We start from the raw sequence: 72,089 nt of genomic DNA on the forward strand, positions 1-72,089 counted from the left end.
TAGGGTCGATTATTTTTTTCCAGAAAAAAAGATATTCCTGGTTGTTCAACACCATTTGCAGAAAAGACTACCCTTTCTCCATTAAATTACCATGTCACTTCATCAAAAGTCAACTGACTGGGAAGCAGACTTGGCCCAATGGATAGGGTGTCTGCCTACCACATGGGAGGTCCGCAGTTCAAATCCTGGACCTCCTTGACCTGTGTGGAGCTGGCCCACACGCAGTGCTGATGCACTTAAGGAGTGCCCTGCCACGCAGGGGTGTCCCCTGCGTAGGAGAGCTCCATGCACAAGGGGTGCACCCTGTAAGGAGAGCTGCCCAGCGTGAAAGAAAGTGCAGCCTGCCTAGGAAAGTCGTTGCACACACGGAGAGCTGACACAACAAGATGATACAACAAAAAAGAAACAAAGATTCCTGGTGCTGCTGATAAGGAATAAGGATAGAAGTGGTCACAGAAGAACACACAGTGATTGGGCACAGAGGGCAGACAACTGGCGGGGGGGGGGGGGGGGGGGAAGGAGAGAAATTTTTTTTAAAAATCTTAAAAAAGAAAAGTCAATTGACCTTATATGTGTGGGTCTGTTTCTGGACTCATTTCTTTTTTTTCTTTTTTAACCAACTGAAGTCCATGTTTTATTCAGATATCCCTAGTTTTTAACTTAATGTCAGTTTTTTCTGTTCCAGGATCCTATTTAGCCTACCACAGTATATTCAGTCATCATGTTTCCATAGGTTCCTCTTGGCTGTGACAGTTTCTCAGATTTCCCTTGTTTTTTGATGACCTTGACAGTTTTGAAGAGTGCTGGTCAGGTATTTTGTAGAATGTTTCACAATTGGGGTTTCTTCATGATTATGGGTTTTGGGAGGAAGACCACAAAGGTAACATGGCATTTTTATACCATCAGAACAGAAGGAAAGACTATCAACATGATTTATCACTGTCACCTGAGGAAGTGTTTATCATGTTTCTCCCGTATAAAGGTACTCTTTTGTTCCCCCTTTCCATTCTGTACTGTTTAGAAGGAAGTACCTAGATATAGCCCATACTTAAGGAGTGAGGAGTTATGCTTCATCTGCTTGAGGGCAGAGCAAATACATAAATTATTTAGAATTCTTCTGCATGGGAGATCTGTATATTTTACATAATTTATTTATTCAATCATGTGTTTTTATCAGTATGGACTCATGGTTATTTAATTTATATTTTGCATTATAATACAATACTTTATTTTGTTACTCAAATCGTTCCATCTTGGCCCTTGGGAGCTCTTAGAATTGGCTCCTATATCCTGTTGACATACTGTCATCAGTGTGTGTGTTTCTGAGCACTTCATTACTTTCTGGCATTACAATATACTCATTTTGGGGAAGGCGGATTTGGCTCAATGGATAGAGCATCTGCCTACCACATGGGAGGTCCATGGTTCAAACCCAGGGCCTCCTGACTCATATGGTGAAGCTGGCCCCTGTGCAGTGCTGATGCGCGCAAGGAGTGCCGTGCCATACAGGGTGTCCCCCGTGTGGTATGCCCCGTAAGGAGAGCCACCCCATGCGAAAAAAGTGCAGCCTGCCCAGGAGTGGTCGCACCCACGGAGAGCTGATGCAGCAAGATGACACAACAAAAAAGAGACACAGATTCCCAGTGCCACTGACAAGAATACAAGTGGACATGGAAGAACACACAGCGAATGGACACAGAGAGCAGACACCTGGAGGTGAGGGGGAAGGGGAGAGAAATAAATAAAAAATAAAGCTTATATATATATATATATACTCATTTTGTATATTTTCTGCCCCAGTTGGTCTTAGAATTAGCCACTTCTCCAAGGATTACTGGTTATTTTTATTGAAGAATGGTAATAGAAACTATAAAGTTTGAGGGAGCACAATCTACAATACTGTCCTCACTTCTGACACCAATTGCAAGTTCAGGGGATTCAGATACAGATTAAAACCATCCAAAGGAAGAAGAGCATAGGGCAGATGACAGCCAAGTACCAAATATGGCACTTCTGTTATCCTCTGTCCCAAGGAATCATGGACAGCAGTACTTTCCTTGCCTGGTATCGGAGTGTGACAATATGTATAGAGTATTGCCAACCAGGGAAGATTACCTAAGCCTTGGTGTCCAGGGTTTCTAGTGGGTGCCCAGCATGTAAGCATGGTTGACTACCCACATGGCAATCTCAGTGCCCAGCCCCTCAGGGGGTGGAGTTGATGCCACATGACCTAAAGTCTAGACCCTAAATCCCATTGTTAGTGTGACTCAAAGCTCCCATCCTAAATCACACTGTTACTATCTGACTGGCAAATTAAAAAAACCCTATCGGGCAGGTCATTCCAAGGTCTTATAGATTATCTTCAAGAAGTGGAGGGCAAAGGCCAAACCTCTCTTTGCATAAGGTTAAATTCTTTACTCCACAGAAACTAAGATCTAGGTGCCTTATTTCTTTTTTAAGGATCAAATCACCAAAATCAGGAATAAAAGAAGGGATTCATTATAGCTACTAAATATTTTTAAAAGGCTATAAGGGAATATTATAAACATTTGCATGTCAATAAATTTGATAAGTTTGTGATTAATTCCTTGAAAAATACAACTTTCCAAAACTGACTCAAGAAGAAATACGTATATTTAAAAAAGAAGAAATATAATCCAATTGGAATAGCTTTCTCTGTGTGTATTAAATTCAACTTATACATTGAAGTTGTTATTAAAAAAACAATAACCCTTCCCACAAAGAAAACTTCAGGTTTATATGGTTTCCCATCTGATTCTATAAAATATTTAAAGGAGAAAATGACATCAATATTACACCAACTCTGAGAAAATAGAGGAGTAAATGCTTTCTAAGTCATTTTATGAGGTCAACATAATGGTATTATCAAAACAAGATAAAGAAATTAAAAGAAAAGAAAATTACAGACTAATATCCATCCTTAACATAGATGCAAAAAACCCTCAAGTATTAGAAAATAAAATCCAACAATATGAGAAAGGATAATACATCATCACCAAGAAGATATGATCACAGGAATGCAAGGTATATTCAGGTTTAAAAATTAATCAAGGGGCAGCAAACTTGGCCCAGTGGTTAGGGCATCCGTCTACCACATGGGAGGTCCGCGGTTCAAACCCCGGGCCTCCTTGACCCATGTGGAGCTGGCCCATGTGCTGTGCTGATGCGTGCAAGGAGTGCCCTGCCATGCAGGGGTGTCCCCCGCGTAGGGGAGCCCCACACGCAAGGAGTACACCCTGTAAGGAGAGCCGCCCAGTGCGAAAGAAAGTGCAGCCTGCCCAGGAATGGTGCCACACACATGGAGAGCTGACACAACAAGATGATGCAACAAAAAGAAACACAGATTCCTGTGCCACTGACAACAACAGAAGTGGACAAAGAAGACACAGCAAATAGACGCAGAGAACAGACAACGGTGGGGGGGTGGTGGAGAAATAAATACATAAATAAATCTTTAAAAAAAATTAATCAGGGGAGCAGATGTAGTTCAGTAGTTGAGTGCCTGCTTCCCATGTATGAGGTCCTGAGTTCAATCCTCAGTACCTCCTTAAAAAAAAAAATCAATATATCAGCAGAATACCACCACACTAATAGAATGAAAAAAATCATGTAATCATCTCAAAAACTGCAGAAAAAATCTTAAAGATTGGCAAGTGAGAAGCAAAATTATCTTTATTCACAAATGACATGATTGTTTTTGTAGAAAATCTCAAAAATCTGCTAAAAACTACCTAATTCTAAAATAAAATGTGGAAGTGCAAAGGACTTACAATAGCCAAAACAACTTTGAAAAGAAGATTAAATTGGGAGGAGTTACACTACCTGATTTCAAGAATTGCTTTATACTATAGTAATCAAATAAATGTGGTATTGGTGAACGGTATTCTTTGTATTAATATGGCTAGCGATTTGCTAAGTTTCTCGGATCTCTAAGTAAGAGTTTTTTCAGGTAATTGGAATCTGCTGATAATACTATCCAGTGAATTTTTCACTTTTGTTACTGTACTTTTTGGTTTTAGGATATCTATTTAGTCTTTTTTTATTGTTTCCTTTTTTCTGCTGAAATTCCTTAATTATTAACTCATTATTACCATATTTCTTAAATTCTTTGAACTTATCTTCTTTAAGATATGTGAACATAAATCCTTTAAACAGAATTATAAAAGTTGTTGTGTGCTAAAACCAACATCTGGGCCATCTCACAGTCAGTTGCTATTGATTGTTTTTTTTTTCACTATGAGTGTTTTAGTTTGCTAAAGCTGCTGGGAGTAAAATACCAGAAATGCATTGGCTTTTTCAATGGAAATCTTACAGTTCCAAGGCTATGAAAATGTCCAAATCAAAGCATCATCAGAGATGCTGTCTTACCGAAGGTTGGTGGCTGGATCCTGGACTCCTGCCACATGGCAAGGCAAAATGGCAGATCTGCCAGTCTCTTTCTGCCTTCTCCTCCAGACTCACCTTTTCTTTCAACTTCAAGCTGCTCCATGGGCCTAGCCTCCTTGGGTCTTGTTGCTTCAACTTCTCTGTTGATTCCAGCCTCTGGCCTCTCTCTCAGTCTCTCTGGGTTTCTCTGTCTTTCTGTAGCTGCCAGCGATCCTGGAGTCTTCTCTCACATGGCAGGGTAAAATGGCAGAGCTCTTTCTCTGTGTTCTCTTCCATTTATATATGACTCCAGTGAAAGCATTAGGACCCACCCTGGGCCCTGCAATCTAATCAAAGATGATGTAATCAAAAGGAACCTTAACTGAATCTAATCAAAAGTTCCCATGTAAAATAGGCTTACATGTACAGGAATTGGTTAGCTGAAGAATTAATTTTCTGGGGTCCACAAAAAACTCAAACCAAGACAATGGGTTATATTAGTTTATTTGGACAGGTCTGTAAAAAGTCCAAGGGGTTTCCCAATTCTATAATTTGGTAGAATTGGTTCTGGATTTTGTGAGGCAAGTCTATACAAGCTGTACTCAAAGGCATGTTTCTTTCCTAAAGGCTATCTGGTATCTTAGCTTGATGCCCCAAGGATTGACAATGTCTCTCCATTCTTGCTAACCCAGTCTTCTGGCACTACTTTTTGTGTTTATGGTTCATTCTCAACCTAGTAGCAGTTGCTTTCTGGTAAGCCTAAGCCTCTGTAGTCTCATCCTGCACATGTGAAATCCAGTTCTTCAACAGGGACTCATGGAACACTTCCACTCAGCTTCCTCTTCTCTGCGGCCCTGCAGATTCAAGCCACATCGGGTGTTCTGAACTTTGAGCTCTGCTTTTTAAGCTCTTTTAAGCTCTTCAAGACCATCATGCCTTTCTTGGGCTCCCCTTCCTGAGCTGCAGCCAGAAAATTATCTCCAAGCGGAACCTGAGATGATCACAGGGCTGGTTCCACAAGGTCTGTACTCTCTGTTATAGTCTTATACTGCCTAATGTTCAATGCTGGAAACAGTATTCTGTCCAGTCATGTGGTATTCTCTATGGGAGGACTAGTCTATTACCAATTACACTATAATAGTCAGATATGAAACTCAAGAATATGTACCTTTGAAATGGAAAATATTATCACATGTTTGTACAATGAAGGAAATGATTCATAGACAGTGAAAAATGAATGATGCATGAAGTGTTGATTTCTTGAACAAATATTGTAGTCTTTCCTTTCTACCCTCTCTGGGAAACATGCCATTTTCAACATTGGGCTCTTGAGGAATAAGGCTTTTTCCTATATAAACTCTAGCTTCTACTGTTGTGTTTTTATAATCCAGATTACCTAATACCTGTGGGACTCTGCTTTTCTCTTCCCTTGCAGATCCTGCCAAACTACACAAGAGAGAATATAACATTAGAGTTGAAAGCAGCTATCTTTTGATTTAGGATGCGATAACAAGCTAAAGATTGTTACCCCTTTCCACTTGTAGTTTACTTTTTGGATTTTGAACTTGACTTAGCAGCCATGGTACTGTATATACATTATCACTTTCCAGATGTAAAACTTGTTTCTTCTAGCTTCATGATTTTGGACTAAAAAAAAAAAAGATTTATTTATTTATCCGCTGCCCCCGCCAGGACATGAATGCTGGACCTCTTATATGGCAGATGGGAGCCCAATCTCTTGATCGCATCTGCTTCCCTGGACATTGCTTTTTTGACCTCTATATATAATATTCTTTGGTCCTCTGCCAGTCACAGCGTGCTAAGAATCTATCATACTTTTTTTACTTAGTTAGATGTCTAGTTGGTTTCTTTACTAGTTAACCAATTAGCTAACATTGCAGGGCAGTATAGGCTATTTCTGGTCACTATACCCTGAAATCAAAAGTATTCTGCTTCCAGAAAATCCTAGCTCCAAATCCCTGATTGTACATTCACTTTTATGTTAATACTAACCTCTACTTGGCCTTGGAGTTTTTGATATGTCATTATTATTTAGAATGTGTGACAATCTCTGTAATTGACATAATTTAATTACCAGTTTAGGGAACAATATATAGTCATCTGTGGTAAGAGAGGTAGGCAGGGTAAGGAATTTGGGTCTTTTCTAGGTGTGTTGAAAAGTCATCAGAGAATTTTTCACCGAGGTTGTGACATGATCTATCTTAAGTTTTAAAATGATTACTTTGCCTGCCATGTGGCAAACAAACTGGAGCTAGTGCTTGAAAGGACAGCGCAGTTGTCCAATTTAAGATGATCATGGTAGCAGTTGATATTGGTGAAAAATAGTTGGGTGAATCTATATTTTAAAGCTAAAGCAACTCCGGACAAATGGAAATGGGATTTGTGCAGAAATGCCGATCTCCCTTTTCTTTAGTGGGACACTTCTGTGGCAGATTCCACACGGTCACCCAGCAGGTGCCCGCAGGATTGGGTCCCTCTCGCCCATAGTGGTAAACTGCTCCTTATCATGCCTTTATACGTTTGTCTTCCATCCCTGCACTACTTCTCCCACTTCCTCACTATGTTTCCTGGGGTCATCTTGAAAATGAACTGGCTACACTCATGTCCTTGTCTCAGGGTCTGCTTTGGGAGAAACCCAAATGAGGAGAGAAACCAAGAGTGCAGTTTTGGGCATGTGAAGAATGAGGTGCCCATTAGATGCCCGGGTGAAATGTTGATTAGGCTTCAGCCCGTAAGTCTGGAGTCTAGGAGGTGGTTCTCCTGGAGATAAACATTTGGCAGTCATTAGCACTTAACGAAGTTGGGAGAAGTCCAACCGAGGCGTCAGCAAGGCAACACTTCCTCCCTGAAGACCGAGGTGCTTGGCTGGCTGCTGGCCATCCTTGGGCCTCGGCTTTTCTGTCACCAAGCGATGCAGGCGCAGTGTCTTCTTCCTCGTCTGGGTTCTGTTTGCTTCCGGCTCGCTATTCTTCCATGCGGCTTTCTCATCACAAAGCCTCCAGTATCAGGAAAAAAGCCAAACCGAATGAGTTGGGCTGCCCCTTAATTAAAAATAACTTTAAAAGGTCCTATTTACAACAGAGTCACACCCACTGTAAATGTTTTAAGATTAACAACTTGTTTTTTTTCCTTCCACTCAACCAACACACACAGGGTGTTGCCAAACTTGGGATTTTTTGATAATCAGATAAGGAAAGTGGTATGCAGAGTGATCTTAATTTGCATTAAGATGAACCTTTCAAAAAGGTGTTGGGAGTTGAACTGCCAGTCAAAATTTAAGATAAGCATCCAACAAAAATGGATTCTTCAATTAAATTAAGACTGAAAAAAGAAAATCTCTAAAGTCGCTCTCAAATCTGAAGCTTTGCTGGTGACTCATATTCAGGAACTTTCATAAGCAATTTACTGACATTGAACAAAAATGTTTCTCCGTAAATCAAAGCTTTATGTCAGCCGAGTTCAAGGCAATTGGACAACTACTCTGTAGTTACTCAATCTTAGTCCAAAGAGATCAAATGCTGCAATTCTGAGACCAACTGGCCTTGAACTTTCCCTCAGCATTGTTTAACAGAATCTTCTTTACGTTGGTCTCTGGCCGGGCCTGCATATTAAGAGCCCCAAACTAATAAATGCATATTAACAAATACCGAAGACGAAATAAACATATCTAATGCCTTTAACAAATATCCTAGAGCAAAACATGGCAGAAACAAGAAAAATAAAAAACAGAATTGGAGGAAATCCCTATTGACATTGAATCAATTAAAATACCCCTCCCCCCACCCCCCACTCCAATAGACACATTTCTTTCAGACTTGGAGAACAGGAAATGTGTAGATTCCAATCTATGACCCTCTCTGTTAAAGGTGGATAAACCAATTTTTTTTGGTAGAATATTATATAAAATAAGTATTTATCTGCTGTGCTTGTATGCTATAAAAATTTAAATATAACCTGTGCCTCAGTTTGTTCATCTGTAAAATGGTAATGATACTGATGCTCATCTCACAGGCTTATAAAAAGATTAAATAAATGGAAATACATAAAGCACACTGAAGAGAGCCTAGCACAGAGGACACACTCATATATGTTAGCTATTGTTAAATTTCTTCTTCGTTAGTGAGAACCTTTCCATGTGACTATAGAATCTTTGGACATGGTACTAATGGTAGGCCCAACACACATTATTCCTGTATGTTGAGGAAAGCCTTGAAACCTTAATGCATGGTGGTCAAAATCAGCACAGAAGTAAAATTGATGATGTAAAGTACCCTCTAAGGGCCATCGTTATTGCTGAACTTGTGATATTTAGGCACAACTGAATAATGCCTCCACTCCAGATGTCCTTACCCTAATCCTTGGAACCTGTAAATACTTTACCTTAGATGGCAAAAGGGATTTTGCAGATATGATGAAGGGTGGAGACCTTGCTGATGGGCCCAAACTAATCACAAGTCTTTAAAGGGAAAGAACATTTCCCAGCTGTGGTTAGAGAGACACGGTAAGAAAAAGAGTGAGAGATATATGGCAGGAGAAGTTCTGGACCGGCTGCTGCTGGCTTTGAAGGTGGAGGAAGCAAGCCACAGAACGCTGGTGGCCTCTAGCAGCCATGAAAGGCAAGGAGCAGTGTCTCCCCTGCAGCCTTCAGAAAATGAATGCAGCCCTGCCAACAGCTTTATTTCTGCCCCCTTCCCCTCCTCCCACCCTGCTGTTGTCGTCTCTTCTCATTTTCTCTCCTCTAGGATTCACCGGGATTCGATCCTGGAGAGAGGTTTCCTGTCAGTTACACCACCTCACTTCGTGGTTTCTGCTGCACTTCACCTTGGCTCTCCCCTTGGCTCTCTTTTGATGTGTCGTCATCTTGCTGTGTGTGACTCACTTGTGCGGGCACTCATGCGGGCCCTGGCTCACCATGTGGGCACTTGCACAGGCACTGGCTTGCTGTGTGGGCATGCTTTCTCTTCTTTTTCATCAGGAGGTCCCAGGGATTGAACCCAGGTCCTCCCATATGGTAGGTGGAAGCTTTCACTTGAGCCACATCCACCTCCCGCCAAAAGCTTGATTTTAGCTCAGTGAGACCCATGCCAGACCTCAGACCTACAGATTGTAAGATAATCAATTTGTTACAGCAGCAATAGAAAACTAATACTCCAAGATAACAGTGTTTTGCAAGGATATTGTTTTAGTTTGCTAGAGGTTGCTAAAGCAGTATTGCAGAAATGAGTTGGCTTCTACCACGGGATTTATGAACTTATAAGCTTACCATCCTGAGGCTGGGAAAATATCTCCAAATCAAGGTATCAGGTGAAGCTCTTTCCCCAAAGGTTGGCTACTGGTGATCCTGGACTCCTGCTACATGACAAGGCACAATGGCAACTCAGTGGGTCTCTGCCTTCTCCTCATTTACTCCCCAGGCTCAGCTGTGGGCCATCAGGCACATGGTGGTAAGTGCTCATCTCCTCCCCTCTGCTTCAGGCCTGTTGCTAGTTCTGCTTCAGGCTGCTCAATCTGTGGCCTTTCTCTCTCCTGGGTTCATTGATTTCAATTTCTGGAGGCTTCTGTCTGTCACTCCAGCTTTTCTCTGTGTCTTTGCAGCTTTTTATTCCTCTGTTTTTAAAGGACTTCAAATAGAAGATTAAGACCCAACCTGGGTTATGCCTTTGATTAAAAGTGATCTAATCAAAAAGAAGGTCCCTTTATACTCTAATCAAAAGTTCCCATCTGTAATAGGTTTACATGCACAGGGGTGGATTAGCTTTAAGAACGGGATTTTCTGGGGCCCACCCAACATCAAACTGTCACAGATATCAAACAAACCCATTTATTACAAAATGAAAATGAATTATGTCATAAATGGAAAAAAAAAAACACAAAAATGCATGGCTTGAACCACAGATAGAGTAGAAGCACTTTTGTCAAGAAATAGTCTGGCCCAAATGCCAAAATAGAAAATAGAGAAATTAAAAATTAAATACATTTCTAAAATTGTAGAGCTGAAGAAATTTCAGACCACTTTCTCTGACTTAAAACTTAAATGAAAATTAACATTCTGCAGTTTACCTTTCTCAATTAATAGTGATAGTGAGAATAAAGAGCTACTAATATATGTTAGGTATGGAACTGCAGTGCAAAATGGTACTGAAAATGAAATGTTAATTTTGAAATATCAGAATTCTATAAATATCACAGGGATGGTTAATCTAAAAATAAATCCATTTGAAAAGTTTCTATCTATCTTCTTACATTTTAGAACACTTCTTTTCTGTAAGACTATAAATTGTTTCCAGTTTAAAAAGTCAAAATTGAATTCTTCACTGCTCATTGAAATGATGTATTAGAAAATGACATTGACATCCCGATGTCCAAGAAAAGGTGTCAGATTTTTTGTTTCCAAACTTCAAAAACATAGCTAGTTTGAAAAGAAAACAATAATATAATATTTTCAATTTAAAAATTATACTCAAATACAAGAGCAGTCTCTCATGACTGTGACAAATGTACAATACTAATAATACATGGTATTAAGAATAAGGTGGTTTATGGAAAAATACACAAAATATAAGCTTTGGACCATCATAGTAATAATATTTTGATGATGGCTTTTCATGATTATAACAAACATTCTACAACAATGCAAGGTGTTGGTGGTGAGATGATGTATGGGAATTCTGCACATTATGCATGATTGTTTTGTAAGCTCACAACTTCTCTAATAAAATTTTTTAAAAATTTGTTTTAAATTGTACTAAAAAAATAGATTTAAAATATATCTTCCTTAGCTTGCATGCTTGTATTGTTATATAATGTACCAGAGTTTAGGAAAAATACACTATTATTCTTGGAGGTATTAAAAAGATTAGTCCATATAACTCATAATGTAGGTAAAAAGTTTTCTTTGATCTAACATACCTATTATTGTTACCCCATGGGGTTCCTTTCATGATCTCACTACTAAATGTCATATTTTGGCTTAGTTTGAGTTAAAAAGAGGCTATTGTAATAGGATGGTTTGTGGGGAGAATACATCAAATGTAAGCTATGTACTTGATAGGAGTAATATTGTAATGATGTTCTTTCATCATTTGCAACAAATGTGAACAACAATGTAATGATGGTAGGGCAATATGTGGCAATCCTGTGTGGTATGCATGATTGTTCTTTAAATTTTTGAAATGCAAAGAGAAAAACGAAGTTATTAGCAGAGAGTGTAACTCAGTGGTTGAGTGCCTGCCTCCCACGTACGAGGTCCTGGGTTCAATCCCCCATACCTCTAAAAAAAAAAAGGTTACTGTGGCTATCCTAGGGATTTAATTTCCATTTACACCATGAGAAATGTATCCTTCAGCCACAAGGAGGATATCATTATCGTTTCTATTATGGTTTCTGAAAAGTTTACATTCCCAGCATAGTCAGCTCAGCTCCCAGATACATGTCAAGAAGGGAATGGTATAAATTGAAGAATTAGTTTCTTCCTCAGATGTTTTGGGTAAGGAGTCATTTACCTTCACTGCAGTGGTCACCACTGTGTGAGTATAGCTAAGTGTTTGCGACTCAGGATGGTAATGTATTCTGCAATTTTCTTACACATGGAGATAATAAATATAAAACCAAAGATTTCCATTTCTGCAAAGATGGTAAATAAAATAATCCAGAGTTCCTCCCACAAAAAAACCTTCAAGGAATATACCAATTATGCATTCCAAAGTGGAGAAGAAACAAAACAAACAAAAATAAATAAAACAACTTCAGTGGGAACCGTGTCCTGTTACTGTGCCTGCCTTGGGAGATTGGGGTGGGGGTGGGGACAAAGGGAGCTTATCAAGTCTCAATAAACAAGGGGCTAGGGTTTTATCAATTATTCAGGGTTAAGAGACCTTACATAAAGCAAGACTGAAGACGTCTAATGGGATGGCTAGGCTCATATGTCAACTTGGCCAGGTAACGGGTCCCCTCTGGTCAAGCAAGCTCTGGCTTGATAGTTACCGTGAAGACATTTTGTGAACTTAAGTCATCAATGAGTTACTGGCATCTATGGCTGATGACATCAACAATGAACTGAGGAGATGGCCTTTAGCCATAAGGAATCTAAGGCCTTCCCTTAGATGAAGGGATTTCAGCAGTGAGAGAGAATTCCGATTTCCACTCAGACAGCCAGTTTCTCCTGGGGAACTCATTGAGGACCTTCACCTAAATTCCTGGCTTGCAGCCTGCCCTGAGGAATCTGAACCTAGGTGTACCCCCCAGTTGCGTGAGACAGTTCTATAAAATATCACAATATTTACAGATATCTCCTGTCAGTTCTGTTTCCCTAGAGAATCCTGACTATACACCCATATAAAGTCAGAAACCTCAAAAGACTACATGCTCAATACAAGCGCCAAACTAGAAAAGGGACATGACAAGGAAGTTTGTCAGTCCTGGCCGGAGACCAAGCTGAAGAAAGAAGGAGAGAACGGGTTGGCTTAAACAACTGGAATTTACTGGCTCACGGTTCTGAGGCTAGAGAAGTCTAAAACTGAGGCATCAGTAAAGTGATGCTTTGTCCTGGAAGACATTCTTGGGGCTCCTTGGCTTTTCTGTCACGTGGTGATATCTTCTCTTTTCTCTTCTGGGTTCTACTGACTTCTGGCTTCTAGATTCTTCCCATGACTTTCTCTATTTCAGAATTTCATTCTGCTTATAGAGGACTGTAGTAATCTGGATTAAAGCCCAACCTGATTCAGTTGAGCCACTCCTTAACCGAAGTAACATCTTCCAGAGATCCTGTCCTGGTTTGAATCTTTTGTGGACCCCAGAAAATTATGTTCTTGAGCTTACCCATTCCTATTGCCTATATGCCTATTGTATGTGTAGCCTTTCAGTTAGATTCAATTAAGGGAACTTTTGATTAGGTCACTTTTTGGTTAGACTGCTGTAGGGCCTTTGATTAGACTACATCAATGATGCATGGCCCAGGTTGGGTCTCAGTCCTCTTGCTGGAAGTTTACATAAACTCAGAGCTGAAAGCAGGGATAGACAAAGACAGCTGCCATTTTGACCCTGCCATGAGAGAGAGTAATGACTGCAGGAAGACAGAGAAACCCTGAGAGGATGAGAAAGAAGCCAGAGGCTGGCATCAGCAGAGCAAGCCTGAAGTGATCAGAAGCCACCATTTTTTCTTGCCATGTGGCAGGAGTCCAGGATCTGACCAGCAGCCAACTTTTGTTGAGAAAGCATCTCTGATAATGCCTTGGTTTGGACATTTTCAAAGCCTCAGTACTGTAAACTTTTATCCTAATAAATCCCCATTATAAAAGCCACCACATTTCCGGTAATTTTGCATCGGCACTTTAGCAAACTAAAACAGATCCTATTTATAATGGGCACATACCTACCAAAATGCAGACCAAAAAAGAACATACCCAAACTGGGGTATACATTTTTTAAAACTTTATTTTGTACATTTAATAATTGAAAATATAAACAATAATTAAAAAAGAAAAAGAAAACAGTTGAATAAAAACACGTTTCTCATTTAAATGTACTAGAAACATACAAATTTTTCTTTCAGTCATACAATATGTTACACGATATATTTGGTCCATAGTAACGCAATCACACAGTATTTGTCCTTTTGTGTCTGACTTGCTTCACTCAACATAATGTCCTACAGGTTCATCCATGTTGTCATATGCTTTACGACTCCATTTCTTCTTACAGCTGCATAATATTCCATCATGTGAATACACCACAGTTTGTTTATCCATTCATCAATTGATGGGTACCTGGGTTGTTTCCAACTTTTGGCGATTATGAACAATGCTGCTACGAACATCAGTGTGCAGATGTCTGCTCATGTCACTGCTCTCAGTTCTTCTGAGTATATACCCAGTAGTGGCAATGCAGGGTCATGTGGCAAGTCTATATTAAGCTTCTTTAGGAACTGCCAAACAGTCCTCCACAGTGGCTGTACCATTCTGCATTCCCACCAACAGTGACTAAGTGCTCCTATCTCTCCACATCTTCTCTAACCCTTGTAGTTCTCTGTCTTTTTAATAATAGCTAATCTGACGGTGTGAAATGATATCTCATTGTAGTTTTTGATTTGTATTTCCCTAATCATTAGTGATGTTGAGCATTTATTCATGTGTTGTTTTTCCATTTGTATTTCTTCTTTGGACAGATGTCTATTCAAGTCTTTTACCCATTTTTCAATTGGGTTATTTGCCCTTTTATTGTTGAGTTGTAACATCTCTTTATATATCCTGGATATCAAACCTTTATCAGACACGTGATTTCCAAATATTTTCTCCCATTGAGTTGACTGCCTTTTCACCCTTTGGAAAAAATCCTGGGAGGTGCAAGTGTTTAACGTTGAGGCATTACCATTTATCTATTTTTTCTTTTTTTGTGCGTGCTTTGAGTGGAAGGTCCAAAAAACCACCATCTACCACAAGGTCTTTAGGATGTTTCCCTACATTTTCTTCTAGTAGTTTTATGGTCCTGGCTTTTATATTTAGGTCCTTGATCCATTTTGAGTTGATTTTTGTATAGGGAGATAGGGGGTCTCTTTCATTCTTTTGGTTATAGATATCCGGTTGTCCCAGCACCATTTGCTGAAGAGAACATTTTGTCCTGTTAACATGGACTTGGCAGGTTTGCCAAAAACCAACTGACTGTATAGGTTAGGGTTTATTTCTGGATTCTCAATTCTATTCTACTGATTGATGTGTCTTTCTTTATGCCAGTACCATGCTGTTTTGACCACAGTAGCTTTGCAGTATGTTTCAAGATCTCCCATGGCATGTGTGTTGTTGTGTTTCATGTGGTCATTCACTCTCTTAGCCCCTGTTCAATTTTTTTCCCATTCTTTTCCCTCTCTGTTCTTTTCTCTCTTTACTTTTAGTTGTTCTGAGTATCACTTATTCTTTTTTCTATCATTTTGAGTACCCTGTTGTATGCCTCTAATGTGTTTTTTATCTCACCTATTGTATCTTTCATTCCCATGAGCACTATTACTTTTCTGTTCAGGATTTCAAATTCTTCTTTGTGCTCCCTCAGAGTCTTCTTGATGTCATTTATCTCTTTAATCATACTGTCTTTCAACTCCTTTATTTGATTTTGGAAATTTGTGTGCATCTTGCTAATTAGTTCTCTCAAATCCTGTGTCTCTTCGGAGCTTCGGTACATTCTTTTTCTTGGGCTGTATCTTCCATTTTCTTAGTACGGTTGATAATTTTTTGTTGATGTCTAGACATCTGATTAGGTTGTAGTTTACTCAGATGCTCAATGTCTATCTCTTTTGTAAGGATTTAGTGGCGGGAGGCTGAGTGTTGCCACTGTTTTTGGTTCTTGGTTCAACATGGATTGTCAGTCTTGTCCTGGTTTATCACTCAAAACAGGGCTCTGGACCCAGTAATTGGTTGCAGACTGGTTTCCTAGGGCCTTGGGGAGGGAAGCTATAAAGGCCGGAATAAGCCTCTCTTGCTTATTTTTAATTTTTTCACATGTGCTTCCTTGGTCTACCAGATGATGGCATGCTTTAACAGCCCTATCAGGTCAATACCAGCTAGGAGTGTGTTTGCTGCAAGGACTAGATCCATGTGACAGAGCTTCCTACCTGGAGGCTAAGAGCCTTGTAAATCAAACTTTCTCAGTGACAGTTCTCCAGTCTTCTCTGGCAGCCCCCTCCCTTTTCCCGGGTCAGAAATTTTTCCACTCCCCTTCTGAGTCCTCAACAATCAGTCCCTATTAGTAGAGGAGGAGATTGGGAGGATTGTATATATCTTTAGCCACTTTCTGGCTCCCATTGCAAACAATGGCATCGCCCCACCCAGCCTGGAAAGGCTCTGGTACACAGCAAATTTGTGGGTCAGAAGCAGAGTCAGCCTTAGGCTGTGTGTGTCTCTCTCTCCCCTTTTTCTGGGGTGGTGGATCCTTGGAGCCCCCTTTGTCTGTAGTGGCAGGCCCAGAGGCTTGAGAGTTCTCAAGTGCCTTTAGTGTGGAGGGTGGTGCCAGCAGCTGCTCTTGCTGGTTTCAACTCACACTTCTGATTCCCCTCCTTTGTCTCTCTCTCCTCTGGGTGGTGTCCAGCTTTTGCCTGGTGTCCTAAACACTCGAAGAGCTTTTTCCAGGCTGTTTCAGCCTATCCTCTAGGTATTTTTCCAGGGTGTACAATTTAATATATTTCAGGGGAGGTCATCTGAAGATTTGTAGCCAGGGGTCTGTCTCCCCTCAGGTAGATTTGCAGTTTGAATTTCCATTACCTGCATGGCCCAGAAATTAAAAACCCAAGGAATTAACATAGCAGAAAGTGGTCCAGAGTGATAATTCCCTTGGGTGGCTGAGCATGCACTCCTCAACTAAGGACTGCGCAGAATTCCCCAGGTAGAATCAATACTCTAAAATAGTCAACAAAATCTATTATCCCAAAATGTAAAATTTACAGTGTCTGGTATCCAATGAAAAATTATCAGGCATACAAAGGATCAGGAAACTATGACCCATAACCAGGAGAAAAAAATTGGTCCATAGAAACAAACTCAGAAATGACAGAAATGGTGGAATTAACAGACAAGGATGTTAAAAGAGCTTTCAGAAATACGTTCCATATGTTCAGGAAAGGAAAGGGAATCGTGAACATGGTGAGGAAAGAAATGGAAGCTATAAAAATACTCAAATAGGGAGTGGATGTGGCTCAAGTGATAGAGCGCATGCTTCCCACATAGCAGGTCCTGGGTTTGGCTCCTGGTGCCTCCTAAAAGCAAAAAACAAAAACAAATAACAAGCAAACAAACAAAATAACCAACTCAGGGGAGCCAATGTGGCTCAATGGTTGAGTGCCAGCTTCCCACATAGGAGGTTCAGGGTTCAATCCCCAGTCCTCGTACCTCACTCACACACAAATACTCAAATAGAACTTCTAGAGAAGACATATATACTATCTGAAATGAAAAATATGCTGGATATGATTAACAGCAGTTTAGATGCTGCAGAAGAAAAGATCAGCAAACTTGAAAACATAGCAGCAGAAGGTTTCCAAAATGATTCATAAAGAGAAAAAAGACCAGAAAAAAAAAGGAGTAGAGTGTCATTGATCTAGAAGATAATATCAAGTGGTCTAACATACTTCTATTGGAGTAACAGAAGGAAAGAACAAGAATGATACTGAGAGAAAAACATTTTTAAACCAACAAAAATTGGTAGAGCTTATTGCATCTGAGACTCACTGAAAAAACTTATAAAGGAGGATATCTTTGGTAGGTAGCTGTGACAGTTTGAATTTGGTGAGTCCCAAAAAAAGAAAGATGGTATTTTTGAACTAATTCATTCTTGTGGGTGGGGGGCCCTTCTGCTTGGACTATTTCAGTGAGGTGTGACTCAGGTTGAGTCTCTGCCCTCTTGCTGGTTCTTATATAAATGGAGACACAGAGAGAGAAACACAAGAAAAGGGAGTTCTGCCACTTTTAGTCCTCCCTTGTGAGAGAGGACTCGAGGATCGATGCAGCCAAAGCTTAAGCACGAAGTCTCCAAGAGGCTGGGCCCTCGGAGCAGCTCAAGGCTGGAGAGATGAGCCACATGCCTGAGAGCCCCCAGCTGAATACTCAGGAAGAAAGCGGAGCAGCTGGGACTGAGAGGGGAGGTCTACAAAAAAACAAGCCCTATGCCTGGTTGCCCACAGCAAAGCTCCAGGAGATGGTAGATTCTGGAGGGGAAGGCAGGGACCTCAGCAGAGACCAGCGGCCATCTTGCTTTGCCACATGGCAGGACCCCAGGGTCACCAATAGTTAATTTTTGTGAGAAAGCATCTTGCTGATGCCTTGATTTGGACTTTCATGGTCTTGGACCTGTCAGCGTTTACCCTAAATAAAATTGCCATTATAAAAGCCAACCCAGGGAGCAGATGTGGTCCAAGCAGTTGAGTGCCCACCTCCCACATGGGAGGTCCCGGGTTTGGTTCCTGGTGTCTCCTGTAAAAACAAAAACAAACAAGGAAAACAAATGAAAAAACCAACTCAATCAGTGATCGAGCCGTACCAGCTTCCCACATATGAGGTCCCAGGTTCATGCCCCCGCCCCAGTACCTAAACATAAAAGCCAACCCATTTCTTGTACTTTGCATGGGCAGTCCTGTGGTTAACTAAGAGAGTCGCTGCTGATATGGTTCCCAATGATCCCACTTCCTGGTAGCCATACCCATAAGCAACCCCTCCTCTTGAATGTGGGTTGTCCCTACCAAGTTATTTCTTTTTTTTAAGATTTATTTATTTATTTATTTCTCTCCCCTATCTCCCCACCCCGGTTGTCTGTTCTCTGTGTTTATTTGCTGTGTCTTCTTTGTCCGCTTCTGTTGTTGTCAGCGGCATGGGAATCTGTGTTTCTTTTTGTTGTGTCATCTTGCTGTGTCAGCTCTCCGTGTGTGCGGCACCATTCCTGGGCAGGCTGAACTTTCTTTTTGCGCTGGGTGGCTCTCCTTACGGGGCGCACTCCTTGCATGTGGGACTCCCCTTCTCGGGGGACACCCCTGCGTAGCATGGCACTCCTTGCATACATCAGCAATGCGCTTGGGCCAGCTCCACACAGGTCAAGGAGGCCCGGGGTTTGAACCACGGACCTCCCATGTGGTAGATGGACGCCCTAACCACTGGGCTAAGTCTGCTTCCCCCAAGTTATTTCTAATGAACAGAAGACAGCTATAGTGATGGGGTGTCACTTCTGTGATTAGTTTATAAAAGACTTAGTGATTTACAGCACTGAATTATATGTTTGAATGTGGTTAAAGGGGGAAATTTGAGGTTGTATATATGTTACTAGAATAAAAATAACTAAAATAAAAAAAACATGGGACTGTACAATACAGTGAACCCTATTGTATACTATGGACAATATAGTTAGTAGTACAGTTATAAAAATGTCCTTTCATGAGTTGTAACAAATGTACCACACAGATGCAAGGTGTTAATATGGGACTCGGAGTTTTATGCAGGATTTTTCAGTAAATCTACATCTCTAATTTCAAAAAAACTTTTTAAAAAAAGACTATCAGTCTGTCTTGCTGGCATTCTTTGTTATCTTCTCATTTCTCATGCTTTCATGAAGCAAGCTGCCAGGTTGTTGCGGCTCATGTGGCAAAGAACGGAGCCTCTCTCTGGTCAGCACCTAGCAAGGAAACTAGCTGAGGCCCTCAGTCCAATGGTCCATGAAGACTCTTGCCAAAGACCATGTGAGTGAACCGGAAAGCTTCCTCAGTCATGCCTTGAGAAGATACCTCAATTCCAGCATGTGAGAGGCCCTGAAGCAAAGACCTAGGTAAGTCATGCCAGATTCTGACCTCCAGAAACTGAGATAATAAATGCAGTTTTGACAATCAACAATATCCACGGACCCTGCAATTCACTTAGTAGTTGTAGCATAAGTTTGCAGTTTCCATTGGATTTTCTACATTAGTGATAATGTCTCTGCTAATACGGAGAGTCTTGCCCTTTCCTTTTCAATCTGGACACATTTTCTTTCTCTGCACTGGCTAGAACTCTACTCTGGTACACTCCTGAATAGATGTGGTGAGAGGGGACATTCTTACCTTGTTCCTAAAAAGTGGAAAGCATTCCGCCTTTCACCCTTAAGTGGATATTAGTTGTAGCTTTTTCATAGATACTCTTTGTCAGAGTGAGGAAGTTCCTTTCTAATCCTAGTTTGAGAGATTTTTCTCAGGAATGGATGTTAGATTTTTTCAAACGAACTTTTTTTAATTAAAAATTTTTTCCATGTAACTTGATAAAGAATCATATAACTACTTGTTAACTATAGCACATTTATCTCATATAAGGTAGCACAAAAGATAAGTATGTTAGAGAATTCCTCTATAGCCAAGGAGGCTATGAGTTAGCCAGGTGTAGGCAAAGAGAAGGGCAGGAGGCTAGGCCAATGGGCAGTGGAAAGAATTTGGGGCTTTAACACAAAGCTTAGCAGTTTGTGTTTATCCTATAGGTGATGGAATGGCACTTAAGGATTTTCATCAAGAAAATAACCTGATAAGATCAGTATTTCAATAGGCTCATTATACTGGCAATATGGAGGATCACTTAGTGCAGGATAAGACTGCTGGCAGTGATAGCAATAAAGACTAAGATGGCAATTTATTTAAATATCAGTTAGGTCTTTCCTTTAGATAACTCACTAATATCGCCAGTCTTACTCATAAATCACCTCAGTGTGGAATGTATAAATTCCCGGGATGAAGCCCACATAGGTTTAATTATATATTTCTTTCATTTAGACAATGATACCTCTTGACCTTAACTCTAAACTACATGGTTCATGTAGCATCTTAAGCATGCACCACTGAATATAGTTGAAAAAAAAAATACATACAAATAATAAAATGATAATTTATTGCGCTTATGCCTTGGATTGGAGACTAAGAAGATCTAGATTGGGAGCTGATATGTCTCAGTGGTTGAGAGCTGGCTTCCCACATATGAGGTCCCAGGTTCAATCCCTGGCCTGGGGAACCTAAAAAAAAAAAAAAGACCTAGATTTAAATTCTGGATCTACAACTTGACAGCAGTGTTATCTGAAGAAAGTCGTATCCCCTCTGTGCCTCAGTGTCCTCATCTATAAAATATGAAGGTAGGCATTATATGTTTTGTTCACCACTCTATCTCAGCATTAGCACAGTGGTTTACACAGTGTGTCAATAAATACTTATTGATTAAAGGCATAAGTAATATTTACTCTACAGAGTTGCTCTGATCATTAAATGAGATTAAAATTGTGAAAGTTTCTAACACAGTTCCTAACACAGATTTTCGAATCGGCTGTTCTGTTGCAGGGAATATGCCAACGTTTGGCCGGAGACCTGAAGATTGGATAAGCCGGCAACCCTGATTGTGAGCTTCATTCTAGAGGAGCTACACAAAGTATATGTGATGGAGCACACAGTACCAAGTATGTGGAATGCAGCACACTGATCTGTGCTCAGAGTAAGTGGATGATAAACACTGAAGCTGAATGCTTATTGCATTTTATACTTTACAAAGCACTGTAATGAAGGTTGTTCCATTTGAAACAAGTGATACAATGAATTTTACAATAAAGAAAGTTGTTAGGAGTTCAGCAGAGGGAGGGATGAACTTCTGTTGAGATGGATAGGAGCTGCTTCATGGGAAAGCTGGAATTTGAGATGGGCTTCAAAATATGGATTGAGGCAATTTAGGAGCCAAAGGGCTGCAGGCTGCCTGCCATCAGGTTCAGTACACACCACACATCTGTCTGGAGAAACTTAGGTCTGTCTTTTTCTTGTTCTGAATATTCTTCAGAGTATCTTTGATTGTGTTTCGCATAATTACAATATTCCCTTGACTTTGGTCTTTAGCCTCTTTAACAGTATCCCTCAGACGGTCCAGGGAAGAGTTGTCCTTCACTGTGACGCACTGGGCTCACCGCCTTGAGCGCACTGGCTGGTCTAACCTTCAGAGAGTCCCTGAGGGATGGAACATTTTATCTACCTTTGAGAGTTATGGAAACTTTGATGTTCTCAGACGATAACGCATCCAAGGTCTCAGAGCTCGAAAGAGATGGAATTTGAACACTATTTCAGACCAGACTCAAAGTCACGCTCTTTCCACCACAATTTATTAACCATTATGAAGTGTATTTTTAAATTTATCCTTCTGGTTTTTGTAAAAGCCCTCAAGAAATCGCAGTTCCTCAAAAAAAGCTCATGGCTGTCATGTACTCAAAAGAGCAAATATTTGCCAGTCGAGACCTACCATTATTACCGACCTTCTCCAGCAGCTCCAGTTTTACTCCTTATTGCCATCACTTATAATCTTATCATGATAATTAGCCCCCTGTGAATCTGGCCTACTGGCATTCTGAAACTTCTAAAATGTCCTTCCCTCCTGATCTGGCTTGGCAATGCCTAGCAATTCCCTTTTGCCCTATTTTGAACTCCAAGATGACAGAATTTCCTAAATGGTTTATTGCGGGGACGCAAGGAACAGAACAAACTAAGTTAGTTAACTGAAGGCTGTTTTTCTATTTCCGCCTGACGATCACATCGTTCCTGGTGGCAGCTCCTGACGTTAAAAAAGCAGCAACGTTATCACCAAAAGTCCTTGGTGGTCAGTAGCTGCAGCGACAGACTTTAGGCCCGCCCCTCAGAAGGAGAAGGAAAAAGACTGTCAGGGAGGCTGGAACCGGCCGGGGCGGAGCTGCACCTCGGGCCCGGGTGGGTTTATAAAGCCCCGGAGGCGCGCGGTGCACAGCCCGCCAGACCCAGAAGCCCGCGGCCCCTCAGGCGCCTGCGCAGCGCGGCCTCCCGCCCCCGGAGCAGTCCCTCGTCGCTGTGACTCCGCGGCTTCCGTCGCTTCCGGTACTTCCCCGATCCGCGGGCGATGGCGGCCGCCGCCGGGGGTGCCCGGCTCCTGCGCGTTGTCTCCGCGCCTCTCGGCGGTGCCGCTCGCCGGTGGCTGCCCCTCGCCGGAGCCCGCGCGGGAGTCGGCGGGCTCCTGGAGCCCCCGAGGCCGGGCGGGAGCGCGCGGGCCAGCTGGCCGCTGAGTGTGTCGGCAGCGGCGCGGAGCAGGTGAGGCGCGGGGTGGGCGGGGGGCCTCGCGGGGGGCGGTGGCTCGCTCTCGGCCGGGTTTCCGCGTTCCCAGGGCCTTTTCCCGGGCCCTCGCGTGCGGGCCACCCCGCTTTTCTCCTGGCAGTCCTCGCGACCCAGTTTCGCCGCCCCGGGGCGTCGCGGTCTCGCTTTTCTCACGTTGCAAAGTTTTTTTCTTGTACCACCGACGCTTGGCAGGTTCCGGGAGCCGCGTCCCCTCTCTCCTGACTGTGCCTGACGGAAAGCCGGGCACTTGCAGCCGCAGGTGCTCCACATTCCGGAGCTCTAACCTTGACTCCTTCAGTGACCTTCATCAGATGCTTCCCGGCATGCCCCGGCCTGACCCCAGACTGCTGCTGTTTAGGACCCCGTCCCCAGTTCTTTGTTAGGAGAAGGTCTATTTAGAATATCCCCACGGTATCCCCTGCGCTTGCCTCTGTGCCCTCTTCTAGTTGATAAAGGGATTTAAAAACCCCTGCGTTGGAGTTGACAGGCCAGGGTTTTAAACTGGACTTTGACACTTACTGCTTGTGTGACTTCCTCAGCTTCGATTAACCTCAGCTTCCTCACTGGTAAATCGAGGGTAACAATTCTTAGACCTCACAGGGTTCTTTGAAGATTAAAGAAAATGATACAAGTAGTCCTGTGTCTGGCAGATAGTGAGGGCTCAGTAGGTTCCACCTCTTTAACAGTAGCAGCTGCTTTTACACACGGTTTTGAGTTGTTTCAATTTAAATGTTGAAAGAGGTGTAAGCCTTCCCAAAATATATGTTGAAGTTTTATATTATGGGGCATATTTCAAAGCACAATCCCATTAGATAATAAAGATAACATATACTCATAATTTCAGATTATGGCAACACGGAGAAGATATACATAATGTAGTTTTGACCCTATTCTGTAATGTAGGAGGACGCAGGAACTGGAGAGAGAGTGGATTTGAATGCCACCTTTCTGGTTTCTACTTTTATGAGTTCCTTGAGCATACCATTTAGGATTTGTTCTTCTCTTCCCCCTAATCCTGATAGGTAGAGGTGCTCAGTAAGTGTTGGTTGCGTGAACTGTGAGGGAAATAATGAAGAACGCTTGCTAGATTTGTCCATATTTCCGCTGCACTTCACTGCCATTTGCTTTTCTTCCCCATGCCTGCTTTGCTTACAATGGAAGTATTTTTGAAAAGTTATCTGTAAACTGGGACATATATTTAACATATTTGTTGAACTATTATTTAAGGGAACATAGTGAATGCTTTTGTAAATGGGAATTATCTTCCCCCAATTTATTAAATTTGGATATATCGTCTTAAAGGGGGACACACCTGACCTAGGTCCCTATAAGCCGGCATTCCAGCCCTTGTTGGCACAGTTTCCATTGATAACTCTGAACTTCCTATCACAATCTTGAGAGCTGCAGTTGGACTTTGCAGTTCTTATTATCAAAGACCTGAGCTGTCTAGTATCATAGTTACTAGCCACATGTGCTTATTTAAGTTTAAAATTAAATAAAACTAAAGATAGTTTTACCATTAGTACTGACCACATTTCAAGGACTCAGTAGCAACTGGTGGCTAGTGGCTACTGTCTCAGAAACTGCAGGTATAACATTTCCAATATTGCAGAAGGTTGGTAGGAGCTGTAGCTGTGACTTTGAAGTTTAACATTTAAATAAACTATTGGTACCTGGATGGAAAATACTTCTTATACCTCACAATACCCTGGCCCAATTTTGTAGTGATTTAGGTTGTAAAGGTTTTTTTTTGTGTATTATTTCACTTCATTCAGGAGAGTCCTATCGGTTAGATAACTGGGAATAAAATTTGTATTTGAACTACTGGCAAAACGAGGAATAGAGGACTAGAACTCAAGTAGTTGTTTGCTTTTTGATTTATGTAATAGTCAGTAATTCTTTAGCCCAGAGTTGTTATGAAGAATTAAGGTGGGTGTGGGAGTAGGGAGCCTTAGACGGGGCCCTTTTATTGGGCTAACTCTCCCAGACTATCCGGAAGTAGAATTATCCTAAATAGAGCTGGAACTTAAAAGCCTGCTAAGAACTTTTATCTCAGCAACCCCTGACAGCTATGTTGAAATGTCTGCTGTGGTTGAGCAGAATAAACATAATGGGTGAAGGATAACAAGTGAAGAAAATAATTGTTTGTGGTGATGGCTGATAAATTGAGGATGATAGAGGGTTTAGAAGGATCATGTTTATTTCCCAGTGCATGAAATCTTATCCTTTTTGGGCAAAGTACTTAGAAATGGGGGGGAAAATCTGTAAAACGCAGCAAAACTCTTAGTAATTGAGTGATAAAGTTACTTGGGTAAAGTAAATGTTTTTAATACTTTCAAGGAACAAGGAATTATTGCAGCCTTTTCCTTTCAGTTCTCTGACAGCTTGGTGTAGTCACTGTTTGTCCTGTTTCACCTGTATGGAAGTGGCTTGCCATGGTTTTCTGAGTGTATGTCAGAATCAGGGCTAGAATCTAGTCTTCTGACTCTTCCAAAACATATTCCTTCAACTGCAAAATTACCTTTCTTCTCTTATTTCCCTTTCTTCTCCTAATCTTTGGTATCTTGCCTGGATAAACCTATTATTACTTTTAACTCTGCAGTCTTTTCTAAGGCTGTACAAATTTAAATACATAGCAGCTTCTCAGGCTTCTTAGCAGCAAAATGACTTGGGCTTTAAATAGTAAGTTTTCAGCAGTTGTTAGGTATTGTGCATACGTTGTTCAGCACTGTAAGATAAATGTTATCCTGATTTTACAGAAGCGGAATCAGATGTAATGGAGATTTCAGGTTACTTTGCTGTGAAGCTTAGCTCTGGAGTGTTCCAGAACAACAGTCCTAAAAGCTTTGGCTTTCAGTACTGTGTATGAAGACGAAATTCTTTCTATTGTACTTCCTTTAAGCTACCAGGCATTTGTTGATGCCAAATCTCTAGCAGAGACTTCTTTACTGGGCTCAGACCCATATTTCCACCTGGATTCTAGACATTCTCATCTGGTTTCTGCATATATTAAATTAAACCAGTCTGAACTTGAACTCATTTCCATCTGCCCTATGCTCCTTCTCCTCTGTTAACCTTAGGTTAAACAGTACCACCTAATTGCCAGAGTTGGACATCTCAGTGTTATTTCTTCCCCCCTCTGAATCCTCTCTGTATGAATGGTCACCCAAACTTTTTAATCCTACCTCTCCTGGGTATCTCTTGTCAGTATCTTCTACGAAGTTGCTTAGTTTATACTCTCTTAATAGCCTCCAAAGTGGTCTCTCTGCCTCCAGGGTATCTTCATTCTCAGCCAGTGACCAATGGTGGAGGTTTTAAAGATCTGGTTGCTAGTATAAATTCTTTTCCCAAATTTTGGAGTGATGTTTATGAAAAGGGGAAGACATTTAAGTGAGCTAGCTGACAGAGAATATAATACCCTGTAATGAAACATATAAGGAGGCATTTTATTTGCCTTTCCTCAGCTTAAAAACAAAAAAACAAAAAAACCCCTTTTCCAGTTCCTTTGATTTTTAGGATACACAGTGATCGAAGTGAGATGCTTGCATATTCAAAAATTATTAAACTGTTCTCTTTCAACAACAGCAGCCTATCAGGCACCTGCGGGTAATTGCCTTATTGATAGCAGAATTATTAGTTTTCTAAAGTCTGTTCCAACCCTGGTCTAATCTCTTAGGGATATATACATAGATACATTTTCTTTCAGAGAAGCTAAAAAGAACAAAACAGACTTAAGGAGAGATGATAATTGCTAAATATCTTCATGTGACTATGTACCTAAGACAAATACTCCAAACCCTCAGGTGGACTTGATAGTCAGTAGTATAGTTGCTATTTCCTTTAAGGTAGGGTTCTTAACCTTTCTTTGTTCCACAGAACCCTTTACCAATCAGGTGAAAACCATAGACCCCTTACTAAGTCCACACTACACTGTGTATTATTTAATAAATATATCACACACCAACACAGCCCACAAGAACAGTGTGTTTTGAATTTCAATTCAAGCTCATGGACCCCTTGTTAAAAATCCCTGCTTTAAGGTGTGGAGCTTCTCACCTGGGAGTTGTGTTAATAGATATGCTTTTGGTTTGTAGTGTTTTTTTCCCCAAATAAACTTCGGAAAGAAAAAGAAAATATTATGAAAGCATATTCAGAAGGGAAAAAAACCACTATTTCTTTGACTGTATAGGTTCTTAAAGCATTTATTTTAAATAATCTTTCGAGATTACTAAAAATACTAAAGGACTTCTTCCTTTTCCAGCTCAGAAGATAAAATAACAGTCCACTTTATAAACCGTGATGGTGAAACATTAACAACCAAAGGAAAAATTGGTGACTCTTTGCTAGATGTTGTGATTGAAAATAATCTAGATATTGATGGTTTTGGTGAGTATGAAACATTCCTTGAAATTTATAAGTGAAACTGTTGGGTTTGAACTTTTTTTTTTTTTAAGAGTTAAACTATAGTGTGTTAAGTAAAATATTCAAATTCAAGATGTGTTGAAAGGGAAAGTTTAGAGTCATGTACATCCCTAGAAGGAAAGCTAAAGCATGAAACATGGGAACATTGGGCTATATAGCATATATATATATGTGTATGTAGATGATGAATGTGGTTAATAGTAAAATATAAGAATGTTCTTCCATGAATGAGAACAATGTATGTTAATATTACAAGATATTAATTAGGTGGTATTTGGGCAAAAATGCACTTATGGAAAACTATGGACTGTAGTGAATAGTAATATAGTAATAGCTTTTCATCAATTGTAAAAAAAAAATTATGCTAAGTGAAAGAAACCAGACACAAAGTACTGTATATTGTTTAACTCCATTTATATAAATTTTAAATGTAAATAAATTTATAGATAAAGAATTAGATTAACAGATACATATGATGGGAGGGATAGAGTGATTGAGAGATGACTGCTAAGGGGAAGGGGATTTTTCTTTTTGGAGTAATGAAAATGTTCTAATAGTGATTGCAGTGATGAAAGTGCAACTCTGTTATATCCAAAGCCATTGAATGTACACTTTAGATGGATTGTATGGTGTGTGAATATGTATTAATAGAATTGCTTAAAAAAAAGTTAACCTCTAGTGTGCCAATTAATATATTCAAATTTAAGATGTGTTAGTTTTAAATTCTCATTTATAAAGAATAAGATTAACACTGTGTCCTTATTCTTTGTGCATGTAAAAGGCTATGGGCCAAAAATCTACTGTTGCCTCATTACCTTATTGTTCACCGTGTGAAGTAAAGCTGTGGGTAAGGCATAGGTTAATAGGTACCAGGTTAGCAATTAATAGATGTTATATTATAGAATGGTAGCTAAATAGTTTCATCAGTTCACCTTTCTAGGAAGTATTAGAGAAGGAAGTATTTTATTTTGAAAGGCTTCATTTCTAGACTTATCTCCCACTTTATTCCTTCCGCACTCACACAAAGCCCATGTTCCAGCAACTGCCATTTTCCATTTCCTCCGTCGTACCCTGTGTATCACTTGTCAGCTTTGCTCAAGGATTGTCTGTGTCTGAAACAATGGTTCTTAAAGCGGGGTGGGGTGGGGTGGGGTGGGATGGGGGGGATCTGCTGACCAGCAGCATCAACATCACCTGGGCAATGCAGAATTTCAGGCCCTACGGCAGACCTCTTGGGGTCAGAAACACTGGGCTATCCATGTGATTTTGATGTTTGCTAAAGTTTGAGAACCTCTGGAGCATATTTGGCTATGCTTCTTTGAATGTGTAGTTCACATTATGATTCAAGAACCATTTCCAGATCAGAATTAATTTCCCTGTCCTCCATTCTCCTATGATATATTACATACACCTGTGTTAACTTTCATTTTATAGATGAGGAAACTAAGACTCAGAGAAATTAACTTGCCTTGGGTTACACCTCTAGCAAGTGAGAGGGGTGGGATTTAAACCTTAGCATCTGACTCCTCAGCTTCGGCTTTTCCTTTACACTCTTCCTCTTAGACACACATTTTGCTGTGTGAATACCTGTTACAGAAATCAGATGAAGAAATAATTGTTTTGTTCCTAACATTGATAAGGAGTTTCATAGTCTAATGCTTAAATATTGAAAGCATGCCCCCACATGCACAGAGAGCCCCTTGGCAGAGGGGGGAAGATTTAATGGTTCAAAGCATTTAAGGAAATTTTTAACTAATCCCTAGCTGTTTACTAAGCTAACTGAACTGAGACTTCAGTGACTGTACAGAACAGGAAATACAGACTTTAGAGAATTAGTCCAGGAAAGTCACTAGAGAAACAAACAGTAGCAACAACAATCACCAAAAAACCAGAAACAATAATATATTAGGGGATATGAGTCTGATTTCCAGAGTTGCCACATTGTTATTTAAAATACCCAGTTTTAAAAAGGACAAGACCTGCAAAGAAACAGGAAAATATGGCCCATACATAGGAAAAAAGCAGTCAATAGAAATTGTCCCTGAGGAGGCCAAGATGTTGAATTTAGTAGAAAAGATAATCAGCTATTATAAATGTTCATTAAAGGAATCCATGTATAGATATTCTTTGGCCTTTCCAACATGGCCATTTGATGTTGCCAAAATACATCACAGTGCACAGTATACAGACTCTTATGTTTGAATAAGTCTATAGGAATTGTGGAATAATATTGGCCAACTATCATTATAATACCAATAGTGTTAAAACCAGTAAGGGCTGATTGCTTTGCATATAGTCAGGCAGGATTTTCTTCTTAGCTTCAAATGTTTTATTGGCATCAATCCCAGTAACTTTGATTTCCTTTAAATGTTGGATTGCATCTCTTAGGAAGATAATGTTTTTTTATTCATGACTGAGATGCCTGAGGAAATAGGAAAATTATTTTCTTCCATATCATGCAAAAATCAACACAGCAAGAACAATTTTAAAAACTTGGGGGAAGCAGCTGTGGCTCAAGCAGTTGAGCTCCCATTTACCATTTGGAGGACCCAGATTCGCTCCTCCGGAACTCCTGGTTAAAAAGAAAAAGAAAAAAGGCGTCTGAGACTTGCAAGGCATGGCACAGGCCCCCTCACAGTACAGTGAAGCGACGCTCAGACCCACCAAAAAGATGATGATGCATCAAAAAACAAGAACCTGGGTTTTCATAAATGAGGAACTTTTGTTTAAATATTATTTAGGAGTGTGAGAAAAGCAGGAAAAGTATACTCAACTATTGGCTTTCTATTATTCATAAAGTTTCTTTAATAATTTTAATGTACTTTTTTTTAATTAGAGGAATCTTGGATTTACAGAAAAATTGTGCATAAAATCCAGGATTTCCATGTACAACACTACCACCAACACCCTGCAATATTGTGAAATATTTTTTATAGTTGATAGTATATTTTTATAATTGTACTATTAAGGTTCATGATTTAACTTAGAATTAACTGTTTGTGTAGTATAGTTCCATGGATTTTTAAAAAATTTTATTTTGTTATATATACAATATAACATTTCCCTTTTAATCATATTCAAATGATAATATACAGTTATTTCATTGTTTTAATTGTGTTCATAATGTTGTGCTACTATCACCAACATCCATTACCAAAACATTTCTATGATTCCAAATAGGAACTCTATACATGTTAAGCTTTAACTTCCCATTCCTTATTCTCAGCCATCCCCTGGTAGCCTACATTCTAAATTCTGACTCTTTGAGTTTGCTTATTCTACTTATTTCAAATCAGTGACCTCATACAATATTTGTCCACTTATGTTTGGTTTATTTCACTCAGCCTGATGTCTTAAAGGTTCATCCATGTTTGTCTCTTGTATCAGGACTTCATTAATTTTTATGGCCAAATAATATTCCATTGTATGTATATGTCACATTTTACTTGTCCATTCATGGGTTGCTTTCATCTTTTGGCAATAATGTTGAATAATGTTTAATAATGTTGTTGTGAACATAAGTGCAAATATCTGTTTGAGTCACTGATTCAGTTCCTTTGGGTATATACTGAGTAGTGGGTTTGTGAGGTCATATGTTAGTTCTATACTTAGCCTTCTGAGGTACTGCCAAACTCTTGTCCACAGCAGCTGCAGAATTTTACATTTCTACCAGTAATGTATGAGTGTTCCTATTTCTCTGCATCCTCTTCAACACTTGTTATTTTTTGTCTTTTTAGTAGTAGCCATTCTAGTAGGTATGAAATGGTAGTCTCATTGAGGTTTTGACTTGCATTTCCCTGATAGCTAGTGATGTTGAGCATATTTTCATATGCTATCTGGCCACTTGTAATCTCTTCTTTGAAGAGATGTCTATTCAAGTCTTTTGCCCATTTTTTTAACTGGGTTGTCTTTTTTTTTTTTAAGTTGAAGGATTTCTTTATATATAATGGATATTAATCCTTTATCGGATATATGGTTTCCAAATATTTTCCTTTCATGATAAAGTCCTTCGAGGAACAAATATTTTTAATTTGATGAGGTCCTATTTATTTTTTTCTTTAGTTGCATGTGCTTTGAGTATAAATCTAAGAAACCATTGTCTAACACAAAGTTGAACATGCTTCCTTATGTTTTCTTCTAGGAGTATGATAGTTCTAGCTCATATATTTAGGTCTTTGATCCATTTTGAGTTGATTTTTGTATATGGGATGAGGTAGGGGTCCTTTTTTTTTTGTGCAAATGGAGATCCAGCTTTTCCAGCACCATTTGTTGAAGAGACTATTCTTTCCCAGTTGATGGTCTTTGCCACCCTGTCAAAAATTATTTGGCCATAAATGTGAGGGTTGATTTCTGAGCTTTCAGGTCTGTTCCATTGGTCCTTGTGCCAATACCGTGCTATTTTGATTACCGTGATTTTGAAATAAGTTTTATGATTGGGAAGTGTGAGTCCACCAACTTCATTCTTCTTTTTCAAGATTGCTTTAGCTATTTGGGGTCCCTTACCCTTCCATATAAATTTGATGATTGGCTTTTCCATGTCTGCATTTCTGTTATTGATTTCCAGCTTCATTCCATTGTGGTCAGAAAATACAGCTTGTATGATTTCAGTATTTTTGAATGTTTTGAGACCTATTTTGTGACCCAATATATGGTCTGTTCTGGAGAATGATACATGTGTACTGGAGAAAAATGTATATTCTGTTTCTGTTGGGAGAAGCATTCCATATTTTCAGGTCTAGTAGGTTTAGAGTATCATTCAGAGACTTGTACTTCCTTATTGATCTTCTGACTAGATGTTCTATCTAGTATTGAGAGTGGTGTGCTAAAGTCTCCTGTTAATGTAGAACTGTCAGCTTCTCCCTTCACATCTGTCAGTATTTGCTTCATATGTTTTGGGGCTCTGCTGTTAGGTGCAATTGTTACATCTTCCTGTTAAATTATCCCCTTTATCAGTGTATAATGACTGCCTGTGTCCCTTATAACTGTTTTTGACTTAAAATCTTTTTTATCCTATGTTAGTATAGCCACCACAACTCTATTTTGGTTTCTTCTTGGATTGTATATATATATTTTCCATCTTTTCACCCTCAGTCTACTTGTGTCTTTGAATTTAAGCTGAGTCTTTTTCAGACAGCATATAGTTAGGTCATGCTTTTTTATTCTGCCAATTTCTGCCTTTTTCCTGGAGTCTTAGACCTTTTTGTCCCTCACTTCTTTTAATGCATCTCTAAAAATGTTACATCAAAAGAGTAATTTAGGAAACGAGTATGTATAATACCTCATTTTAAAAAAATTATATATATGCAGAAAATATTGGACTACCCAATTGGTAATTTAAAGTAAGGATAAAAGTTCTTTTTTACAAATTCCATGTGATTGATACCTTTTGTGTTTGAATCATCTACATACTAATTTGATTATTTTTTATCTTGGGTCTGTCAGTATTGATGATCTATACAGCTGCCCTTGTAAAGACAATTATCACTGTGCGAGGATATATAAGAGAAACAGTGAACATTGTTCCATAATCTTTTGTGCTCTGGGAGGGCTAATGTGGAGGCTGTGTATCATGGAATTATTTCTTAGTACCGATAAGCTAATGCCAGGTACCCATTTGAGTCTCTAGCATTCTGAGGCCTGTTTTTGTAAACATATTTCTCAAAGTGGTTGACTCAATGAAATGGATCAAGGTTACTCAGTCAGATATACACATTGCACTAGTTTAGGCTGATTTAGGTCTGAAATGACTGGTATATAGAACTATTTGATTAGAGCTCAGAGAAGAATGGCATAGGGGAGCCATGTTAGACCATGAACACTGGGCTCCTCTAAAGCAGAGGAAAGGCACATATTTTTTAAGTTTTTTGTAGAATACTCTTCAGATTTTTCTTATTGCTAATAAAGGAATTGCGGGTAGGTCAGAGAGAAAAGGGGCAGGAGGGAAAAGATCAACAAAGAAATAAAGTTAATGTAAGGAGAAATTGGGGGTGGGGGTGGGGGTGATAAATGGAAGCAGAAAGAGCAGGAGGCGAAGGTGGGTTTACATGTAGTCCCTGTCTTGAAAATGAACAGATAATTGCTCTATATTTTGCCATTTCTCCTGTGTTCTACCACCATGATCATGTGTCTACTGCTTTATCCCCTGTCCCCCAACACACACACAAACACACAGGTACCCTTCTTTCCCCATCTCTCCCACCTCCCACCCCTCTTCTCCCAATATGAATACATCATTAATTTTAGCTGGATCATTATTCAGTGTGTTTCTTTCTTTTTTCTTTTTTTTTAAATTATAACTAACTACTATTGGCAGCTCAGCCATGTGGTGTATTATTTTTCTTTCTTTGTACTATTTAATTGCTTTTTTCATTTGCTTAATTTTTGATGTACTTACTACTAATTCAGCCCCAGACTCACTTCCAATTGTTAATTTTAATCTCAAAATATTCAGATGAATCGAGTATTCTATCATCTTGGAAAAATTTTACCTAGAAGCTTCTGTTCCAATTCGGTGAATTTTCTTTTGTGTCAGAAATGCAGCTGTCACCTAGGCCTTCACTCTTTTCTCTCTTATATTTGGGATTACTGTCCTCGATCTGATATTATCTCTTCTTTATTTACTCCCAGACTCTCTTGGAGCTTATCATTTTCTACTTGCTTCCAGGAAAAATGTATGTATGAAGCAAAATTTTTGAGATGTTGCAAGTTACACTTATTGACATTTTGGCAGCATATTGAATTGTAAAAAGTATTATCATGATTGTTGAAACTGACTTAGAAAATAAGGAAGATGATATAGCTTATGAAAGAACTGGGGATTTGCTGTACTGCCTGAGTTTGAATCTCAGCTCTGCCACAGGTATATATGCTGCTTGTCTCTGGGTCTTAGTTTTCTGATCTGTGAAATGCCTGGTGCATAACTGCTCTAAGTGTTTGCTATGGTGATGCAGTAGGGCAAGGACAATTAAATGGCCAGTATATTTCTCTCATAGCAAATAACAAATATTTGAGCTCATATTATATACTAAGCCTTGTTAAGGAGCAACAAAAATGTAATACTTCGGTAGATCTTTTCAGTTTTTCTATGTTTATTCCCATTATAATTAATATGAACATACCTTTGGTTTTTTTCTTTTTAACCATGCTGACTTTACAATATGCATGTATTTCTTTTACAGTTAAAAAGTTGAAATTTAATAAATAAAATCAAGAGTGTAAATGCCTAAATGTTTTATCTAAAAATTATCTTTGATAATAATAATTGGTGTCCTTCCTTAGTGTGTGCATGATATGCTTTTTTATCTGCATATGCTTTGGCTATCTTACTGAGCATTTAAATTAATACTACTAATAAAAAAAATGCTACAAGACACAATAATCCTCTTTTGACTCCTTCCAGTATATACTGTTACTGAAACAGACTTCATTTTCCTGGTGGGGCAAAGATGGACCAGTAAATGGTGTTGGTACAATTAGTAGCCATTTGGAAAAAATAAAGTTGGAGTCATAACATCACATCATACAAGGAAAAATTCCAAATAGGTTAAAGAATATAAAATAATAAAGTGTAAAGTTGTATTAGAAAAAAGCATTTGAGAATTCTTTAATACCTTGGTGTAGGGAAGGACTTTCTAACCATGACAAAATTCAGGAGCCAATTCATTTGTATAAAAAATCAACAACTTAAGGAAGCGGACTTGGCCCAATGGATAGGGCGTTCGCCTACCACAGGGGAGGTCCACGGTTCAAACCCTGGTCCTCCTTGACCCGTGTGGAGCTGGCCCATGCACAGTGCTGATGTGTGCGAGGAGTGCTGTGCCACGCAGGGGTGTCCCCCATGTAGGGGAGCCCCATGTGCAAGGAGTGTGCCCCGAAAGGAGAGCTGCCCAGCGCAAAAGAAAGTGCAGCCTGCCTAAGAATGGCACCGCACACACGGAGAGATGACACAGTAAGATGACACAACAAAAAGAAACACAGATTCCCAGTGCCACTGATAAGGATAGAAGCAGTCACAGAAGAACACATAGCGAATGGACACAGAGAGCAGACAACTGGGGGAGGGGGAGGGGAGAGAAATAAATAAATCTTTTAAAAAAATCAACAACTATATGACAGAAACACCATAAATAAAGCCTATAGATTTGTCAAGCTGATAATATATTTGTAATTCATATGGCAAAAGGCTTCCTATTGAACTTAAGGTAAAATTCTTATTCCTTACCCTGGCCTAAAAGGTTCTACAAGATCTATTGTTGCTACCCTACCCCCTTTCCCCATTTTTCATCTTCTCATCCACCCTTTTTCCCTAACTTTGGCCATATTTGACTATACCTTTTATCAGCAACTTGAACTCACCCTTACACAACACTTGATCCTCTGCCTGGGGCACTTCCGTTTCTCTCCCATTCCCACATCTTATATTTGCTGCTTTTCATCCAAGTCCCAATTTATGGATGCTTCCTTAGAAGAGGGTTTGCCCAACCATCCTATCCAAAGTAGGCTTTCTTTACTCTGAACCCATTATCTTCCATAACAGCACACTATTTAGCATTGTATAGTTTTTTCCATAGTATTTTTCACAATGTTTTTTTGTTGACTTGTTTAAACATTGTTGTTTCCAACTTTTATATTAATATAACTCTTATATTAATAGGATGCAGATATCATTTAAACGCTTTTCAAATTATATTTAATATTCTGTCACTAGGGGGCAGTTGAACTTCTCTGATTAAATTCACCTAGTTTATCATCACTTTTTCTTCTGTATTATTTCCTTATGTCTGTTTTGAAAGAAATCAAATTGAGAGGTCCTGATAATATTTATATGAATTAATGTTTATTATCATGTTTATTGAATTCCTATTGGTATAATATATTCCTGGCTATACTAGATCAATCCTTACTCTAGAAAATTAGATTTTATGTTTATATGTAATTTCACATTTTAATATATAATATTCCCATGCATCTATCCTAGAGATTTTTGTTTGGGGAGAGGGTTAGGTGTGGGGTTGAGTGGAGTGGGCACTCTGTCTTGTCAACATCACAATCCACAAAATGATCTTAATCTAAGATATATGTACATACACACACGTACACACACACACAAGACTATCTTTTCCTGTTGGCATACATTCATATTACATGAAGGAAAAGAAACAATGGACTGCACATATCTAACTTTCTCTGTGAATTAATTTTACAGTAAGAATTTCTGAGATTTCAGCAAAAGCTTAATATCAATTAATCCTGTTTTTGTGTCTGTATGTGTGTTTTCTAAAGCGCAATCTAGTAAAGGAGAAGTTTTATTAATCATCAACCTCAAAATTAGTAACCATGCCTTACTTTTTCTTCTTCTCCCCCTCTCCCACCCTGCTGTTTTTGTTGTCTGTGTCCATGTGCTTTGTGATCTTCTGTATCTATTTATTTTTTCATCTTCTCTTCTTGTCTTTCTTCTCTAGGATTCACTGGGATTCGATCCTGGGGATCTCTGATGTGGAGAGAGGTTCCCTGTCAATTGCACCACCTCAGTTTCTGGTCTCTGCTGCGCTTCACCTTTACTCTCCCCTTCATCTCTGTTTTGTTGCATCATTATCTTGCTGCTTGTCTCACTTGGGTGGCACTGGCTCACTGCGTGGGCTCTTAGCTTGCCATGTGGGCACTGGCTTGCTGCATAGGCACATTTTCTCTTTTTCTTTTTCACTATGAGTCCCCAGGGATCGAACCCGGGTTCTCCCGTTTGGTAGGCAGAGGCCTTATTGCTTGAGCCACATCTGCTTCCCTTTGCCTTACTCTTAATGTGATTTGAAATTATGAAAATTTGAAATTGTGCAGATTAACAATATTTAGATTCTTACTCTAACAAAATCAGAAATATGTGAAAACCAAAATTTTTGTCAAGAATTCCGTAATTTCAGGTTGGCAGGCTTTGTGAATTTGAAATGTTCATTTTTGTTACTGCAAGAAGGTGGTGCCACTAAGCTGGTAAGCAAATATCTGCCATCCTCTTCTCAGTGTCATATGAACTGTGCTGTTTACAGACATCTGAATGTCCATGTGACTTTGTTGACTACGGTGCAGATAATTTAAACTTTGTTTATAAATTGAAATCATTTTGAAATCTTTTAACAGTGCCAGCCAAGCATGCATCAAGTTCTAATGCTAAAAAATGCATCTGAAAATCAGTTACTTTAAAACAGAAGTCTTAGATGTGATAAATTGCTATGAGAAGACCCAGAACCTGTCATGATACATATTACTATTAAATTAGGAGAAAGTACTCTGAATCATTAGCTAGAATGCCAACAAAATAAAAGCAACATTAAACTATATACCTTTAAGTTCATAAATTTTTGTATAACCAAGCAGGTTGATAGATTAAATGCAGGTACCAGGGGCTCATAACATTGTGATTGTAATGTGTCTCTAAATCGTACTATCATCTGTGTTAAGGAATGAAGTTTTTGTTTTTTTTTTTAGAAATTGTGAGTTAACAAAACAACCATGCATTCCATGTAGGATTCCTATATATTGCCCTACCACCACCACCTTAAATTGTTGTGACATGTTTGTTATAAATGATGAAAGGACATTGTCATAATATTACTGCTATCTATAGTCCATAACTTATATTTGGTTTGTTTTCCCACAAACCATCCTGTTAGTAACACCATGTGTTAGTACTGTACATTTGTTATAGTTCATGAGCGAACAGTCTCATATTAGTGCTGTTAACTACAGTGTGTCATTCACCTCGGGGTTCGCTGTGTTTTATGGTCGCCTGCCTTGTTCACTCTATCCAGAGTGTCTTTCAATGGCTCTCAGGTTAATCATGGAGTTGTGCTGTCATCACCTCACTCCATTTCAGAACGTTTTCATTAATCCAAAAAGGAAAGACTCCATACCCCCTTATATCCTCCCATTATTGACCCTTAGTAGTGATACAGTACCTTCTTTGCCATTGCTGTAAAAATATTACAATATTACTGTTAACTGTAGTCTATATGTTACCTTAGTTCTGTTTTTCCCATGTATCTCCAAATTCTTAACACCTCGTAATAGAAGAACATTTCTTGTATTTGTACTGTTGACCGCAACCATTGTCTACCACTGAAATCAACTATTACACAGTCCTTAGATTATCTTCTAGCTTTCTTTCAACTGACAATCTCCCTAGACTATCCTTTTCAGCCACCATCATATTTCTAAATCATCAGTGTTGATTATACTTGCTATAATGTTATACCATAAACTGTATTTCCCCACATTTACAATCCTGCTTAATATTGATTATATTGATTATACTTGCTATAATGTTATACCATAAACTGTATTTCCCCACATTTACAATCCTGCTTAATAAACATTCCACATACATTCATTTATCAGTTCCCCTTCTCTTAGATTCAACTCCATGAGTTTACTTATCATATTTAGCTCATATTAGTGAGACCACACAATATTTGTCCTTTCGTGTCTGGCTTCTTTCTCTCAACATAATGTCCTGAAGGTTCATCCATATTGTCTTATGCATCCCAAGGTCATTTCTTTTTACAGATGAGTCGTATTCCATCGTAATGTATACCACGTTTTGTTTATCCATTCATTGACTGGTGGACACCTGGGTGTTTTCCATCTTTTAGCAATTGTGAAAAATGCTGCTGTGAACATCAGTGTGCAAATGTCTGTTGTATCACTGCTTTCATTTCTTCTGAATATATTCCTATTAGGGGGATTGCCAGATTGTATGACTGTTCTATATTTAGCTTCCTGAGAAACTGCCAAAATGTCATCAGTAGAGGCTGCACCATTCTACATTCCTACCAACAGTGAAGGAGTGTTCCTATTTCTCTGCGTCCTCTCCAGCACTTGCAGTTTTCTTTTTCTTTCCCAAATAATGGCCATTCTCTAAGGTGTGAAATAATATCTCATTGTGGTTTTGATCTGCATTTTCCTGATAGCTAGTAATGTTTAGCATATTTTCCTGTGCCTTTTGGCCATTAGTATTTCTTCTTTAGAAAAATTTCTGTTTAAGTCTTTTGCCTATTTTTTAATTGGGTTGCTCATCTTATCATTGAGTTATAAGGCATGAATAATTTTTGATTGTTTGAAAGGTGGCTATAATAATGTTGAAAGTTTTATTCCAAGTGTTTGTTCTACCTAAATATATTTTAAAACAAAAATATGATATGAGGATTATAGATTTATACACTACAAGAATCCATCTCCACTTTTACATTTTGTTCCATTGAGAAAATAACTCAAATTATGAGACGTTTAGAATTTTCAGAATCCTTGAGAGTGCTTTCTTCTCAAAGATTGTGATCGCTTTATGTTTACACAAATACATATACATAAATATACACATGCTTTCCCTATTCATTCTTATGTCACCACTTTTTTTTTTTTTAAAGATTTATTTATTTCTCTCCCCTTCCCCCCGCCACCCCAGTTGTCTGTTCTCTGTGTCTATTTGCTGCATGTTCTTCTTTGTCTGCTTCTGTTGTTGTCAGCGGCACGGGAATCTGTGTTTCTTTTTGTTGCATCATCTTGTTGTGTCAGCTCTCTGTGTGTGCGGTGCCACTCCTGGGCAGGCTGAACTTTCTTTCACGCTGGGCAGCTCTCCTTACAGGGCTCACTCCTTGCGCATGGGGCTCCCCTACATGGGGGACACCCCTGCATGGCCAGGCACGCATCAGCCCTGTGCATGGGCCAGCTGCACACAGGTCAAGGAGGCCCGGGGTTTGAACCGTGGACCTCCCATGTGGTAGACGGACGCCCTAACCACTGGGCCAAGTCCGCTTTCCTCACCACTTTCTGAAGACACTAAAAGATGACAGCCACCAACATTGCTCTGAGGCTGTATATATAAGCATAAGTTCCATAACTTTTGTATTTTTAGCCCCCTTATTATATATCAGTATATTACTATAGTCATATTCTGATCAGCTGCAAGTTTTAGATTGAAGCCTCTGTAATTGTTATCTTTGTATCCATTTTCTTTTTATAGGTTGCTTCTCACTGCTTATTTTGTAGGGTTGTTCCCTGTATATGTAATAACATGAAAAACAATAGTCACCCCTGAGTTTATGAATAGGTTTTGTTCACAGAATGCTTTTTCAGGCCCAGATACTTGGCATTTGCAATTTGTTTTCCCATAAAAATAATGTTGTACATGGTGGCTAAATTATCAGACTAACATACCAAACCTCTTTATTTATAATTAACTTAGTCACCATTTAGAACTTGTTTTCTTTGAGAAAATGCATTGCAACTTCTAACCACAGGTCAAGGACACCTTCTAAACTTCCTGCATCCTCTCCCATACACACTCAGTATAACAACCCCTTTTTCCACATTGAACTTAAGCCTAGTAATGGGAATAGAAGCACTTCTGATTCTCAGTACATGGTGAATAGGAACCTGGAAATTTTGTGATACTAAAGAGAAGTTAGAAATTGAGGTCTCAGAAGAAAATCATGCACTCATAGCCTTTGACCATTTGGGCTGTGATTCTTGTGGAGTTGGAAGCTGCTGGGATGTTCATTAAGGATTTGGACTTTCCATGTTGGGATATAGAATTGATGATTGCTCCCTTGTTTTAACTCAACACCAGTAGGCAGGGGCAGATTGGTTCTGGTTGTGCAAAATTAGTTATTGATAAAAGCATTTTAAAAAAGCCTCCAGCTAACATCATACGTAATGGTGAAAGATAGAATGCTTTTCTCCTAATATTGGGAGCAATATTGAAATAATGAAAATGCTAAAATAATGATTGAAGTGATGATTGCAAACTATGTGATTATACCAAATACATTAATTGTACACTTTGGATGAATTGTTTGCTTTATTAATATATATCACTAAAATTTGTTTAAAAAAAAAAAAAGATTGGGAGCAAGGCAACAATATCCACTTCATCCTATATAATACCATGCTAGAAGTTCTAGCCAGTTCATTAAGGCAAGAAAGACAGAAAGGTATATAGAATGAAGAGGAAAAAATAAAACTATCAGTTTTCAGATAACATGTTTCCTTACGAAGAAGACTTCCAAAAAAATTTTCTGGAGATTAGAAGTGAGTTTAGCAAGGTCACAGGATATATAAGGTCAACACATAGAAATCAATTTTATTTCTATATACTAGCAGTGAATAATTGGAAACCAAAAAAAAAATTTTTTTAAGGAGGTATAGGAGATCGAACCCAGGACCTCATGCATCAGAAGCAGGCAGGCAACCACTGAGCTATAACTGCTCTCCTCCCCAATTTTTTAAATAACATAATAGGTGCAATAAATGAAATTATTAGGTTTATATCTGTCAAAATTTGTATAGAATCTTTATGCGGAAAACTGCAAAATGCTGATGAAAAGGAACCAAAGACCTAAGTGGTGGAGAACATACTGTGTTCATAGATTGGAAGACTTAACATAGTAAAGATTTCAGTTTAACCAAAATTGCTATATATGGAAGCGGACTTGGCCCAGTGGTTAGGGCGTCCGTCTACCACATGGGAGGTCCACGGTTCAAACCCCAGGCCTCCTTGACCCGTGTGGAGCTGGCCCATGCGCAGTGCTGATGCGTGTGAAGAGTGCCTTGCCACACAGGGGTGTCCCCATGTAGGGGAGCCCCACGCACAAGGAGCATGCCCTGTAAGGAGAGCTACCCAGCGTGAAAGAAAGTTCAGCCTGCCCGGGAATGATGCCACACACATGGAGAGCTGACACAGCAAGATGATGCAACAAAAAGAAACACAGATTCCCGTGCCGCTGACAACAACTGAAGCAGACAAAAAAGAACACGCAGCAAATAGACACAGAGAACAGACAACTGGGGTGGGGGGGGGGAGAAATCTTTTTAAAAAGTTGATATATAGATTTAATAAATTCTCATTAAAATCCCATCAGGATTTTTTGGAGATATAGATAGTTAAGCTGATTCCAAAATTTTTATGGAAAAGCAGAGGAACTAGAATACTCAGAAATTTTTCAAAAATTAAAGTCAGAAGTACAATACAGATCATAAGACATACTATGAAGCTACAGTAACCAAGACAGTGTAGTATTAGCAAAGAGACACACAGAACACTGAAATAGAGTCCAGCAGTAGACCCATAAAAATATGGAAAATTTTTGGTGTCATCTTAATTGAGATATAATTCATATGCTATATATAGTTATACAATATACCTATTTAAAATGGGCAGTCAGATGATTTTTACTATATACACAGAGTTGTGCAAACATCACCTCAGTCAATTTTAGGGTTTTTTCATTACCCTAAAAAAGAAAACCTGTGTGATTTAGCTAGCATGCCCAGTATCCCCATCCCCTGAGCCCTAGGCAATCACTAATCTGAAGGTTCTGGACATTTTATATAAGAGGAATCATGCAATATTTGTTCTTTTGTGTCTGGCTTATTTCATTTGGCTTAATGTTTTCAAGGTTTATTCATATTCTTGCAAGTATCAGTACTTTATTCCTTTTTATGACTGAATGATACTCCATTGTATAGCCATTCATCCATTGATGGACATTTGTTTTTTTCCCACCTTTCAGCTATAGCCAATTAGCTTTCTTTTTTTATTCCCCTCCCCCTTGTGGCTTGCATGCTGTCTGCTCTCTGTGTCCATTTGCTGTGCGTTCTTTTGTGTCTGTATTTATTTTTTTATTTATTCCCTCACCCCCTTGCAGCTTGCTTGTTGTCTGCTTTCTGTGGCCATTCGTTGCATGCTCTTCTGTATTTTGTGGTTTTTTTTTATTACTTGTCTCCCTTTTTGTTACGTCACCTTTTGAGTTGACTCTCCGCGGCGCTGTGCAGGCCGTTGGCACTCTGGGGCGCTTTGAGGGCCGGCAGCACTCCGTGGCACCCGGGCTCGCGGCTCTCCGCAGCGCATGGGTGAGGCTGTCTTCACAAGGAGGCCCTGGGACTCGAGATCCCAACTGATTGAACCACAGGTGCTTTCCCAATTGGTTCTTGGTAAAGGTGCAAAGGTTAATGAAGAAAGGATACTTTTATCAACAAAAGATGTTTAAACAGTTGAATATCCATATGAGAAAAAACAAAACAACAGGAACCTAATCCTCACACCTTTTATAAAAATTAACTCAAATGGACACAGATCTAAGTGTAAAACATAAAACTATAAAACTTTTAGAAGAAAGCGTAGGATAAAACTTTGTGACCTGGAGATAGAAAAAGAATTCTTAAACATGGTAAAAAACACAGTCCAAAAGAAAAAACTTATAAATTGGGCTTCATAAAAATTAAAACTTTTTCTCTGTTAATAACACTGTTAAGAGAATTAAAAGACAGAGTCAAAGACTACGAGAAAGTATTTGCAAATCACATATTAGATATCCAGAATCTGTAAAGAATTCTCAAAACTCAACAGCAAGAAAACAATCCAATTAAAAAATGGTCAAAAGACTTGGAACGGGACGCTTCACCAAAGAGAACAGTGATAACAAAGAGGAATGTGAAAAGATGCTTAACATCATTAATCATAAGGGAAATGCAAAGTAAGACCTTCAAGGTTATACCACTACACATCTGTTAGAAGCAAATAGGTACAGTGGGATACTTCTCAGCAATAAAAAGAAATGAACTATGGCTATATGCAATAACTTGACTGACTCTCAAAGGCATTATGCTGAGTGAAAGAAGCCAGTTTCAAAAGGTTAGATACTGTATGATTCTGTTTATATGACGTTCTGGAAAAGATGAAACAATAGTGATAAGAACAGATCAGTGGTTTCCAGGAGATAGGGATGGGGTGGGCTGTGCCTACAAAAGGACAGCACAAGGGACTTTTTCGAGATGATGAAATTTCTGAATCCTGATTGGGGTCGTGGTTGCAGGAATCTATATGTGCATGTGTTAAAATTTATAGAATTAAAAACCAAAGAAGACAAAAGTCATGGGCTCATTAAATGGGACTACTTCTAACTGTAAAACCAGTAAACTATAATAAACTGGAGGAAATAGTCACTAGGAAATCAGCCACTTTTTATGAGATAAAAAAAGAACAAAAAAGGAATAATGTTTTTTCTTCAATAGCCTCTTCTCACAATTTTATTTTTTTTTAAAGATTTATTTCTAGCTCTCCCTTCCCCCCCCGCCCCAGTTGTCTGTTCTCTGTGTCTATTTGCTCCGTGTTCTTTGTCCGCTTCTGTTGTCAGCGGCACAGGAATCATGTTTCTTTTTGTTGTGTCATCTTGTTGTGTCGGCTCTCCATGTGTGTGGCGCCATTCCTGAACTTTCTTTCACGCTGGGCGGTTCTCCTTACGGGGTGCACTCCCTGCGCGTGGGGCTCCCCTACGCGGGGGACACCCCTGCATGGCACGGCACTCCTTGCATGCATCAGCACTGTGCATGGGCCAGCTCCACACGGGTCAAGGAGGCCTGGGGTTTGAACCACGGACCTCCCACTAGACGGACGCCCTAACCACTGGGCCAAGTCCGCTTCCCTTCTCACAATTTTAGACTCTTTGTATCCAAATCTTTATTTTAAAAATCTTTTCCCTCCTAAATGCCTTTGTATTTATGTCAAAAGAGAATGTCTCAACTATTCTCTAAAAATCTTCTGTTTCATAAAACGTGCTGGTTAATTACTAAAACAGTAAACGCCAGAAAAACTACTCAGATTGATTAATTTTTATGGAGTTTTGCAGAATTGAATATTTTTTATAATATGTGCTATTGGGTCTTGTAAAGCTTTGCTGCAGATTTTTTTTGTAGTAATATTTGTTTTAACACAATATGACCATTATCAGTTTCTCTGGTTCATTATTAGTCATCTCACACAGACAGGTTCTGTTATATTTGTGTTTCTCCTAATACAGAGAATAAGAAAAGTGTAAGAAAGCATAACTTATTGACAACTTGTGGGAATAAAAAGTTTGAAAGGAATCATAAAATATGGAGGGCTTTTGAATGTGGTACATATAATTAAAGAATAAAATATGGGACTAGAATGTATAATAAGAACTTAGCATGTAGGAACCAAAAGTTAATCTGTATATACTCAACATTTGCCAGATTCTTATAGGATGCCCTCTTCAGCTCTGAACTTGGCAGCTTAAGCAAGATGTGGAAGCAATTGGCAGGATTCCTGAAAAGAGCAGTGAAATTGTTAGAAAAGGTTAAAAGAATGGAAGTTTCTTAGGGAAGAGAGAGTGGGGGAATTTAGAGAATACAAAGAGCTGGAACATGGATATTAATTCTTCATTTTGACTAATGAGGTGGTACCAAAAGGAATGTCCTAAATTTTTTAGGAGGGATTTATTGACATAAGAGCTTTTTTTCTCCATTCCAAGATGATTGTGACCATTTTGCATGTTCTCTGTTCTTCCCTGGGCTTTTCTGTTTTTTTCTCTCCCAATTGGGCCATTTTGATTTTGACTTCCCTTCTAGAATGAATCTCTCCTTGGCTCTCTCGGCTTCTTATCCTTCATTCCTTCCCTTCCCTCTTCCCCTGCCCCTTCTCCTTTGAAGAAATGTAATGGTTTTTGCTTCTACCTTTTTCTTCTCCCAGTTCTTCTCTATACACAGCCACCAGTGAGATATATCCAAAATAAAATACGCAAGGTCACCTTTCCTATTTACAGCCCTTTCTCAGCGCCCCATGGAACCTAGAGCAAAGACTCAAAACCACACTCTCCCCAGGGGCAGCATCCAGGAGAGGAGGGGTGGAGTAACAGGTGTCCATTACCCTCTGGCTTATATCATCTCGGTGGCAGTTCACTGTGAAAGACTATTGCTAACCTGAGTATGTTTGAATTACCCAGTGTGTCAGGAAACAGGGTGGAGAGTAATGGACTTTTGGGACAAGTTTAGATTCCTTGCCAGAAGATAAATGACTCTCCCTGCTTAGTTCTCTGCCTGCATCTCCAGTCCCATCCCTCGCCACCCTCTGCCCCCAACATCTCATCCTGCCCTGGACTGTGGGATTTGTTTTCCTTATATCTTCCATTACACATGTCTACAGTTCTTAGGATTTGTTTAATAATGAGAAGCTGAAGGGGGAAAAAAAGACCTCATAAGATTGCTTGGAACTTTTCAGAAGGATTGTTTTACTTGCAGTTAAAGACAAAACGAGCCTTGATTTCATGAATGTTTCCCACCTTATCTCCAGAGGGGTTTGCCATTCTAATTTGGAGTTTGTCTAGATTAGTATTGATGAAAAAGAAAAAAAAAAAGCATAAGTATATATTTATTGAATACTAATGGACAAATCTATTAATTCTAATTCCTTCTTGTGGAATCATAAAATATTAGAGCTAAGCAGAACCTTAGAGATATCTACTTCAAGCCCTCAATATAAAGATGAGAAGAAAAATGTGAGGGCCTTAAAAGCCTTGCCTGGGACACAGCTAAGAGTGATGTGGTAGTTCCGTTTGGAGCCAGACCCTGATTCCAAGTTCATGATACAGCAATCCTCCTTTGACATTTACCTTTTTGTGTGAAATATTTCATACTTATACAAAGATAGAAAAGCAAGCAACTTTGTCAAATAACCAATTGGTGTGTGTGTATTTTATATATCTTTTAATATTTAAGGTGACTTAGGTTTTTGGGTAGCAGGAACTGTTTGCCTTCAGTATTGGGAAACTTGGCTGATGTCATTACTTTTCTCTAGTAGAATGGCCTTAGTCCATTTATTTAACTTCTTGAGTTTGATTCCTCTTATATTTAAAAAGAAAGTTGAATTATTTTGACTTCTTAAAACTACCAAATAATAATAATGATTGTCAGCCTTCATATAGTGCTTACTATCTGTTGGTCATGGTTGCAAGTATGTATATTTACATATATTAACTACATACTCATGTAATTCCTGTAACCTGAGATCAGTACAGTTATTCCCATTTTATAGATGAGGAAATTGAGGCATGGAAGGTAAAGTAACTGAGGTCACATAGTAAAGAGTGGAACTGGGATCGAAACCAGGGAATCGGGCTCCAGAGTCCACACTCTAAACTCCTACATTTGATGTTTGTTCTCTCTCTGTTGCAGTCTTGCTACTGCTTTGAATAGGATTTAATGAAAACGAACATTTAAAGAAATGCCTCCTTATGTTCATTTAGATAATAAAATATGAATGCTAAATGCTTAAATTATTAGAAATGAACAACTGATAATAAGATCTATCCAAAGGAAAACTAAGAAGGTTGCCAATTATTAATAGTAGTTCTTTTATATATTTTAGGTAGTGTTCATTGACCAAAAGGGAATCTAAATCAAACAGAAGTTACATCTGGGTCTCTTCCATCTTTAAGCATGTATAATGACTTTTTGGAATTATTATTGAAAAACCCAAAAAAAAAACTTTTTAAAGTAGAATTTTTTTATTTATTTAATTTCCCCCCCTCCCCTGGTTGTCTGTTCTTGGTGTCTATTTGCTGCGTCTTGTTTCTTTGTCTTCTGTTGTCGTCGGCGGCACGGGAAGTGTGGGCGGCGCCATTCCTGGGCAGGCTGCACTTTTCTTTTCACGCTGGGCGGCATTCCTCACGGGCGCACTCCTTGCGCGTGGGGCTCCCCCACGCGGGGGACACCCCTGCGTGGCAGGGCACTCCTTGCGCGCGCATCAGCACTGCTCATGGCCAGCTCCACACGGGTCAAGGAGACCCGGGGTTTGAACCGCGGACCTCCCATGTGGTAGACGGACGCCCTAACCACTGGGCCAAAGTCCGTTTCCCTAAAGTAGAATTTAACCAGAGTACAATTGGTGATTGTTCTGTTCAATTCTGTGTTGGTGGATCCCTCTCTGGAACACTAGTTTATATTCTGTACACCGTATTTTAAGAAAAGCCCAACCAGACTGTGTTACACAAGAAAAATTTGAAGGAACTGGGGATGCTCAGCCTGAAGAAGGAAGTAGTCTCAAATATATGAAAGGATATTATTGTTTGGAAGAAGGATTCAAGTCCACAGGATAGAATTGGAACAGTAGGCGGAAGTTGCAGAGTGACAGCCAACTTAGTAGGAGCCAACATGGAAATTGGCTGGTTTATGTGGTATAGATTTCTTTGTCAGAAAGTTTTCAAGCAAAGGCTGGGTAATCTCTGGGAAAAGGATGTTGCAGAGCAGATTTTGTCATGCTTTGGTTAGTCCAGCTCCCTTGTCAGTTCCCTTTTCATGTCCCTGGCACATAATAGGCACTCAATACATAAATTACTTGTTTAAAAAATATGGAATGGGAGAAATAGCCTTATCTCATTCTTTAAAATGATATGATTTGTAAGGTGATGTATATAATTCTGCTCTGATCACAAGGAGGTGTTGAGAGGGAAGAATATTTTTTAATACAATTTTATTGAAGTATATCATTCATACATGAACATACATAAACAATAAGTATATAGTGAAAGTTGTGGACTTATAAAACAGGCATGCGTATCATCATACCGGATTCCCATACATCACCTCACCACCAACACCCCCTTGGAAAGAGAAGAATATTTAACAAAGAAGTTCTGTTTCCTCTTATATAGAACACAAAGTTCCATAAATCGCATTGACCTCTCCAGGAAAAGATAACTTGCATAGCTATTATATTAGTATTTATAAGTTTAAAATGTCAAAATGCACACATTATGCATGTCTTAGCTTAATAATTTGTGAGCTTTTTGATATTAGGGCTAAATCTTTTTGTGTTTCCCTTTATAGCACCTGACCCAAAACCTTTTTGAAATAATATATGAAAGTGCTTTCAAATTGTACGCAGGTGGGGAGGGGTCATTTGAAATTCTCATCCTTACAGAGAAATAAACTCCTATCATTTATATTTTCTAATGTTGGTTCTAAAATTTAGAGACAGTTAACTTCAGTGGACCATGTTTAATTGCCTTTACTGTAGCAGGAAGTATGTTCAGTGTTTGTTGTTTTTATAGGTGCATGTGAGGGAACCTTAGCCTGCTCTACCTGTCACCTCATCTTTGAAGAGCACATATTTGAGAAATTAGAAGCAATCACTGATGAGGAGAATGACATGCTTGATCTGGCCTATGGACTAACAGACAAGTAAGATTTTAGTATTATTTCATTTGTACTTATAATATGGTGAGATAGAAGTTTTATTACTTTGTGTTTATCTAAGACCAGACCCATGAATGTAATAGTGTTTTCCCAGCTAAGATAATATTACAAATTTTGAATATCAAATATATGGCATTTTTCTTTGTTTTCATTATTCCACAGTTCAGGCCTTTTTTTTTTTTTTAAGATTTATTTATTTATTTCTCTCCCCTTCCCTCCCCCCACCCCAGTTGTCTGTTCTCTGTGTCTGTTTGCTGTGTGTTCTTTGTCCACTTCTGTTGTTGTCAGCAGCATGGGAATCTGTGTTTCTTTTTGTTGCATCATCTTGTTGTGTCAGCTCTCCATGTGTGCGGCACCATTCTTGGGCAGGCTGAAGTTTCTTTTGCTCTGGGTGGCTTTCCTTATGGGGCGCACTCCTTGCACGTGGGGCTCCCCTACGCGGGTGACAGCCCTAAGTGGCATGGCACTCCTTGCGCTCATCAGCACTGCGCATGGGCCAGCTCCACACGGGTCAAGGAGGCCTGGGGTTTGAACCGCGGACCTCCCATGTGGTAGACGGACGCCCTAACCACTGGGCCAAGTCCACTTCCCAAGTTCAGTCCTTTTGACACTTTCCTTTTTATAAAGGTAAACAAAAAATTAATTGAAAATATAAGTTCAAGATCCTGGTAAATCTTTAGTCAATTCTTATTCTAAGAATTAATATTTATCACAGTTTAACTTGGGTTGTGATTAAATTTAATACTTCTTATGGTATTCTTGAAGGTCAGGTTTGCTAATTGAACAACATTTAGTAGAAAGTTTTACCTACTTGAGAGGAGAATTTTTAAAGAAACAATATATAATAGTAAAGATGTTAAGATGAATACTTCTGTTTATAAGTTAAATAGTGAATGTTGAAGTGAATCATATCTTTCTTTTGTTATTGATAGGTAGAGATACTCTTAAAAGTAGTAAGATTTACAGTAGCAAGTGACATTGTGATATCCTTTTTTTTTTAATCTAGTCTTTTGGTTGGAGTCAAGGAAGGTAACTAATTGATTTACTAATAGTGATAAGATAATGAGAGTTTACTTAATTAAGGTTGGCTTTGGTATTAAACTGTAATGTGGTGACCCTAATGAAAAAAGTTTTTTAAAAAATTAAAAATAATAGTAATAATAATAATTTTACTTAGTTCATGTATATTATGTAACTAGAATTTTATTAGACACCTAGTAAAACAAGCTCACCAAATCCTCACAAAATTTTTTGGATTATTGGTGTTTATTTTAGAGGTGAAATATTTTTTCCTTTCCCTCTTGATGGAGGTGAAACTCATAACCTGGGAGGAGAAACTGAGAAAAATAGTATCTCTTTAGACTCTAAAGCTACCTGTCCCTCCTTACTTCTAAAGTGCTTCATTATCTGTCAATGCTTTTTCTTTTTTTTTTAAAAGAATGACATGGAATACATTCAGTGACTTGATTTAATTCTGGAAATTGTCTCTTAATGGGATTGGTAAATCACAACTAACTGTTCGCCTTTGTATTCAGATAGAATTTGTAGTGCATGTCCTAAGTAAAGAGAAAAAGAAAAAGGGGATTGGGGGAAGAAGATGCAAGACTATTAAAAACTACAAAAAGACCGTTAGAAATTTGTTTAGAACTCAAGAATGGAGAGCAAGGAATAGCTTTTATAGGATTTTAGAGTTGGTTTTCTTAAGTACAGAGAGCTTTAGTAGAGATACTTTTCAAGGAAAGAAGATAATGCTTTCGCTGTTAGCATTTGCAAAGCACTTTGGCAGAAAGTGGATGTGGCTCAAGCAATTGAGCTCCTGCCTACCACACGGGGGTGGCTTCTGAGTTCGGTTCCCAGTGCCTCCTGGAGAAAATGAGCAAGACAGCAAGTTGGTGTGATGGGCAGGCACGGTAAGCTGACACAACAAGATGATGCAACAAGGAGATACAAAGAGGAAAGCCAATAAGAGACTACAAAGCAGGGAGCTGAGGTGGCTTGAGTGATTGAGTGCCTTTTTCCCAGGTTCGATTCCTGGTGCCTCCTAAAGAGAAGACAAGCACACAGCAATGGACACAGAGAGAGGACGGCGAGTGCAAACACTGGGGTGTTGGGGGGTGGGGATAAGTAAATAAAAAACAAATCTTTAAAAAAAAGCGCTTTGACATCTTTGGAAAGGAAAGAATTTTGTTCAAAGCTAATAGCCACACGTAAACAACTAACAACTATTACTAAGATACCTTACAGTTGTAAAACAAAGAAAGAAAATTCAACCTTTTAACCCATATATTTGAATTTCAAGTTAAATGTTATGTAGATTTATTTTATTTTATTTATTTCTCTCCCCTTCCCCTCCCAACCCACCCGTTGTCTGCTCTCTGTGTCCATTTGCTGCGTGCTCCTCTTTGTCTGCTTTTGTAGTTGTGTTTCTTTTTGTTGCATAATCTTGTTGTGTCAGCTCTCTCTGTGGGCGGTGCCATTCCTGGGCAGGCTGCACTTTCTTTCGCGCTGGGCAGCTCTCCTTATGGGGCACACTCCCTGTGCGTGGGGCTTCCCTACGCGGGGGACACCCCTGCGTGGCAGGGCACTCCTTGCGCGCATCAGCACTGCGCATGGGCCAGCCCCACACGGGTCAAGGAGGCCTGGGGTTTGAACCGTGGACCTCCCATGTGGTAGGCAGACGCTCTAACCACTGGGCCAAGTCCACTTCCCAAATGCTATGCAAATGTCTTTAATTTTTGAAGATAAAGCACCACTATTTTAATGTTTATTGTAGGATGTACTCCACTGTGATTATTGGTGGATTGATTTTATACTCATATGGCACCCTTAAGAGCAGAGGCCATGTCTTATTTCATCACTGTATCTCCAGTGCTTTTAGCACAGTGCCTGACTCAAAATAGGCCACCAAATATTTGTGGAATTAATAGGTGATGAAAAAGAAGCTTCAGGAATTATCTGTGAATCTACATTTGATGATTGTCATTGCTCCTGCCATGCCATCAGTTTCCATGTATAATCTACACAGATTTCCTTGTTTCTTTATCTAGAGGATGAGGATAATAATAGTACCCATCCTATAGGATTGTTGTGTGGTATTAATGAATAAATTTATGATAAAGCCGTTAGGACAGTGCCTGGTAAAGCAGTCATTAAATGATAGTTAGTAGTGTTATAACTACAGCAGTATCAACTTACATGTTAAGTACCTACTCTAATGCTTAACCACTTCACAAAGATTATTTCTAACCTGCAGGGTTAGGCAGAACTATTGCTATTTTATTGAGGGGAAAACAAGGTTTAGTTTTCCAAGATTTGCTCAAGGCCATACAGCTAGTGGGTACCCGAGCCCTGATTTGAATTCAGTTATGTTGGACCCCCAAACCCTTGGATTTTTGATATTTTAAGCTGCTTCTCTCAATTAAAAATCAACTTGGGAATAAAGTAAATTTAATGCTCAGTGTATTTCTATCGTCAGGTATATATGACAAGGGAGACTTGAGAAAATATCTTCAAGGTTTACACAAGTGTCAGAATTATGTGGGACTAATAGTAGTAAGAAATCAAGGAAGACTTGCTGTTCTTCTCCTTATAACTTACATACTGGGTAGACTTTAGAGCCAGAGATCTTTAAGGAGGCAAATGAAACAGAAGAATGAGAAAATAGCCACAGAGCTCTAGTGCCTTATTTTCTAGGGCCATAGAGCAAAAAAGAGCGCTCGGTGGCCCCCTCCCTATAGTCCCATGATATGCTTCTTGGTCTTCTGTCACTATGCTTATATTCTACCCTGTTTCATTTATAATTGTTTTCAGCTCTATTTACTTTTCTTTCGTAAAAGCCCCTTAAAAATAATAGAAGTGATGAATGTGCAAATATGTGATTATACCAAATACCATTGATTTTATACTTTGGATGGATTTATGCTTTATTAATATATATCAATAAAATTGATTTGATTTATTAAAAGTCCCTTAAAAACCTCCTTTGTCTTGCTTATCTTTATGTAAACACCAAGAGTAACCAGCTGATGAATTTTGTCCAAATTGGCCTGCCACATTTTCTTTCCTGCAGACAGAGCTTAATTCATAATTGAGTATTGTCAAGGTTGTTTCTAATAAAAATGAAAAAAAAAAAAAGGAACTATTGGTGGAAGGGGGGTTTTCTCTATCAACAATCAGTATTTCCCATGGTTGAATTTACCCTTTTATTCCAAAACTTCCCAGTAGTCCCTTATTGCTTGCCAGTTAAATTTCTCACACTCTTTAATTGGTGTTCAAAGCTTTCTGTGGTTTGTCCACCCTTTCTAGTTCATCATTCTCCTTGTCTATTTTGTGCAGCAGCCAAGCTGAAATACCATCTTCCCTCAAACATGCCCTGAACTTTCCTGCACTGTTACCTTTGCCGCAGATGCGTTTCTCCTTATCACCTCTTAAATCCTACCCTTCCTTCAAAGCCTCTTCTAAACACCATCTTCCCTGAGCAGAAGTAACTGCTTTTTCTTTAGACCTCAGAGCCATTTGGCTTTCTCTGAGGCATATGTCACAATCTCATACGTTAATTTTCTGCAGATATGTCTCAACTCTTCTTTTTGATTAAAATTTACTGTAATATTAGCAATCCTTGCAGCAGTCTTATGAGGATCACTCTCATTATCCATCTTTAGGATTCGATTAGGAAACTGCTATTTGGAGGGGTAAACAGAGTTGCCTGTGAACATGCTGTGGTCAGGCTGGATTCTGGACCACAGATTTGTTTGCACTCACCTCTCCGCTGCCTCCTGAGGGGCATTTGGTATCCCTAGCACCCAGCACGGTGCTTGGCACATTGAGTCGCTCTTCTGTGTATCTCAGTGACATTTAGCACTGGGCATTTAGGTGCTTGGTAAATATTTGATGTATACCTTAATGAAATCAACACCTGCATATCACACTTAATCAAAGTGAAGACAGTTTGGTTGTACTAACATTTATTTTAATATGGCACTAAGAAAGAAAGCAACACTATTAATTAAAGTATGGCACAGTGCTTTCTTAATCACAATATTTTGTATGTTTTGAAGGAGCTATTTAGACTTATGTAGACACAGATTTGTACTATATCCCTGTTATGAAAAAGGAAAATAAAAATGAAACAGAATTCTGCAAATAAAAAGAAAATGGAATTGTAGTCATTCCTCCATGACAAATATTTATACCCTATTTTTGACACTTTTCTGCTTGCTTTTGAACTTTTGTTTTATAATCTTTTGAACTTAATTTTGGTTGATAACAGACTCAATACAGAGTATTAACAGCTCCCATCACTCGAAGACAAACCTGTGTGACTATTGGAACCAAATTAATGGCCATGACAAGACTGCACCTGACAGTGGAGCAGGGATTGTAAGATGCCATTGATTTTAAGGTGCATCTTGATTTCAGAGATGTTAAAAATGTTGAAAAAAAAATATGTATCTTATGACTTATCGTATCCATTTCTTATGCATTCCAAATCTCTTCTTTTAAAGGCTTTAAAAAATAGCTCTCTTTTTATAGTTTGTGGTTTTAATAATCTGGGAGTTGATTAATTTTCTTAGTCATGCTAACCTTAGTTCTCTTCTCCACCATTGTGTTTTTGGACTGTTTGATTGCCTGTCAGCCACTTCACCAAAAAGAGCTGTAGTTCTGGTGAAGAAATTAGTGATAGAAATGAGAGGCTGAAAGGAAGCTTTGGCATGCAGCTTTTTTAGCTTTTCATATTTGTACTCTGCTACCCTCTAGTTGGTAGGGTTGATTATGTTGTTTCAACTTAAGGGGGATGTTTTGCTTTTGGTAAGAAAGCAAGAAAACATCCTAAACAACAGTACTGCCTTGTGAATAATATCTACATAATACTAAACCGTGCCTCCCCTCCTTTTTCAAACAGATCACGGTTGGGCTGCCAAGTCTGTTTGACTAAGTCTATGGACAATATGACTGTTCGAGTACCTGATGCGGTGGCTGATGCCAGACAGTCCATTGATATGGGCAAGAACGCCTAAACTGGAATATATAGGAATATTTTCATGAAATTTTACCTATTTTTATAATGATTATTTCTTAATGTAATTAAATGAAACCATGGATAAATGGATTTATTGTTATAAGTAGCTTTACTATTTAATTTACCTTGTGTAACTACTGAATTTTGTAGTTCTGAAAGTATGCAATCTTTATTTTGGTTAAATTAGAAAAATGTCAACCAAATATTAGAAAATAGTATGATAAAACCTAACATATTTTACCTTATATTTGTTTAATGATATTAGCAAAATGTTTTAATATAAATCTTATGTCTGCTTACCTGTAAAGTAGATTAAAAAGCTGTGATTATCTCTGTCTGATCTTGGTGAAGGTGGGAATCTAAAATTGCCACCTTGTTTAGGGCTATACAACTAATTAGAAGTTCTGGTACTAGAACCCACATCTTGTCACTACAAGTTAAATGTTCAGACTGAAACTAGAAAAATTATTAATATCTTACTTAGAGCAGCAATTAAATATGAATGTGTATTGACAAAAATATTTAATTGCTCAGTGAACAATTTCAAAGACAGTTATTAACCTTATAAAGAAATAATTTCAAAATTCGGGGGAGCAGATGTGGCTCAGGTGGTTGAGCACCTGCCTCCTACATGGGAGGCCCCAGGTTCAGTCCCGGGTACTTCCTTAAAACAAAAGAAAAACAAAAAGCAAACAAATGAGAAAACCACCTCAGGGGGAGCCCACGTGGCTCAGTAGTTGAGCAGTGACTTCCCACATACATGGTCTGGGGTTCAATCTCTGGCAGTGGTTCCTCAAAAAAAAAAATTTTTTTTTTTGATTCCTTGAGAAATCTGAACATAAGCATTATAACACTATAAAAGAAGTTTGATTTTTGTTCTGACACTAATGGAGGAATAAACTAAACCTTAGATATCTTTATTCTTTCTTCTTCTAAACAAAATGATATGTCTCTGTAATCTTTTAAAAAATAGTGCTGAATTGTACGTCTCTGTAGGTAGCAGAACGGGAATCTTATGAATTAGATTTTCTTTGTCTTGAGCCAGAAAAAGAAATGAAGAGGTTGTTGAATTGCCCAGCTCCAGGGGGCGCCATTCCCTTAAATGAGGCTGAAGTTCCACAGCAGTCCTGGAAGTGAGGGAATGGATTTGAGTATCATAGATTAACAATCACAAATGAAATATATTTGTGTTCTTATTTTTACTAAAAATAAATGCGTACAAGTTAATGAAGGGGTAGGCGGTTTGCTTTTTGGAAGTATAGTAAAACTAAGACTAATTGTGAGGCAAGATCAGAACAAATTAGTGAAAAAATGTCAACTCTAAGACAACTGAATAAGGTTCAAGTACATCATGCAGGGTGATGATTTTTACAAATATTTGTGGAGTACTATATTTGGGATAAGGCAGTGTTTTATGTCTGTTGGGAAATACAGAGCCAAACAAGACAAGGAATACCCTCAGGCAGCTCACCTTTTATCAGCAAAAGGAGAACATATGCACAAATAATCTGCTTGAACTAAAATGACCAATTTGCCAGATAAGGATTCTTTTAAAGTAATTAATATGTAAATCGTGATTAGGAAGAACTTGAGACTTCTGATGTTCTTTAGGTGTTTAATAATTATTATGTGCCTTCTATATGTAGAGAGCTTCAAAATGATATGTTTTCTTAAGTAGCTTTAATATTTTCTCTTTATTCTTGCATGGATTACCTAAACTTTCCTTTCCAAAGCTACATGGTTTAGATTTTAAATTAGAAAAGTTCAAATTAAAGACGTTGAATTGTATTACTTAAATAAAACCTACTAAATTTATTAAATAGAAGGTATATTCTATAATTGGTTTGTATAAAGGTTATTTTTCCAGTTGAAAAAAAATCATTATTCCATTTTTTATGCATATGCATTATAGGTAACTGTATTATAGTTATCTTTTGCTGCAAAACAAATTACCCTAAAACTTAGTAGCTTAAAACAACAACAGTCTTCTGTTATCTTAGATGGTTTCTGCTGGTTGTGGATTCAGAGAGGACCAAGCGGGGATAGCTCATCTCTGCTCCGGGCTGTGGGGCCTGAACTTGAAGAAGATCAAAGGCTAGGCGCCGCACTCCCCTGAACGCTCCGTCACTCAGCGCCGGGCAGGGATGCTGGTGTTGGTTGGGGATCTAGAAGGGGCTGTTGCGGGAACACTCACACACGACTTCTTCAGATACCTGGGCTTCCTCACCATAGGGGCTGGGTTTCTAAGGGCTAGTGTCCTAAGCAAGAGCTAGCAGGCTACCAAGCAGAACTGTATCCTCTTTATGACGTAGTGTCTGAAGAAACCAAGCATCACTTCACCTCTTTTCATCGGAAGTGAGGCACCAAGTCTGGCCCACTATTTGAAGGGAAGGATGTTGAAGAATTTGCAGACATGTCTTAAAGCTATCGTCAGTTTGCAGATTCACTTACTGACTTCCTGTGACAGTTGGCCTTTATACCTAAGTGTTCTAGACTTTTTAAAAAATACCTATCCTTTTTTTTTCATTAGGAAATTGTAGGTTTTCAGAAAAACCATGCATAAAGTACAGAGTTCCCACATATCCTCCCTCACAAACACAGTTTTCACTATTGTTAATACTCTACATGGAAGCGGACTTGGCCCAGTGGTTAGGCGTCCGTCTACCACATGGGAGGTCCACGGTTCAAACTGCGGGTCTCGACCCATGTGGAGCTGGCCCACGTGCAGTGCTGATGTGTGCAAGGAGTGCCCTGCCATGAAGGGGTGTCCCCACGTACGGGAGTCCCACGTGCAAGGAGTGCTCCCCGTAAGGAGAGCCACCCAGCATGAAAGAAAGTTCAACCTGCCCAAGAATGGTGCTGCCCACACGGAGAGCTGACACAACAAGAAGACGCATCAAAAAGAAACACAGATTCCCGTGCCGCTGACAACAACAGAAGTGGACAAAGAAGAACACGCAGCAAATAGACACAGAGAACAGACAACTGGGGTGGGGGCAGATAAAATAAAATATTAAAAAAAAATACATTAGTGTGGTACTTTAGTTGCAATTGATGAAATAGTATTATACTACCAGCTGTAGTCCATCGTTTTACATTTGGGTTCACTATTTAGGTTGTACAGTTCCATTGTATTTTAAAGTTTTTATTCTGGTAACATATATACAACCTCAAACTTTTTATTTTAACCACTTACAAATATACAATTCAGTGTTTTTAATTACAGTCACAGTGTTGTTCTACCATTACCACCCTACATTACCAAAACTCTTCCATCACTCCAAACAGAAACTCTGTACCAGTTAAGCATTACTTTCATCCGTACCTCCACCCTACGCCCTGGTAACCTTTTTTCTAGTTTCTGACTTTAAATTTGTATGTTCTGATTGTTGATATATATGCCTAAAAGTGGGATTGCTAGAGTGGTAAGTCTACTTAATTTTTTGAGGAACTGCCAAAAGTTTTCCCAGCAACTGCACAGTTTAACATGCCCACCAACAGTAAATGAGTGTTTCTATTTCTCCACATTCTCTCCAACACTTATTTCTATTGTTGTTTTTTAATAGTGATTCCAGTGGATGTGAAGTGGTATCTCATTGTAGTTTTGATTTGCATTTTTCTGATGACTAATGATGTTGAGTGTCTTTTCATGTGCTTATTGACCATTTGTATATCATCTTTGGAGAAATATCTGTTTAAGGCTTTTGCCCATTTTTTAATTGAATTGAGAGTTCTAAACTTTTTGAGAGGGATTCATTTTTCCACTTGTATTTTGAAAAATTCTCATGACTCCTTTATTGTAATAGCTTTATTATATTATGATTTGTTTCATTCTTTAAGTCCCATCACTATTCTTGACAGTTGATTTAAGTAATAAGAAAAAATGATGGGCTCCTTTCATTACTGTATAATTTTAGTTTACATTCATAGTCATTTTTTTTGCCATCAAGAAAGGGATCTTCCTTTGGTATAGTACTCTATGTAATTGCTTGTGATGTGTTGATACTTAATATTGTATTTAGTTTTCATACATAAAACTGAGTTGTAATTACCTAAGTAATTCAGAGTTACTGAAGTTGCTTTTTAAGTGAACTGTTCTAAGAATTGCCATAACTTTTTGCCTAATCTTTGCTGTGAAACTATTGTCTAACTTTTCTGTTTTAAGGGAAAGTTGTCCTACATTCTTAATAGCTGTATATATGGTGATATTTTACCCATGTAGTCTCTATCTAATGGCCAACCAGCATTTATTAGAACAATTAACATTTCACTTGAAAATTGTTTCCTGAGGGTAACGATTCATGGTATGCTTGCCCCCATATGTCTCTCCCATTTTACAGCTCTTTTAGGGGCTTTTTCTTTTCTTTAAACTACCTGACATTTTGTGGTAAACCACATTTTGGATCAGAATTTTAGATCACATTCTTATTTATAGAACAACTATCACTCTATTAAAAAAATAGAAATAATATGTTGTATGTACATTCCCAAAAATAGCATATGAAACTTGATTTTATATATAAATCACAGTAAGACATTCCAACATTACATATAAACTTTGTTTCCTATTAGAGAAATATTTAAGAATAGAAATAGGATTCGGTTAAGCAACAGAATTCCTTTAATGTGTCAACATGTCGCATGATATCCCAATTTTTATCAGATTTTCTACTGTTTATAGATTTGTAGAAACTGAAAAATTAGAAACCCAGCTGGCAGTCATGACTGCTAGCAGAGACACAAATAAATGTAGCTCAGTTTAACGGAAAGAAATGGGGAGTTAAAAGATGGTTTAAATATACCAGGAACAACTTAGTAGCGGAGGTGATGGAAAGGACCTTTACAGTGAGATGCACTGCTTCTACAAACTCGTATGTAGTAGATCATCTGATAGATGTCTTACAGTTCTGTCCTTTTTGACACTCATTTTTTATCTTATCTAAGATGCATTGCCTTTTAATTTTTAGACTTGATTTGAATTTATAAAACTAAGCAACACTATTGTGCCTTTCTGCCTTTTTGTCTATTAGCTGTTTCAGAAACCATCAACACTCAGCTTGATTTACCCCAGGAGCTTTTCACCACTGCCTCATTGTTCCTTTCTCCACTTCACACTGCCTTTAATAACATTTACTACATATGGCATCTATAGCACTTATTATTTAGAGCATTTACTACATTGTAAATAGACTTTTAAAAATAAGGACTGGCCATTCATTTGTAAGTACTGTGTCTTATCATAGTATTTAGTCCACATTAACTGTGCAGTAAATGTATAAATCAAAATCTGGCCTTACAAGTAATATGCTTCAAGCCTTTGGCTGCTTGGCAGGCATCTCTTACGGATGAGACTACATGAGCTCAGTATATAATAGATGCATAACAAGCCTGCATCCCAGCCTGACTTGACAGGAGTCAGGATAAATAGGAATGTTTCCTTGAGAGATCAGATAATTTCCCCTGCATTACAAAGGACCATGTTCAAGCTTGTCACCTTTTCTTTTTTTTTTAATGTCTCTTAATGAGTTTGATGAAAGAACTTCTGAGTGGGCTGAATGCAGGTCCTTTGCTATGAAGAATAGAAAGGGAAATATTCTTCAGCTCAGCAGTGATGTGTTTCACCAGAAATTTGATTCTTCTGTTATGAGGAAGGAAGGCACAAGATAGACTGTTTTGAAACCAAAGTCCACTGTCAGGTATTTTCCGAAAGTCTACTTATGGTCATTAGTTTGTACAATACATTAGCCTTCGTTTATGAGATAATGGTACATTTTAGAACCATTTCACCAGGAGGCCAGTGTGGCTTCAGACTACCTATTCCATAACTACATTATTGAATTTTTTTGTGGCCTCAGTGGGCCACTAGTAACTTCTACAGTGAACGTTTCCTAAACCAAAACATCTTGTCTGTGCCTTGCTGTATAGAACTTTGGGCCTTGATTGCCCATTTCTTTATGTACTGGACCAGGGAAGAAAGCCTAGTCAAGGCCTTCTTGCCCTGCCTTCACATAGAGGTAGATTACCAAAATAAAAGGCAAATCATTTTCTAGATTTAGGGAAGAAATTATGCACAACGATGTGTCTGGTTTGGGATCTGGTAGATCAGTGGTTCTTGAAAGGTGAGTGCTGTAGGTCCTCTAGATGGTACATGGGCTCATCCCCTTGAACCATTGTGCTAATATTGTGACACATTAAAATTTGGTTTTTGTTTTACAAATTTCTTGACAGCTCAATATAGTTTATTGAAGTATTATCATTGGATAGCTCTTGCATGATAGATAACTGTTCTTTGAACATAGGCTTAAACACTTTGGGGGAAAAGTTTTAATTCTGGAAGGGTTCCATTTAGTAATTCTATTACAGGGGCAGGTAGAGGTGCTTACTGCTTAGTGAAAAGAGCTGCGCCCTGTACAATCAAGTGCATCTGCCAGAAAAATTTTCATGTGTATAGTAAGTTCTTCTGTTCAAGTGATGTGATCTACCTAAGGTCAACTTAAGTTATATCTTTCTTATTCCAAATGCCTTGAGGACTAAATGGCACATAATAGTAAATATTACTTCAATCTGTTGAATGGATCTTCTATGAAAAAATCTACTTCCTTTGCTCACCACTGCCCCAAAAGGCTTCTGGGATAAAGTAGCAGCAGCTTTAGGGGAAGGAGAAATCTCCGGTTAGAATTTTGGATTAAAAAGGATGATTATGTTAAATGAATCAGCTAAACCAAAAAGAAAAGAGGTTATCATCAGCATTTTATCAGGGTGCCGAAGAGGCAAACTTTCAAGTGTTTTCTAATCTTTATTTGCCAGACAGTTGAACTCTTCAGGGGAACTAAATTATTATTTAAGAACACTGCTAGAATTTACAAAACTGAAAGTGTTCATGTACACAGCAGTGGAGTAGACAATTTGACCTCTGGTACCCACCTTTACCATCTTCCATCTACCCCGGGTTCACTGCAAAAGTGGTTTTATCTTTAGGATGCTGAGCTGCTTTTATTGTGGATGGTGGTCCCTGGAAGGTGACTTTCCTGACTTCTTTCCTTCATCAGGTCTAACATTTTTGTCCAACCATTGCATGAGCTCTCAGATAAGCTACTGATTATTTTTCTTCAGTAATAATGCAGTCTTGGAGGACTTCGGTAGCCCCAGTGAAATCCCATCCTTTGGGGGACATAAGCGTCATCTTGATCTTCACATGCCCACTTCAAAATACCCATCAGCAGGTTTGGAATTCATATCAAGTGGCAGGATACCAGAACTTATCGCAAGGCATTAGGCTATGAAGCCACCTGTTGGCACTCTTGTGTCTCTGTTATTACACAACTTTTTTATGCCACAAGTTCAATTTTGTGGATTGACTGCAGTCTTCCAGGCCAAAAGTTGTTTGGAGAAAGAGCAAAGGAAAAACTAAACAGGAAATAAGCAAGCCAGCAGTTATCACCTAATGGAATTGCCCAGAAAAGTTGAAAAGTATTTTAAGTGTTTTCAAAATGTTTGTAGATATCAAAGAGCCAAACCATCTGGGTGAAACATTCTATGACAATTTTTTTGTAGGGGCATTAATTTTGAACTCGGAAAAACCCCTGCCCAAGTTAACTTACTCTGCACTTGACACTTCATTCGAAACTCCCAAGATGTTAAGTTCTAATTAATTAGTAAGAGTTACTAGTGCTTTTTCCTTTAAAAAGCTGCTCAGGAGGATTGAAATGGAGAGGAATTCCTCCCTATCTCACTCAGATTTCCTGCCAAGATGCTCATTCTGTTTCTAGTGTCTCCCTGACAGGCCCCCTCCCCCCACTTCTTATCTTTCCTTTTCTTTTTCCTTTTCTTTCTTAGTGCCCATGTTCTACCCAGTTCCTTCAAGTCTGACCTGATTCCCTGGGATGCTCTATCTTTCTTCTCTCCTCACCTGGCCCCACCTCTTACCTGTCCTCCCCTTTCTGGAGTGCCTACTATTCTATTATATCCTTCACAAGATATCTCCCACACCTAGTTAAGTATGAGGACCACATAAGGAGGAGAAAGTATATTGGTAGGATTCATTAGTCTTGAGATAATTTTTCAGTTGGTCACCTGATAAATGCAGACTGGAGAAGTGGGGGTGGGGGGTGGCACTATAGTTTTTGAATTAGGAAGAGACCTCCAAGAATGTTTAGGGTCAGTTTCTGAAGGCTTGGGGGTCACCTCAAAGGCCACTGTAGGGATGGGGAAATGAGATCATGCCCCATCTGGGGGGAGAGGAGGATGGGAGGGTGGCAACTGCTGCCTAATGGGAACATTGCCAAATGGGAATGAAGGCCAGTAGTTTCAGATTTTTTTTTTCAAGAGAAGCTGAAGTCCAGATTTTTAGGTGAAATCTTATTTTTGCATATTTGGAAGGATTTTAAAGTTGTTTTAATTTGTCTTTTAATATTATATGGGACAAATACAACAGCCGTGGGCAGCCACCTTGCAACCCCTGGCCTAGAGAATGATCCCTGAGAAGTGGGTCAATTGAGTCCTAACCAGGGCTTTCATTATAGACAGAAGGCTCTGAAATTTCCACTTAGGTCTTTATCAGTGATTTTGGTTTTCAAGGTGCCTCTAAACGGATTTGCTTGCTGAGGGATTCTCTGGTTTTCAGAGGCTGATCAGACCTGTAGTGACCTGTAGGCTGACTATGAACTGGAATAGATCACCTGGCCCCTCAGGATATACGTTTGCTTTTAAGGTAACCGCTAGGCTACACAGGTGTCAGAAGGGTTTAGCCTCTCCTGTCACCACTTGGAAAGGGCCAGGTGTGTCATCCAAGCTTATGTAGCCTGAGGAGCTCCTCTCCCTCACACAGCATTTTAAATAATCTTACTACGTCTTGCTTTATAGGCCTCCTAAATCTTTGACGAGCCTGGATTAAAACCATCATCCATTAGTGAAAGATCAATCAGAGATGAAATTGGATCATTTCACTTTCCGCAAGTAAAGTTCTTAGTAAAGGATGTAAGAGATTCTGGACATCGTATTTTAGGCTCCAAAGACACAAAACCCCTTGTAACTGTCACAACTTTTTGCCTTTGCTCGGGCTGCACTCTGGAGGGACCAGTGCTTCCTGGCTTGGCTAACTCTTGGTCCTTTTTCAGGATGTCTCTGGGAAGCCCAGGATGTAATTCCACCTTGGCATTTATCATACAGCGTCTTGTAATGGGCTCTTGGTGTTTGTCCTCAGCCACTGTGCTCTAAGCATAGCCTGTGTACTGTACTGTCCACAATAGTCAGTACAAAATTTGTTGCACTGAATTGTTAGGAAACAGAGAATGGGCGCCTTCGTACTGGGGGACAAGCCACGTGAACACGGAACAAGAAAAAAAAGTGCACACACAAAGTCCTAGACATCCTGAACTCAGGAGGAGGTTATGGTGTGAAAAGAGGCTGTGGTAGCATGACTTGTCCCTGGTTTGGACATGTTCTTTATCTTTTTGGAGACCTTTAAATGTGTTGCATCGTTGCCGACTGTTCATACCTTTCTCATGCTCTGGAAGGGCAGAGACTTCTAATTTAATAAAGTGTGTGATCTTGGGAGAAGAAAGAAGGGAGGAAGGGAAAGAGGCTGGGAGGAAAATAATAGCCATTCATTTAACAAATATTTATTGAGCACTATTAGATGCTGGAGATTCAGCAGGGACAAATCAAATATGTCCCTGCCCTCCTAGCTAACTTTCCAGTGTGGGAGAAAAAGACAATAAGTAAAATATTTAGTTGGCAATAAGTACTCTGGCGAACCCTGAAGTGGAGAGTGGAGGGGAGAGGTGGATAAGAGTGTTGGAAGAAGGGAGAGGGAGGAGCTTCAGTTTTAAATAGGGTGCTCTCTGAGGTGGACCTCATGTTGTGGTCAGGTGAGCAGGCCAGGGTAGACTGCTGAGCAAGCAGGGGAAGAAAGAGACGTGGTCAGAGAGGTAGAGGGGTGGGGAAGGGAAGTTTCCAGATGGTTCAGGCCCTGTAAGTCACAGCAGGGATTTGCATTTTACTCTTGTGGGGTGGAAGCTCCTGGAGGATTTTCAGAAAGTGTGATGCTTTGCCTTGTCACACCCGCGGCACAGTGCTAGGTGTGGACAGAAACTAACTAAATCTTGTAAAGTCCCCTGCAAGGGACGTAGTTCGTCCCCATTCTGCAGGTGAGGGCCTACATGGGCCTTCTCGAAGGTCAGGTAGGCAGGGAGTGGAGGAGCCAGAAAGACCCTTAGCCTTTCTTAAGCCTTGACTGCCTTCTCTGTACAATAGTTAGACAAATACCAGAAACTCTATACAATTACTGTGAAAATCTAATGATCATGGATGTAAAGGGCCTAGCAAAGTGCTTGAGGAACTCAGTAAATGTTACTTTCCTTCTTTCTTCCAAGGTCACATGCACAATTAATAGCAATGCCAAGACTAGATAGAAGATGTCCGCCTTTAGAGTCTAAAGAAGGCACATGAAATGCACTTAATTTTAGTTTCCTTCTCTCTCCTTTTCTCCTTTCTCTGGGTCTCAGTTTCCTTATCTATAAAACTGAGTCTTTTGTGGTTATGAAGTTCTTTGTGTATTCTACATTGCTTAGATATTTGTTATGATCCTCTTAACAAGTGGAGGGTTTTGCACACTTAATCAAACCTGAATGATTCTAAAGGTGTGATGGTGGCATGGTCAGTTCAATGCAGTGTCACATTCAATTTCGATTGGGTCAGTGGTCTTACCAAATGGGCACAGCTTAGTGCCCCATGGAAGATGTTCTTGGAGTTTCTGAGAATGACTGTGAAATACAAAATCTCCCTGCTTCGCAAGCTGCGCTGGAGTGATTCTGCCTCTTGCCTGTCATCCTTATTACTTTATAATTACCTTCTGACCTTTACTGACTCTGACAGTTGTGAGTTTTTAAAAAAAGGATTCAAGAATATTACCATTATACAGTTGCTTAGAAACGGGGCCTAAAATACATCTGGCTTTAATAGAAGAGCTAAAATTAGTTTTTGTTTTTTGGCATTGTCTCTCTCTCTCCTTCTCCCCGTACCCCCCGCCCCCCCCTTTTTTTTGTATCAAGCATGAATTGCAATAGAATTTCTCACTAATCCTTTCTGACCCAAGACATCCAACATAAGGAGCATTTTCCATTCTGGGAAGGTTTAGCGACACTAGCTTCGCATTATGAAACCTAATCCCTCGCCCACTTTGTGCAGCACGTATGGAATCTGTACTGTCAAATCACTTATCACTCCCTCCAAGAGGAAGATTTTGCCAGCACTCCTAAGAAGGAGCAGATGTCACGTCTCTTCATCAAGGCGTGTTCTATGACAGTTTGCCAAATGGGGACAAAAATTATCTTCTGACCCATGAAAGCATGTATTGGCCACCTAAGTAAGTCACAGCAACCTCTTCCTGCAGCTGTCCTTTCTCTTCCCCTCCCCCCGTGTCCTGGGCGTGTCCCTGTCTATAGCACATTGCAGGTGCAAGCCCTGTAACTACCTAAGAAGAAAAGAAAATATCCAAAAGGAAGAATGGAATATATGCCCTGTCTTCTATTCTGCTGGAAGATTCTCTTCCTGCCTGTGGGAATATACTCATTTGCAGGGACACTTCAGATGGCAGAGATCATATGGTCTTAATAAGTCAGAACCTCCTGAAGTTTCCAGCCAGGCCATGCAGAGCTTACCATGCAGAGCTTATGGGGGTTCAAAGACCCTGAGATCTTCAAAGGGAGAGACTCCCTTGAGGTTAGTTTCCATTGCCTGGTATCACCCCTAGGCTATTTCCAAGCTTGCCTGAGGCCTTGTTAAAAATACTGATTCAAAGCCTCTTCTCTGAAGGTCCTGATTCAGTGGGTCTGGCGCAGAACTTGGAAAACAGCTTTTAACAAACATCCTGGGTGATTCCTACCAGGCAAGTTTAGGAAACACCCAGGTCAAGAGGGTAGAGAGTCCAGGGGCCTCTGAACTGCAAACAAGCCTTTCTGGGACTCAAGCCTTTTCAAATGCCGTCATTTCTTACACTTTTAGCTCCAGAAAGGCCACCCGTGGCTTGCTGTGCCACCCTGCTCCACGACACCAGGCCTTTGCTCGTGACTCCACACACCACCCAGCGGACACCCCCCTTCCGTCTTCCCCGGCTCACCCCTCACCAGGCTTCCCCAGGCCTGACGACCCAGTTCAGGTATCAGAGCACCCTGCTCGCGCTTGTAACGTGGTCACTTACCAAAATTTATTAAAAGTGTCAGTTTGCCAGCCACGACCATGTTTCCTGCTTTATATTCGCGCGCATACTCCTCCCTCCTACTCCTCACACTGCCCAGCTGAAGGACGCTCAAGAGAGTGTGCAGACCGCATCCGTGCTGTGTTCACAGGTGCTCTCTCCCAAACTCCTACAAAAGGAGGTGGCACATAGTAGGTGCTCAATAAATACCTTTAAAAATGAATTAACCTCTGCAACACTGGCCTGAGCATCTTGAGAGCAGGGTCTTTCATCTCTGAAACCAGGGGACCCTGGGGGGGAAGGCAGAGGCAGACAGTGAGACAAAGCGAGACATGATTGGGGGGGGCGGGTAATGGGGTAAGAAGAGTATAGAGAAGGGAATAAATGCTAATTGTTTCTAACAACTCGGCTTTTTTTATTAGTCTTCATTAAAAAAATTTTTTTTAAAATTTTCTCCCCTTCCCCGCCCCCCAGTTGTCTGCTCTCTGTGTCCATTCACTGTGTGTTCTCTGTCCACTTGTATTGTCAGCAGCACCAGGAATCTGTGTCTCTTTTGTTGCTTCATCTTGCTATGTCAGCTCTCCGTGTGTGTGGCGCCACTCCTGGGCAGGCTGCACTTTCTTTTGCGCTGGGCGGCTCTCCTTAGGGGGCGCACTCCTTGCGCGTGGGGCTCCCTTACGCAGGGGACACCCCTGAGTGGCACGGCACTCCTTGCGCGCATCAGCACTGCGCATGGGCCAGCTCCACACGGGTCAAGGAGGCCCGGGGTTTGAACCACGGATCTCCCATGTGGTAGGCGGATGCCCTAACCACTGGGCCAAGTCCACTTCCCACAACTCAGCTTTTGTTGGTAATTTCCCAAGATAGCCTGGGGGCACCTGGGGCTATCTCCCAATCTCCCTGCCCTTCTCATGGCAGCCCTAGCCAAACACAGAGCAAGCCTCAGCAGGCGGCCCTTGGGAGGGCTGATTCTAGATGGGAGTGCCAGGGCCCCATTCTTAGTTCCACCCCTAAGTGACCTTTCTCTGGGCAAGATGCTGAACTCCTCTATGCCTCAGTGTCCTCATCTCTAACTTGGCAGAACTCATAGTACCTACATTCTAGAGTTGTTTTAATTTCCTAGGTTGCTTAAAGCAAATACCATGATACAGATTGGGTTTAAACAATGGAAGTTTATTCACGTACATGTTTGAGACTGAGAAAATGCCCACATCAAGGCATCTGCTGGCTCTCTCTTCTGGGTTTCGTTGCTTTCAGCTTCTTGCTCCCGTGGCTTTTCTCTCTTTCTCTGTATTCATCTGGTTGATAAAGGACTCCAGTAAGAGGTATGAGGTGGGCCACACCTGAGCTGAAGTAGTCTTATCAAAAGATCCTACTTGTAATGGTTGACAGCCGCAGGAATGGATTAAATTTAAGAGCATGTCTTTCTGGGGTACATACAGCTTCAAACCATCACACCTGCTGTGTATTGAGCACTTACTGTGTGCAAATCACAGTGCTAAGCACTTCGCATACACTAGCTAGCTTATGGAACCCAACAACCATATCGTGTGACCCCCAATGAACCTATCACACATTCCCAACAACTATCAACTCCTGGTAATCATGGTCTCACCTACAACTTCTACCCATTCCTAACTCCCCGCCCTCCCTATGCGCTTCCCAGCCTCCTGGTTCTTTTTAAAATTTTTCATCGTCAATGTATTTTATAACAGCTTGATGGCTTCTCCATGCTTGGTCTTACTCTAATCCACACAAATGAACTTGGTTCTGGACAAGGCACACCTTAACTGTTGTTGCACATTTGGCCATTTTTCACCCCACAGATGATACCACTTAGGCTGTAGTTGGCACCGAAGATAAAGAATGACAGCTAAGCACCCTGTTTGCCAAATGAGCGACCTTCTGAGAGCATTCCAGGGAGTTACCGCTTTCATTTCAGCCTCATGTGGGTAAACCTGGATGGGGCTGCCTGGGACAGCTGTCCTGGCCACAGCCAAGCCAGGCTCTCTTTGTACAAATCTGCCTCCGTGCCACTATTGCTTAGAAGAAAGTGGGGAGCTCTGGGAATGTCTGGAGGCTACTGAGGCCTCTTTATAGTTGGCCTCCACTACAAGTAACCACAGTTAGCTTAGCAGCTGCAAAGGCAGAATTTTAAAAAATGTTAAAAAGCCTATTTTGATGAAACTGCGGTTGGCCCTTGTCACATCAGGCTATCGTTTAGGTTAACTTCTTAAAAATTCTTCACACCTCAAATCCAAACGAGTTCTGAAATACCTGAGTGGTGTGGTAAGCAACTACCCTGAGTATTTTTCCTTCTTTTAGACACGGATATTTTAACCATTACAAGATTCATGTGCTGTTCAAAAATTCCTTTCCTTCTCTTTTCTCCCAAAAAGAAGAAATTAGCTCTAAAAAAATTGGATCTTCACCTTCCCCTACCCCACCCCCCCCAAACCCTAGTAATCCTTGTATAAAAGGAAATATGGCTAAGCTGCAAATTTCTGATTCTCGCTGTAGATTAATATCATCTCTTGAAGGAGTCTCTAGCCTTGATGCAATCGCATGAAGCACTTTGTGATTGCAATAAGGCAAATCTAAGCTACGCTTGGAGCCAGAAAGAGCATTTGCTTTCTTTCTCTCCCTCCTCCCCATGCCCTGCTGCCAGTATTCCTATTACAATGTGATTTCCAAGGGAGACAGCATTATGTAACCACTGCACCAGATAAAAGCCTCCTCTCGTCTTTTCAGCTCCATTCCTTCTCCTTCCTTCTGGATAACGAGCTGCAGATTGCCCCTGGTGAGGAGGGACTACCTCACAGCTTTCTTTCCCTGCAGAAAAGTTTTGAAGACAGCCCTTGGCAGGAAGGGAAACCAGTGTGCCAGCTTACCTGGGCTCTGCCTGAGGGCTGGCAGAGGGCTGCAGCCCAAAGCACAGGAAGCCACTGGTGCTAAAGTTCTCCTTGTGCGGGATTTCTGAAATCCCGGCCTCAAGACATCCTTTATGTATCACAGAAGGGCTGCTCGCACCTCCTGGGGTCACAGTTCTCTGCTCATTCAGCTTCGCTGCTAGTTTAGAAATATCTAAGGCAAAATGGTGGCTGCAGCACCTCCCTCCATTTTATTAATAGCTAACAGCCACTGATGACTGAAAGCTACGCATCCTGGTTTGGCATTTTGCCAAGAGGCTGTTTCTCAACTGCATGAAGAAGTCTAGCAGTGAGAGTATTGGCATAACTAGCAGTAGCTTCTAAAACAGACAACCCCTAACTAAACCTCAGTGACATGGCACAAAAAGGTTTATTTCTCATTTATGTGAAGTCCATCGTGGGTCTGGCTGCCCTCTGTCTTGTAGGCAGGTCAAGGGGCCACCCAGGTCTCTGCTGGGAGAAAAAGACAGAGGCAGCATGTTGCTTACAGTCCATTGGCTCAGATTAGTCACATGGTCCCAACCGAACTTCAAGGAGGCTGGGAAATGTAGACGAGTACTTGAAATGTCTGGTGACACTGATTTTCTCTGTCATATTCACTATCATAGTTCTGGGTCTTCCAGCAAGGCACTGATAAAAATGTCCAATATGTTAAAGGTAGGAAAAGAGCCCTGAACACACCATGAAGTACTTTCCTTCATGTTTTTGGGTTCAGAAAGACGCATTCTCCACACTCGGAATCTCCAGCTCCTTGTGAAGGTCAGGAGAAGGCTCTGGCTCCACGACTGCCAAGGATTGTGTTGAATCCATAGAACAATTTGGGGACAATTGACATTTCAGTATGTTTGAGTCTTCCAGTTCATGAACTTGGTATATCGCTGCATAAAAGAAAGTTTTAAAATGCCATCTTGTGTGTGCTGATTCCCCATTCTTCAGTAAAGACTGCTATGCTCCTGAATGTTTTGTGGTGTGTGTGTGTGTATGTATGTGGAGGGGCCAGGTTTCATGTTTTGATCAACATGGTAAGACCAAAGCACGTGTGGAGCCAATAGCAGAGCACCCATGGGAAGGTGAGTCCCTAAGAACTGGCAGAAATTTGGCAGAGGCCCTCCACTGGCAGGAAAGTGGGTGATTCAGAAAAGATAGGATTTAGATCTCAGGGCAGGCCAAAGGGAATTCTGGGGACACCTGGGTCAAACTGGAAACAACCCACATGCCCGTCAGCAGGTGAGTGGATAAATTTCAGTCTATTTATACAATGGAATATTTCACAGCAATAAAAAGGAATAAGCTATTGATATGCAGGAAAACATAAATGAGTCTCAAAATAATTATGCTGAATGAAAGACATCGGATAGAAAAAGAGTATATACTGCATGATTCCACTTATATAAAATTCTAGAAAATGCAAACTAATCTAAAGTGACAAGGCAGATCAGTGGTTGCCTGGGTGGCAGGGTTAAGGAGATTACAAAGGAGAGCAAAGAG

General features: G+C 39.6%; 1 protein-coding gene across 2 annotated transcripts; it reads left to right on the forward strand.

Annotated features, from left to right (window-relative positions):
• Positions 1 to 22,383: 22,383 nt before the first annotated feature.
• On the forward strand, positions 22,384 to 57,314 carry FDX1 (ferredoxin 1). 2 transcript variants are annotated; one of them, XM_012520704.4, is made up of 4 exons: positions 22,384 to 22,972; positions 27,258 to 27,382; positions 49,312 to 49,441; positions 55,359 to 57,314. In XM_012520704.4, the coding sequence occupies exons 1-4, from the start codon at positions 22,785 to 22,787 to the stop codon at positions 55,471 to 55,473; spliced, it is 558 nt and encodes a 185-aa protein (XP_012376158.1). In that variant the 5' UTR covers positions 22,384 to 22,784; the 3' UTR covers positions 55,474 to 57,314. The 2 variants fall into 2 exon arrangements, with proteins under 2 accessions (XP_012376158.1, XP_058145439.1); XM_058289456.2 differs by lacking the exon at positions 55,359 to 57,314 and adding an exon at positions 51,479 to 55,352 and having other exon boundaries at positions 22,646 to 22,972.
• Positions 57,315 to 72,089: the final 14,775 nt, after the last annotated feature.

The sequence above is a fragment of the Dasypus novemcinctus genome, chromosome 27 (assembly GCF_030445035.2).
Source record: "Dasypus novemcinctus isolate mDasNov1 chromosome 27, mDasNov1.1.hap2, whole genome shotgun sequence".
In the NCBI taxonomy this organism is placed as follows: Eukaryota; Metazoa; Chordata; class Mammalia; order Cingulata; family Dasypodidae; genus Dasypus; species Dasypus novemcinctus.

What these genes read in the sequence shown, in the direction of transcription:
- FDX1 (XM_012520704.4), top strand. Translation starts at nt 22,785, where the DNA reads ATGGCGGCCGCCGCCGGGGGTGCCCGGCTCCTGCGCGTTGTCTCCGCG. An exon ending in TCGGCAGCGGCGCGGAGCAG is followed by an intron (nt 22,973 to 27,257) that starts GTGAGGCGCGGG and finishes TTCCTTTTCCAG; the next exon opens with CTCAGAAGATAAAATAACAG. An exon ending in GCCTATGGACTAACAGACAA is followed by an intron (nt 49,442 to 55,358) that starts GTAAGATTTTAG and finishes TTTTTCAAACAG; the next exon opens with ATCACGGTTGGGCTGCCAAG.